Source organism: Saccostrea cucullata, unplaced genomic scaffold, assembly GCF_032062105.1.
Source record: "Saccostrea cucullata isolate Sc308-1 unplaced genomic scaffold, CSIRO_AGI_Scuc_v1 ctg673, whole genome shotgun sequence".
NCBI lineage: Eukaryota > Metazoa > Mollusca > Bivalvia > Ostreida > Ostreidae > Saccostrea > Saccostrea cuccullata.
In genome coordinates, this window is record NW_026929332.1 from 299,255 (window position 1) to 371,343 (window position 72,089).

The window sequence follows — 72,089 nt, forward strand, 5'->3', positions numbered from 1 at the left end:
TAAAACATATACAGCTGTAATCTATCCAATGTTTCAACTGAAATTTAAATACACTGACATGTGTTGCTTTTATCTAGAAAATTTAAGATTTTCAATGCATGGCACTCGATGTCATTCTTTTTCAACAAATGTTAATACATATTTAAATTACTAGTACCTCCCATCCCCAGAAAGGCAAAATAAGACTTCAAGTTTATGAAGAGAACTTTCTCATAATGTATCTGCAAACCTTGTCACTATACATGCTTACCTGATATGTAGAATTCATGCAATTGTTTATTTGTTATTTTGTTTGCTTGATGTGAGGACAATGCAGCACTTTTAAGAATGTCCCTCAAGTCTGCAAAAGTTTTATCCCACTCTTGAGTATGTTTAGCTCGAGATTCATCACATCCCGGTGAGTAGTCCCCAAAGAATGGAAACTGAGATCTGATTGGCTGAAAACAATTTATTTTAAAATCCTATCAAAAAACAGTACATGTATTTGATGGTCTACTGAGGAAATAACAACCTATTACTAGTATATAGATCATATCCTTGGTCAATAGAGACTTAAAAAATGAATTGGGAGTTTTATGAAAGCATACATCATTATTACACCAGTATTAAAGCTGGATACCTGAAGTATGTACATGGGAGGCAAGCAGTTCTCATCTAATTTGTACCATGTCTCCAGAAGTTTGACAGCGTGAGGTTTTTTAGCAATCCTCTCAGCTGATTCTCTCAGAGTCTGAAAAACCTCCTCACTGATTTCTGTAGGAATTGGGCGGAAGCCATATCTGTCACCCATGATAGCCTTATCAAAAATAATAAATTGTTCAATAAAGATTACGATCATTTTGTAAAACCAAGTCCATTAGTGACATATACATGTATGTTATCGTATGTTGTCTTTATTAAGAGTTATTTAGTATTATCATTTAAACAATTAATATCATTTCATAAACTGGCCAATCAACCCAAATCTCATTCCAGAGAGCAATAATTAAATAAATAATTAATGTGAATTCGTTATCAAATTGAAGCATATTTTAATCTTGTTACCAAGCTTTCAAATATTTCTTAACCAATTTATATTGTCATCGTATCGACAGAGAAACCGGTTAACCAGTCACTAATTTCCATCTGTATTTTTCAATCAACAATCAATTTTTAAATCATATAAAGATGTTCATGGAGGATAAGCTGATTTTTGTCTTTTTTCTTGTAAAACATAATTTTAAAAACGTTGCCAGTTTAAATTTTACAGTTGAAATGGTACAGTACTTAATGGGACCTGCATACATATATGATGCAGTTACTTGAAGAGTAAAATAAAATGACGCATGATCATATACCACAAAGTTGGGTCCTAGGGACAGCTTTTGGCAGTTCTCGACTTCCTGAAGACATATTTTATCAACACTGTGGTCATTCTGGCAATCTTCCGTAACACCCCACCTCATATCCACCACCTGAAAATCTAGATCCTTGGCCAGACATAGCTGTTTTAGCTTTGGGAACACTTCATGGGAAAGGATGTTTCTCTCTGCTCTCATGTCTAAAGATCGCATGATAAGAGAGAGGTCAATAATAGACATAAGATATAAATTTTTCAATGCAAATTGTACTTTTTTGAAAACATATCAGCATGTTTATGTACTATTCAAACGCAGATTTTTCCTTTCACCTGAAAACGTTGAGCTGATAAATATTCTGACAACTGATCGTGGAAGATGAGGGAGATTGTCAATCTTCCCGTGCAGCATCTTGACCAATATGGCCTCCTTTTCCTTGGAATGATTTTGATCCTGTTTTCTATCATCTATGATCATGGAATAGTTCAAATTTTTCATATATCTATCCTAAGCTAAATGATTTAGTCATAATCAAATTGATAAGTGCACAATAACAATATTGATACGCCGCCAGAAATTTACCAAATTCTTTTCAGCACTGCGAAACTTTAAATCACTTAAATTAGAGAAATTATTTTTGTAATGTTTATTTTGCTGGGCTTGCTGACTTAAAATCATAATGTTGTGGAAATTACCGCATAACGGGTATTTTCTGTGGTTGGATTATTTTTTGAGTTGACCCCTAAAAGTAGCAATTAATTTCTGCTTTTAATTTTTGCGGGTGTATCATACCACTAACATTAATTTCAAAATACTAGATGCACCAATACGTTGTATTTCCAGTAGTGAACTCTTCAGAATTCAAATTTCTGACTGGGACAGCATGGCGTTGCGGATAATACAAAACATGCCAGTCTCAATCCAGTTTTAAATGTTTAGTGCATTTGTCATTCTAATCAAAGAATAGAAGAACTAAAAGACATGTGAAAGAGACCGAAAACCCTAACTTTATCGTCCATCAATAAAAAATACGACTTTTCCGAGGTATTTATTGCTAAATGTATTGGTGGAAATGTATCATTTATCTCCCCAATGGTTGGTTAGATACCGGTGTTCTACATGTAAGTGGTTGTTTCTGTGATTGCATTTTCTGGGATATAATTGTAGGTAAAGTTCTGTTCATCATTCCATCAATTTGGCATGGTCGTTAATAATATTGCCTACGTGGATTTAAGAGTAGCAATCTGAGTATATTTGCATTCGTAAAGATTTTAGTGTCATTTGCAAGATATAGATTTACGCAATAGTCATTGGTACATTTTCAAAAGTCCCGTTGTACATTGATCCCTGCTGCTCTGTTTGCATCATATTTCAAGAGGGCAGTGCGTTTTGTATTTATTTCAGGCCTCCATACTCACTTGTATCCCTGCATCTCACAAGTCCTTATTCTTCTCTGTTTCCATTAATTAGGTGTCTGAAGTAGTATATATGGCATTGCAGATATACATGTAATTCTAGGAGACCATTGCATTGACTTTTGGGAAACCCAAAATTGTCGTAACTGCTTTCTCCCTTGTTGTTTCTGTCTCTGGAAAAGCGACACTACAAATAACGTTGAATACCTCATGTCTGAGCAGAATGGTATGGAGATCCTGTGTCATACAGATGTCTGAATCCGTCTCGCAATCTTGCTGCCCAGATACGACAGAGAAGACAAGAAGGATGAGCTTCCTGCTTGACCAGTAAATGAACACTTGCTCCAGAGGTTGGCAAAAAGTGCGATACTAATGAACGTGATGTCAAAAGCGTCATATTTTACAAGAACAAAGGAGTGACTTCAACTCTATTCAGGAAAAGCTCCCGCTCGTTTAGGTTTTAACTGGTTCCAGCGAGTATCAAATGTCACAATACGGATTCTGGACTGCAAGGTAAGCAATCAATATGTTGGCCAGAAAAAAATGCTGGGGACAGAAATAACCCTTATTCCTGCTTTTTTTTTTTTACCTTATCACATCACCTTGTCAAGGAACAGGTATTTTCATCCTCCTACATATAATCGGTTGTCCTGTCCTCTAAAGCTCTTTGGGGTGATCAAGTCTTTTCACAAAGGCATGACTGGTAATTTTCAATATACCGGTAGTTGATTAAGTTGATTAATGTAGTTCTGAGTAATAACAAAATGGTAAATGCTAAATACTAGTAGTAAACACCTATCAAAGTTGCATTTCGCCGAAATATGGCTGAAATACTCGTATTTCTAACTCAGCGTTAAACAATAATAATCAATCAAAGTCGCACCACAGTTGCAGACTGACAATCGCTTAAATTTGCATGCTTTGTAGGGAAAAATTGATAAAATTTTAAGTCATACTCTGCGAATGTAATTTTTGTAGAAGTTTGCCACAACAACCGTAGAAAATACCCGTTTTACAGTTACTAATTCTGTGACCAGGAAACATGTAGTCTTACTTTGTGATCTGAAAAAGAGAATAGAAAAAAACCCTCAAAAGTTACAAAGAGGAATTAACAAAAGGTTTAAGATGGCATTTTCTCTTTTTTTTGGTTCTATTTTTTTAATTTTTGAATGATGCTACCATGACCAACTTTAGGTATTTCCTTAATATCTCCATTTGAAGGGTGATTGAAGTAAAACTTCCCTTTTACCAAATGACCAGTTCAGGTGATGTTAAAATGGGAAAACTTTTACAGACAACAGAATTTGATTCCTCATATATGTCCTATTCCCCATATATTTAGGTGCATGGAAATTTTTAGATATAATAATTCATACTGAATTAAGAATTGATATAATTCTGATATCAAATAAACATACGTTTTGCCTTTTCCTTTCTGCAACACTGCACTTCCTGATGTTAAGGACTTATTCCCTATTCTCTACAACAATCAATTAAACGTCACAGATGTCATGTGGACAGCAATGATGCAGCAGAAATTGAACCAAAAATATTAATTTGAATATTAAAGACAGCAAGCAGTGAAAATGGAATGGGTAAAATGAAAACAAAATGGAAAAATTTTACTATTTTAATAATCATAACAAGAACATTTATCAAAATCAAACAATAATGGAGTTCACTAAATGCATTCTTTTAGATATATTAATTTTAGTTTACCAAGTTCTTTTGGGCCAAAGTTGGGTTATCATTTTCTATGCAGACAAATCAACATTGTATACAAGATTTTACAAGATTTTACAAGATTTTATTAATCCAATTTGGGCCCCCGGAGGAGCAAAAAGATTTACAAATGGGGTGATCAAATCTTTAGAACAAGCATGATGATGATATTACAAATAAATACAATTGGTAGTTGATTAGATATTGATATATACATGTAGTTTGTATGTAATGCAAATATATATATATATATATATAAATATAATATATATATATATATATATATATATAAATATATATATATATATATATATATATATATATAATATATGCACATTTTAACTCTTTGAAACTTGATAAACCTGCCGGAAATATTAGGCTGAAATACTCGTATTTCTGACTCGACGTTAAACAATAATAATCAATCAAAGTCGCACCAAAACTGCAGACTGACAATCGCTTAAATTTGCATGCTTTGTAGGGAAAAATGATACAATTTTAAGTAATATTTTACGATTGTAATTTTTGCAGAAGTTTGCCACAACAACCGTAGAAAATACCCGTTTTACAGTTACTAATTCTGTGACCAGGAAACATGTAGTCTTACTTAAATATATATATATATATATTATATATATATATATATATATATATATATATATATATATATATATATATATATATATATATATATACATATAGAGGATATATATACGAACAATTTAAGAAGGCATTTTCTCTTTTTTGATTCTATCTTTTTTAAATTTTTAAATGATGCCACCAAGGCCAACTTTAGGTATTTCCTTAATATCTCCCTTCGAAGGGTGATTGAAGTAAAACTCCCCTTTACCAAATGACCATTTCAGGTGACGTTGGAAATGGGAAAAGTTTTACAGACAACAGAATTTGATTCCTCATATATGTCCTATTCCCCATTTTTATAGGTGCATGGAAATTTTTAAATATAATAATTCATACTGAATTAAGAATTGATATAATTCTGATATCAAATAAACATACGTTTTGCCTTTTCCTTTCTGCAACACTGCACTTCCTGATGTTAAGGACTTATTCCCTATTCTCTACAACAATCAATTAAACGTCACAGATGTCAGGTGGACAGCAATGATGCAGCAGAAATTCAACCAACGAAAATATTAATTTGAATATTAAAGACAGCAAGCAGTGAAAATGGAATGGGTAAAATGAAAACAAAATGGAACAATCTTACTATTTTAATAATCATAACAACAACATTTATCAAAATCAAACAATAATGGAGTTCACTAAATGCATTCTTTTAGATATATTAATTTTAGTTTACCAAATTCTTTCGGGCCAAAGTTGTTCAACATTTTCTAGCATTACTTAGTGCAGCATTAACAGTAAAATATAATAAAATAATATATGTATAAAAATTCAACTTTTTTTTTGGGGGGGGGGGGGGGGGGGGGGGGGGGGGGGGGGGGGGTGTCTTGGTATAGCTGCTGTCATTTTTGGAGGCAAAAGATTCTAAAAAGGAACCTTTTCTAATTACGACAACCTTTGTTCTACTTGTCACTAATTATTTTCTATAGATTAATTTTTAAGGGTTTTCGTACGTATATACAACAACAACATAAACATGCTAGAAAAGTAATTTTCTAAAAAGATGCCATATATAAATTTGGGAAAAATTATTAAGCATTTTATTCCGTTTCTATTGTAATATTAATACACTTTAAAATCTATTATGAATTAAAATAATAATAATAATCATGTTAACTCACATGTGTAAAAGACGACTGTCTTGTAGGTCTTGGTTTACTAAAGTTGGCTTTCAAATAAAAAGAAAATAAACTAAATCTTTTGATAGTTTAAGTGACATAATTAAATTAAATGTATCAAACAAAATAAACAGGCAAACATAAAAGACTTTTATCATATAATGATGATTTTTATGACATAACAAAAGAAAATATACAAGTCAACCAAAACATGATCATAATGCTCACCTGAGCCTATTGGCCCTGCTGTTCTCCAAATTTTACCCCCCCCCCCATTTATTCCAATGAAAAATTTGCCCCCTAATGTGTCTCTAACGTTACCTCAAGTGCAGATGATATAACAGGCCTTTACGCAAATTAACTTGGGGATGCTTCAGTATTACTAATAACTTTTACTGATTTTAGACAAATAAACAGACAGATCGACATAAGTTCACCGGAAAATATGATCAGAGAAACGCATGAGCTTTCAGCTCTGGTTAGTTAATTACGAAAATATCATCTAAAGCATATAAACAACCATATACATACAAAAATATTAATACTGCCCGTAAATTCATCGATGTACAATATCTATAATAGATCACGTATATCGATGAATTTACAATATATGAATGGATAAAAGATTATTAAAGTAATTTAACAGATATTTTAGAGATCAGTTCAAGATAAAATCTTACCTCCCTTTTGTGACATTGTGCAGAATTAGTTTTTCCCAAACATTGCCTAGTATAAATAATCATATACATAATTTTATATAAACACCACAAATCTTTTCTATATTAATTTAGGTTCTGGGTCTTTAAAGGTCACATGTCTCCTCACAAAAGAAATTAAGATATTTATTAAGTGTGTACCTTGGTACATTCTGTTATGCTCTTAATTTTGAATTTACGGGATGGGAGTACTTTAAAACTTAGAACATAACTATTGTCTTGTTCTAAATTTGTATTAACTCCAACCTTTCGGGGTAAATTAATTCAAAACTTAGAAAATGACCAATCCTGAAAGTCATTCAAACATTTAATTGATTTCTTGTTGCGTTTTCAAGTACGTTGCAAGATATATACTTTCACTCAAATCATGCATGAGAAATAGCGTCACTATATACCATTGAATAGCTTTTACTCGGCACTCATCGTCTTTGTTTCAAGTTATAATTTTTTTAACCTAACGCCAGGGGAACATCCCTTAACGACGGCCTTGATTTATAATTTTGTATATGGCATCTGTATTAATTGGGTAATTAAATAATTAAATAATTTTTAACGAAGGACGATACTGTTGTTTTATTAACAGCAAACAGACTGAGAGGAGTCCCCACCCCCACCGCATTCCTGATTATGTTAATACTACGGTACTTAGTCAGGTTTCTACGTGTCTAAGTTATTATATCACTTGTCTTCGGATCTTTTAAATTTCACTGTCGTGAGTAAAATCTTTTTAAACATGTCGGTTAGATCTAAGCGATCTCAAAGCCTTTGTTTGGAGGCAAACAATATGTAGATCTATATTCAGTTGATAACATTATCATTGAAATAAATTAAAATTAATAATAAACACAATAAAAATTTTACTTACCTGTGCACATCTATATAGAGCCTTGCACAATTCTTGTTATTTGTTGACCCAAGTGATAAGAGAGGTTTTAAAAATTGATTTAAAGGTGCCCGACACCATCAATAATGAATTATAGGGAAAATATCAAATTTCCAAAAAGTAATGCCACATAGGCAGATAGGCGGATCTAGAGGGGATAGGGTTTACTTAAGTAAGTCGATCATCGATCAGAAGAAAATTAACTTAGCAAAATGTTGTATTCTACCTTCTAACTTTGTATGGGGCAGACTGCAGGTATACATGTAAGTTAACCTTTGCAAGGAATAAAAACCTCGAAATAATATATAATAAGTTCAAATGAAAACGTAAGCCCATTTATGACCTATCAAAAATATTTTTGAATTCGATATAACGAATTGTCGAATTTCTTTGAACAAATTTATTCTAAAATCTGTTAAACGAAATAAATTTGTAATAACCGAATTAATAAATTCCTTATACCAAATTTCAAAAATATTGTTAGTAAACAGGTAAGATTCGTAAAAACATTTTCAAAAATTTGTTTTAACAAATTAAAGTCGTTTAAACAAATATGAAATGTTATAATGTTTTGAATTTGTTTAATCAAATTTAACAATCAAGGCCTTTAGAAAAATATACAATATATGAATAGGATAAGTGATTAATTAATTAATTATAATTATTAGAAAGTGGATAATTCTTTGATTTTCTTTCCAGTTAGACTTAGAAAACGAAATAGACTTGTAAATTTTAGTTAATATTTCAATAAAATTACTAATATGGACGAATCAAACTCAGTTGAGGTTTACAGATGAAAAGAATTTCGGAATATGTAAGCTTAAACACTTAAAAAATATATCAAACCAGATTGAATTTATGAGGAAAATTTTTGCAAAATGGTAAAAATCAGTCTATGTGATATTTCTGATTTTTCACTATTTTGCGTTTCGTTATAGGATTTACCTGGCTTGGTTTATTTTTTTAAAGTTTATATTACATTTTAAGAACAAGGCAAAAATATTCTGAAATTTGCTTACATCTGTAAACCTTTACTGAGTGTGATTTGTCCATATTTGTTAATTTGTTGAAGTATTCAGTAATATTTTCAAGTCTATTTCTTTTTCCAAGTCAAAGGGGTAAAATTATAGAATTATCAGGGACCTATATACATGTATACGAGGGTTGTTCAATAAATAATGTCCTGAACTCTATGACATACAACACATTTATTATATGACATTAATCTTGACTTTCTCTCATGATTAAATCTTTAATGAATTGATATAAGTTTATATGACCACTTTTCATCTCATATTTTCATTGTGAGAAGCTGGAAAACAAGGGATATTCGAGACACTGCATGAAAATGAATGGTATTTAAAGAATCAGTAAATTAGAGTGAAAATAAACGCTTCATTCAAGCTTCTGTAAACCCCATAAGAATCCCAAAGAAATATTCACTGAAATTTATGAAATTTATAACAACCAATGCCTGTTTTATAGACAACTGAGAAGGTGGATGTCAATGAACAATAATGGGCATCAAAAATGGGTACCGTCCTTGGCGACAAGACTTATAACAACCAATGTTATATTTGCCAAAAAACAACAAATTGTCATTTATGATGTTCGATTGACTTAAAAACACATAGCAAATTGAATAGGCATCAATTTGGGGGTAGTTCACACTATTTTAATGAAACATTTGACAGTAAAAAAGCTAAGTAATCAATGGTCACCCTATGTTTTGAAAATGTATAGGTCACAGTCAAGGTCGCAAGGTCATTGACCAAGGTTGTCAGGATTTTCTTAGTATCCGGTTGCTTGTTCTTTCAACATTTGAAGATTAAGTTCGTCTACATCAGCATTAATGTAGGAAGGTATATTGACTGCAAGTCTGCTTGGATTTGATAAGTCATCCTTGTTAAAACAGAAAAAAAAAACATCTGAGTTTCTTAATTTCTTCATCTTTTTTGGTTTTTTGGTATTCAAACATATCATCCTCTATTGCATCAACACAGCTAGCAAATAATTAATTGTTCAGGAATTTAAAATTACAAAAACAACTTTCTTTTCCTAATCGTTCAGACTGAGCCCTTCCAACATGGATGATGTGATATGCAAATATTGCCACACTCATTTTTTTTTATTCGAAAGTAGTTATGGAGTTATTTGTCTGTTTGCATTTTGGACTCTTCATTCATGAAAATTTCTACCAAATTTCGATGTAGAGACTAGTGATCATGAACATAGGATTTCCCTGGATAATTCAAAATTGTATGTGGTACTTAAAGGGTTCATTTACATGTATAACATGAAGACTTGTCAGCAGATATTCTCTCTACAATGTAGTGCTTGATGTCATATCTCATGAGTTCAAAGATATCACAAGGAATGCACGTGACCTTTAAGCAAAAGAAAATAAATTTATAAAGTTATGATCAAATAAATTAAATTCGTTTTATTGTCAATTGTTATATCAAACTAAATATACTGGTCAAAATGTTGGTATCCAATGAAAGAACGTTTTGTCACATTTTAGATATATTATTTTGAAATAAAATTGTTAACATACAGTGTAACAGTTAAGATTTTCTGAACTGTTACTGTCACTGAGGTTTAAGTATGCTTCGTTTTTTGCTTAAGTACGAGGGTTGTCCCTTAAAATCATGGAAAAAGCGTTTTTCTCAAAAAGTAATGGGCGCACTAAGCTGAAAATTTCAGTAACTATTTACTTATTATATTTAAGTTGATAATTTTTTTGGAAAATATAGGCAAAAATAAAGATTTTATTATGCTTGAATGTGCATGATGTAAAACGTCACACATACGGCGCACGGTCAAAAAACCAGGTTTTATTAAAGAATAACAAGCATTTGAATTTTCAAAATAAAAGTTTTACAATACATAAGAAATTAAAATTATCCTAATTCAATTCCAAGTCAATTTTATAGTCTTATTGTAAAAATTTTAAGACATTTGCTTAATTTTTGGCAGTTTCTAAGGGGCATTCAAAATGGGTTGCAAAGGTAAACACAACACACGAAAAATGTCACGTTTTATGACGTTGCGGCGCACCGAAGAACAGTTCAGTTTTATTTCGATGTTGTAATGGCATCCTTTAACAAGACAAAATGTTTGAAATGACCACTAGAAGAAAAAAATTATACAAAATCTTCTTTTATACCATATCTTAAGTATACAAATGAAATAGAGAGTTTTCTTAAAGCGAAGTTTTAAAAATACGAGTCCCTGAACAGGATACAAGAACATCGGACAAACTCAATATATAATGTAATAGCAAAAGACGCTGTGACAATCAGTAGACTGCCGATATTAATTTTCTCATATAGTTGAATGATGGTGAGCAATAAAAACAGCCTCTTACTAATACATCTTCAGGCTTGAGATCGCATGACCCCCCAGTTGGTTCTTCGACTGTTTATGGAACTAAAGAATGTATCAATGAAATTCCATAAATTTAAGTCGGACTCATCCAACTTCATTTTCAGCAAAGATAAAACGTTTCCCTGTTTTAGAAACTTTGACGTTATAATCCATGCGCCGTAAGGTGATACATGATACATGGCATAAAATCTCATAATTTGTTTATTTATGCATATATTTATCTGAAATTTGCTCTATATTACTAAAATATGTTCTAAATAATAGTGAAAATTTCAGAAAGCATTTTGTTTATTTTTCACAGTAGACAACTTGTCCACGATTTTACGGGAAAGCCCTCGGTAAACATGTGTTCCTAACAAACTTTATGGTACTTAAGCATAATTATACAGAGTTTCGATATATTCCTCGTTTATGGTTATATGAGAAAAAGATTTTTAAACCTAATATCACCTATTTCTTGGGTGCAAACTTTGTTCCAGCCCCATGACTTTAAAATAACAGATTTTAATCCACATGTACAACTAAATTCAGATTGCAGAGTTGCTCTGATCTTTTTCTTTTGTACAGTGAAGATTTATTCGTTTCCTATATACTATATGTAAAACCTGTGGTATGGTCAACCCTTGAATTTATATCATGAATTACAAAACTCAGCTAATTTTTTTGCAATTTTATTGAGATGTTAATCATGGTTTTAGAATTTTCCATATCAACTAGTTAACATTTAGAAAAATGAAAACATATAGGCATTCCTATCTTAATTGGTAAGCCTATACATGTGACATATTCACTTTCGGATTAAAATAACTCTGTAAATACACTAATTTGAGGTGATTCCACATTAATTTTCGTATCTTTTTCGTTTGGTTCTGGAGAAGAAGATTTTTAAAAAATAAAATTTCATAAACAAACTACCATAATTAATAAGATCCTCTTTAAAAGCATCATTTTCTCGAATTTCGAACAACACATCTTCCCCCAAAATATATTTTTATTTTATTATTATTAGTTTTTTTATTTAGAAATTAAGATGGAGAATGCTTATAACAAAAACTGCATAGACTAAGTTAAGGAACTTACAAATACAGTCGGTGACCAGGTGTTGCAAAGTGCATAATATAAAAAATGCATTCCTTTTTCACAAGTCTATGATAAAATCATTGCAATATAAAAACATGTTAACCCAAAACTTCGGCATAAAAAATACAAATTCTGAAAATACTTAAAATAAGTGACCCCCCCCCCCCCTTTTATTCAAAATTTAAAACTGCCTTTAACCACTAAAATTTCAGCAATTAAATCTTCAGTGAATTTTCAGCGGAAACTCCACCAGATTAATTATGCCACATAGGCATATTGATTTCTTGTCAGCAAACAATTGTTTTACATACATACTGAATAATCATATCTTTTTTAATTTTAAATATATATTAAAAGTATCCTTTTTAATGTAATGACAATTTCTTTTCTTCAGGCATTTAATTTTTAAAAGAAACTTTAGAGAAAGAGTAAGTAATCATGAATTAAAAAAGACTCTAACTATAAAATTAAAAAAGCATTCTTTCTCCCTTTCATAAATACTATAAATATATCAAAATACATTTACATTTATCTCAAAATCTAGATACACGTGTATATAATCTCTTACTATGATCCAAATATAATATCTAAAATGTCAGATGCACTAATTTGGGTGCAGTTTGGTGCATTCCTCATTAATTAGTACATAAAAAATAAATATATAGTATATAATATGATATAAAAGTATTGATATATATAGTATGTAAATTGATAGAAAAAAAATTGTACATCAAAATGTTATCTTGTAATATAATCTACTAAAAAAAATTATAAAAGACTATATTGGATTTCAAACATATCTTGTAGAAAAAATAAAGAGAAAGAATTTAACAAACTTCAATTGCAAATAATATGAGCGAAATAGAGAGCAAAATAAGTAAAATTGTTTGCAAAAGTTGTGCAACCATATCTCTTCAAAACATGAATAAAACAAAATTGGTTTTCAATTGTGTAAATGGCTGATCATTGTAAATAAAAAAAAACCCTTGAAGTTTTCAAATTAAAAATATTTACTCTTAATAAGTTAGAACAATTATCATAGGAGTCTGAAACCAACATCATCTAACAGTATAAAACATGTCCAAAAAACTAAAAAAATTCTAAAATATGCAATAACTTGTGTACTTCCATTGTGCTATGTAAACAATGATGGTGTAAGTTTCCTTTCATTGTTTGTTTGTTGTTGAAGATGTTTTTTTTTTATGTTATAAAGCCGACAATAGATGTAAAGGCATGGTCCTGATGTTGCTATACCTTTCCTGTGTGTACTCTGTAGATCAGCACTCGTGTCAAGTTTGTCCCAGTAAGGACTACCAGGTACTGGGACTTGGGGGAGAAGCTGATTTGTTGGACTTCGGCATCTACCCGCGTACTGAACACCTCCTTACCCGAGGACACGTCCCAGAGCTTGATGGTGTTGTTCTGACAGGCCGACGCTACCCACTGGGAGTCCGGCGAAAAGGCAGCCTTTATCACCTGGGAAAATTAAACAAACGTAAATGTACGGTAGGAACCAAATAAACTAAAAATAAATTGCATGGTAAATACTACATGTATTTCTTTTTCCTTTAGGTAGGGGGCAAAAAGTTCGTGCAAGTGTCTTCTTTTTTCATGTTTTATTAATATCCTCTCCAGGGACTTATGTACGTGTATAGAAAAAAGGGAGTATTTTGCTGGCAATAAAATTATACTTAATCAAGCTAAAAAGGATACAGTAAAACTCGTTTAGTACGAACACGGATTTAGCAAATTCATGGATATAGCGAAGTTTTCCTGGGTCCCTGACTAAATTCTTAACAAATCTTTGTAAAATTTTACTGTTATAACGAACTCTGATATAACGAATTTACGGATATAGCGAATTGATTTTGAGTCCCGCTGAGTTAAAATATAATGAAATTTACATCTTTTATAACGAACTTTCAAGGATCTCAAAATTTGATAAACTGAACTAACTTTATTTTATATTAGAATGTATATAAAAATTCAATTCGAAATAAGACCTTGGTGATCGAAGGTTTTTTACTTAACATTTACTTCCCAACATATTTGGTAGTACTACTTAAGGAAAACATACATATAGCGAATTCGCTATATATGGTTATACGAATTCGTTATATGGATATAATGAATTACGGATATAGCGAATTAAATTCACAGGTCCCCAGGACTTCGCTATAACCGAGTTTTACTGTATCAATGTCCGCAAGAAAAATCCAGTTGTTTGACTTCGTTGTGTTTTGGGACTCCTAGGACATCACTTATCGAAGGAGTATGACGGTTGCAGTAGGGTAAAAGTACGGATTCAGAGTATAATTCGAAACAAACCATAGGGTCAGCTTGTGTTGTATCTGTTGTTCATAGAAGACAAAAGTTGAAGAATCAATACTAAGAGTAAGATACAAGAAAAATGGAACAGTAGCAACATTTCCAACATCGTAAATGCTAGTAAAGCAACAGGAATTAGTGCGCTTTTTTATTAAACCGTTATTCCTGGAAGGTACAGTGTCAGCTGCCTGGACAGACAGGAAGCAATTTCGGAGGGGGGGGGGGCAGACATTTATTTTCAGTTTTCCTTGACAAGCAAAACAAAAAGTCATCAGGTGTTTTTATTGAGGGGCAAAGCATTAAGTAGGTTTGTTTTCTATAGTATTCTATATATCGGTAAATTTATTGGATTACCATACCCATGACTGAGCTGTAAGAACTTTGCGCGATCCAAAGTGGAATGTGCTGCCTCGGAGTTGGACAACAACCGACAAAACCCATCAAAAAGCTGTAGAGCAGAAAGAGTGAAAAACGACAATCTGATTCAACATGGGTATCTGCATGTTATAGCAGTGTCACCAGCATGATACGACATCTGTACCAGAAACTCATCGAATGAAGACAAGTTGTTACTTGATATAATGCATTGTGTATCGCATCCTTAGCATTTCTTCTACCACTGGAACATCAACAACAGCTGTTCTTACAACTCCTCTGCCACATCAGAAGTTACCAAGACATTTTTTCAGCCACTAATTTCTGTGGAAACACCTTGCCATAACAAATCAGAGCTGCCGATAAACTTTCAAAGTTCAGGATGGTGAACATTTGACACTAAAAAAAATATTTTTATCCAATTCTTATTCAAAAGAAACCTTCATAAAAAGATTTTAAACTTCCGTCCAAGAAATTTGATGAGGATGAAGCCTTGTAACCTAATGAAAGAAATCCTATACGGCTAACAAGAAGGCTCTCCTTTATAGTTGGACATGACCGTTTTGATCAAAAGATCTGGCTAATGAAACAATCTGCTAAGGGTCATATGACAGAATGAAGAAAAGTTATTTATGACAACAACTTTTCTGAGTTCAAGTTTTCAACTTAAGGTAAAACGTCCAGTGTCACATGAACTACAATGCGAAACTGGCTTGTATCAAACTTTACGATCAGATTGTAGTCAGAATGACTGAACAATCAATCAATTAACTGCACAGTCTAAAGAGACAACCATTTTCTTTGTTTTTCGTGCCAAAAGGGTTTTAGTAACATGGTTATATAAAGTCTGTATAATTGGGATGATCCACTATGTAAAATACAAACACTCATATCATAGCTTGCAGGACAAAATTAAACTAAATACTAGAAGGTGTTTCAACTTTACAAATCAATAAAGAAGTATAATTACATAAAAATCCATAAAAATTATCTCTCATTTAAGAATATTTATTGAACCATGCTATTTGAAATTTTGTTGAATCACAATTTATCCTGAAACTTTTATCAAAATCAATATTCTTTTACAATAGCACATTTCAATGTATATAGTTTGATCATATTACTGTCATGTACTTACAGATGCAGTGTGTTTAGTGGATGGAAGCTTTTCTCCCATGGGATATCCAGAGACTGTGCTGTAGATACATAAATAGCCGTCTTCTGAACCCATCGCCAGAAACTTCCCATCTTTGCTGCGAATCATCGCTTTTGAGGTTCCTTTACAATCATCAGGATTGTCAAACCAACCAGGCCTGTACATCATACTATAGTTCCTGTTCTTGCAGACCCTCTGGTCACATTTTCCTGAAGAAAGTTCAGAAAATGTTTTTAAGGAAAAACGTTTTTTTTTCTTAAATTAATAGTAAAATATTAAGTTTTATCTTTTAACCTAATTGTAAACACCATCTGTTTCATTTGGATATATAAATAACATTTAGACTAAAAATACCATAAGGAACATTACTTCATTTATTTATTTAAAAATATATTTAATACATGAAAGATCATATTAAAAACAAAAAAATCTTACAGTTATAATATTTGTCTGTATAAAAATGTCTTCTGCAATAACACTCTAAGACCTTGTATTAAAATCCCTTTTTACCTGTAGGAATATCCCAGTAAACTACCCATCTTCTTGTGGAAATAAACATTATATTTCCCAAATTGGCAGTAATTTCTTCCCCAAGAGTTGGGATGGAGCTGAGCTCTCTCATGCATGTAACCAAACCACCAGTTGCCTGTTGTAAATCCACAGAAATGAATTTATAAGGATGAGCCTGAGGAAGGAAGGAGCCCTTCTTCTTCCAAGATGTTTCAATTTCTTTGTACTCTGCTGGGAGAAGCTTGCAACGTATGCATAAATATCTCTCACTGGCACTTAGACACAAGTGAAGGGTTTCAAATTTCAAAGAACCCTTCAATGGAAAAGCTTTTTTAGTTGTTCCTTGCTTCAAGTCCAATACAGTGATCATCAAAACTTTTTGCTTTAGACCTATTGTATATACAGTAATTCCATCCTTTCCAACAACAAAATCAATCACATGACTAGGCAAATCAATAGCTACATCATAGGATGTGTTCAAACTGACAATTTTCAGTTCCCCTTTGTTGTCAAGAAGACAACATTTGTCATCAGCACAGATGCCTATCTTTTGAGCTTCCATACCAATGTCAAACTCCTTCATGAATTTTGCCCCATTCAATAACCAAACCCTTAGCATTTGATCTTTTGAGGCTGTCACAAGCTCCATTCCATTTGGATGCATTTCAAAACAGCAGACGGTTTTTAGAGCTAAAATCCCTTTAAACTGTAACCCCATATTTTTCTTCATTGACTCTCTAAGCTCCTCAAGCAGTTCAGTCAAAGACCACACCTTCATCTCATTTTGGCCTTGAGTAACTAAGTAATCATCTAAAACATACATTTTCTCCACAGCTCCTCCATATGCTTGAAAACTACCATAGCTGACTCCTGTTTTGGAACTGTACAATGTAACATTTCCTTCATTATCACCAAGAAGCACAATGGAGTATGTGCCTCTTATTCCAAAGTATGTTACTGGTTTGTCAGTCGCCATCTGGAATAGAATCTCACTCTTTTGTAAATCCAGAGCGGTCACTTTACCTGTGCTGTTCAAGACGCAGGCAAATGGTTTAGATTTTGAAAATGTTATTTTTTCTATGCTCTCTTCAGTCTCAATTGGAGCCATTTCTTCAGCCCGGTTTATGTCAACAGTCAAAATCTTTGATGAGTTCCCATCTTTTGCAACAGCAGTGAAGTAGGACTCCTTGTAGGACAGCCCAAGAAGACCATTACATAATGGATAATTAAAGAGATACTGTTTTGCCTCCATTTCTCCAGGTTTGTACAGCAGAAGCTCACTTTTTTTAGAACCTGCAGACTCTGAATTAACAGCCACAAGTACCTGTAGATTGTCGGTTTTTGTGCACAGAATTCCCATAACATTCTCCACTTCGTCTTTCAGAGTCCATCTATCTACCTGCATCAGACTGTCGCTATCCAGTAATAAAACATCTCCGTCATCTAACAAAACAGCTACATGATGAGTGTCTGTGCTCATCACCTTGGAAACCATCTGGTTTTTAGATGGATCGTCTGTAATATCTTTAAAGAGTTTGGTGACTCGGTTCCCGCTAACAAGGTGAAACAGAGTTATAGAGTCATCTGAGGTGTATATGACATTTTCCCCTGATTTGTCTAGCATTGGGTAATGTTTTGTCTGTTTGATGTCTGGAATGTTTACTTGCTGGAGATCTTGGGTGCCAATGTGGAACATTTCATGTGGAAATTCTTGTTCCGCTTCATTTCCCTTCCTGTAAGTCTTGACCAAAACGGAATCTCCACTGAAGCTTATTATTTCAGCTATTCCATTATAGGAATTGATGAGAGATGAAGAAAGATCTTTCCTGGGTGCCAGTCCAGGATAAATTGGTATCAGTCCAGGGCTGTCAAGATTTTCAAAGTAAGTGGTTGCCTGTTCTTTCAACTTCTTCAGATAAGGCTCGTCTACATCAGCATTAATGTAAGAAAGCATATTTGCTGCAAGTCTGCTGGGCTTTGTTAAGTCACCCCTAGTCAAGGACAAAAAATTTCTGAGTTTCTTAATTTCTTCATCTTCCTGATTTTCCAGGTATTCATACAACTCATCCACGACTGTTTCCACACAGCCAGCAGATAATTTACAACTCAGAAATCTGAAATTACAAAAACAATTTTCTTTTGCTAATTGTTCAGAAAGTGCCTTTCCAGCATGAATGACATGATATGGAAGGCATCGCAACATTCGTTGGTTTTTACAGGTTACTGGTTGTGGAGTTATCTGTCTGTCTGCATTTTGTACAGTCAGTTTTCGCCTTGAAAGAGTAATGTCCCTTTTAACTCCATCTTCATGCATGAAAATCTCCACCAAATTTCGATGCAGCTTTTCACCCAGTGACCCTGTAGCATACCTGTTCTTGGCTGTTTCAATAAATTGTCTGTGGTACCAGTTCATGGTATACTTGTCAGATGATATTCTCTCTACGATGTAGTCCTTGATGTCGTATCTTATCCTAGCAGCCAGAACAGGGGGTATTCTCACAATGCCCTCTACTGGTGGGTTGTGGTAACGATAAACATCATCTAAAGCTTCATCATCACATGACAGAACATCCTCCAATTCATTCTCAGAGATACCATCTCTTGCTATGGTGATGTAACCAAGGGCATGACTAGTAATGATCTTGCCAAATTTTATCTCAAGATTGTCAAAAAGTTTATTGATGGCTCCTTGGACCGTCTGCTCTAGTTCTACAAGATGAGGCAGAGTGTAAGATCTCCATTTCAGTGCCTCATCCAGAATGAGTTTAAGAAACAAGGGTCCAGGACATTTTGAGAAGGTGTTTATCAAAACCTTTTCTTGTCTCTCTGTTATTTTTTTCTTGTGCTTAGACAAAAATTTGTTAATAATTGCAATCCCAGTTTCTCGGGGAAGCTTGGGAATCTCCACATAACATTTCTCATCTGGAAGCATAGCTCTCAAATTATCAAGTATCCCATGTTCTTTTGGAAGGGTGGATACCACAAGTTTGATGTTCTGTGGCAGTGTCGTTGGCAACCACTGTAGTTCATAAGCGTGATGTGCAGGCGACAGCTGATCAAGAGAATCCAAAAGAATAACAGTAGGCTTCTTTACAGAACTTGCAATCCTTCGCCAAAATCTTGGCATGTATTCTTGGAGATTCTTCATACTTCTGTATCCTACAGGTTCCATGATCTGTTGTGCAACATCAGCCAGTTGGCCACACACACTACGCAGCACATCATAAATATTCAGAGTGAGTGCAGAAGTACCCAAGAAGCGGATAATTCTGATGTGTGGTTTATTCTTGAACCACTCAGGCAAACTCTGCATGATCATGGCCATTACGGACGTCTTTCCATTTCCAGAGGGAGCATAGATGACAAAAGGCTTTCTCATTGCACCATCAAGTATGTACTTTTTAACCCTGTCCATGATGTTTTCCTGACCACAGAATGTCTGACATTTGATGTCGCAAAAGTGCAAATGATGTAGTACCTCATTATAATCACTGTAATAGCCAATTTTGTGGAAAGTTTTTGCCCGAGAATCTCGCTGATCATTAGCATCATCTATCAGGCTTTTTAAATCATTGTAAAAGTTCTCACAGAAATTGTCAAGGTATTTTTTGTGGTCCTCAGATGCTTTTGGGTCAATGCCATTTGGCAGCCACTGTACAACGTATTCATGAAAATAGTTTGACTCAATCTTTTGCCTCACATTTTCCTCCAATTTTCCTTGAAGATACTTCACTTCTTTATCAGGTACAGCCTAAAAAATTGTTGTCAGAGAATAGAAATTTTAATGTATCCAACAATTCTAATTTAGTTGGTGTAAATACTTCTTGATCATTTATTACCATTTTTTTTTATCATTTTTTCTACTGATTCCTTCAAGGTCCATTATATGTATATTTAAATTGCATAGGTGGATGTATATTTAAAGTCACTTTATGTATTTATTTAATGCCAAATAATTTTGATGCTTTAACTTTGTTCTCCTCCAATTTTTTTTTAAGAAACGTTAATAGATACATTTTAAGCATAAGTCTTTTTTTTAATGAATAAAATTAACTTTACCCCTCCCCCTAACTTTCATGCTGTACATACTACTACCTTTTTTTTTTTAAATTTTATGTGGATACCTGATTCTTTTTGTAACCAAGACTCAGTTACCTTTCCATTCTCAACAGTTGTGTCAATGTGTCGTTTTGTCATTCTGTCGTCATAATCCTTAAACCCTTGGATTTCTCGATGAAATACTACAGCACTCTGGCCTGGAGATTTTGCCTCTAAAATTCCCTTTTCAATCTCTATCTCTGTCACTTTGAATGAAATATTTGGGAATAATTTACTTCATATTGGAAAGATTTCTTTAAGACATTTTTAAAACAATTCTAATCTACTGCTTATTTAAACTTGAATTTACACAGAAAATTACATGATATATCTATGAAAAGCATATCTATTCATTGAACTGGTAAGTGACACAAATTTTGGCTTTTGCCTATCAAAAGAACTCTAGTTATCCATTAAAATTCTAATCATGATTTTAATACCTGAAATGTTGAAATCACGCAGCTGTTTGTCTGTTAGTTTTTTTGTTTGATGTGAAAATAAAGCAGCAACTTTGAGAATGTCCCTTAAATCTTCAAATGTTTTATTCCACTCTTGTGTATGTTTAGCTCGAGGTTCATCACATCCCGGTGAGTAGTCCCCAAAGAATGAAAACTGAGATCTGATTGGCTGAAAATATTTTTAAAAATTCTAAATATAAATTTAAAGGTCTAAAAAGAAGGCATTAAAATTACTTAGGTAACCTAATCTAGGTTTTTATTATATACCTAACATGTATCACTCAATTTTACTGTTGATTTTATGCAATCACATGACGTTGTGATCCGACTTTCTGGATCACCACACTGTGGTTTTCTGAATCCATATCACCACTCTCTGAAACTGATGACATAGTACGCAGAAACGTGACATTATTTTTCTTGAGCGTTAAAAAGTCCCTTGTTATTAAGCTTTGTTTTATGGATAAATATTATACAATTCATCTCTAAAGTTTTATTTTGCCAAATTTAGCTAGTTATAAATGGGTATATAATAAATTTATCATTATAACAGTAACTTGATCCACAGGGTCGTATCAAATCTTGTTGACAGCTAGGCGCGGATCATCAGATTAAACTTGACACTTCTCATCTTGTTTGATCTGATGATCCGCGCCTGTCAACTCGACTTGATACAACCCTTCGAATCAAGTTACTGTTATAATAATATATATATCTGTTTAAAATTGCTATGGATCTAAAAGGTAACACATTCTCTTAAACACAGATAATATTTTAAGTCAAGAAATAGATAAATGAAATGGAAATGGAACTTTTGTAAGGTTTTCTTTCAGTACCTGAAGTATGTACATGGGAGGTAAGCAGTTTTCATCAAGTTTGTACCAAGTCTCCAGAAGTTTGACAGCATGAGGTTTTTTAGCAATCCTCTCCGCTGATTCTTTCAGAGTCTGAAAAACCTCCTCACTGATTTCTGTAGGAATTGGACGGAAGCCATATCTGTCACCCATGATGGCCTATGAGAAATAGAATAAAAATAAACAAAAATTATCATTTTGCATCAAATTCTGATTTTTTTTTTTTAATTGAGAATCAATTTGTTCCACTAGGTAATTTTATTAGTTCATTTATTTACTTGAACTTAAAATCTACCGAATGATAAAGGATAATCTTTTACAGAGAGGCACTGATCCCAATTTAAACATGAGAATCTTAATGCATAGTTTTACACTGATTCCGCATGAACACTACTCTTTGAATTATCAAATGCTTTTATTTGTAGCTTAAAAAGGATTATTCAAAGAATTTGTATTTCTTAATAAAGTTACATGTAATTAAGGAAAATAGAGTGGAAGAACTGCAAAAAATTATGCTGATAGTGAAATTTTTTTTAAAGCTGCCATCAAATTTTCACCTATTCTAAATTTTTAGTACCTCTTGGAAGAAAGTGTGTCCTTCATTAAAAAAAATTAATTCCCCTCATCCGAGGATGCTCTGTATCAAGTTTCTTTTATATTGGCCTGGTAATTTTGGAAAAGAAGTTGAGAATGTGAAAAAAAAATTAAAGAGAATAAATGGACAGACAGATGGGCATACAACTGCCAGACTAAATGATATTAAAGCTCTGGTGGACTGTAAAGGATTGTATCATTATAGGATCATTCATTTCACTTACTATTTCATCTGTTCAAGTTATGAGCAATGGTAGGTTTAATAAAAATAAAGGTTTGGAGGCAGACAGGGAGTCCTATTGTACCTTGTACTCTTTGAGTAACATAAAAACTAATAAATCTGATTATGTAGATGATTAAAACTACTGAATGCCTGTAGTTTGTTGCAGAGACTTAAGAATAATATTGTACATATACCACAAAGTTGGGTCCTAGAGACAACTTTTGACAGTTCTCAACTTCCTGCAGACAGATTTTCTCCACACTGTGGTCATTCTGGGAATCTTCTGTAACACCCCACCTCATATCCACCACCTGAAAATCTAGATCCTTGGACAAACATAGCTGTTTAAGTTTTGGGAACACTTCATGGGACAATATGTTTCTCTCTGCCCTCATGTCTAAGAATCATAGTGATATGAAAGAAATTCAATAATGAAGTGAATTATCTATTTGAAACACAGTAAGAAAATTTGATTTCAACTGTAAAAATTTATACAATTTTTGGGAATAAAAATCAACACTTTTTTATATTTAATACTAGTATTCAAAACCAAAAACAAAATATTTTTCTTCACCTGAAAATGTTGAGCTGATAAATATTCTGACAACTGATCGTGGAAGATGAGGGAGATCGTCAATCTTCCCTTGTAGCATCTTGTCAAATATGGCCTCTGTTTCTTTGGCACAATTCTGATCCTGTTTTCCTTCATCTATAAAATGTACATGTAGTCCATAAGATTTCACCTATCTGACTTATGGGGCATTTACCTGACCATTTTTGACAGTATAATTTGCTCAGCAAAAGTTTTCAATGTTACATGTACGAGGGTAATGATCCAAAAGTTCGTGGAATTTCTTCATCATTCATTTATTTATGAGTGGAATTGGTTGAAAATTAAAAATGAGAATATAGACACTTGTTGAATTTTTTAAATAAAAAACAATTTATAATATTTATGATTGTAACTCTGTGGCAGTTGCCATAGTAACGGATATATATTTATAAAAGTTACGGTAAACACGTTGGTTTGTTTATGGAATTTGTCGAGGGCATGGCTGCTGTATCGAAGATCGACTATTTTAAGATTTCGTGATTCTGTAGGTTAAAATCATGCTAAACATGTATATGTCGTATTGGGTTGTATTATGGGGTTTTTAAGTCATTCGAAGTTTTGCCGCCTTAAGTGTAACAGACCCCCCCCCCCCAAAGTATATTAATTTGTATGGTTTTTCTTTTCATGATCGAATGTGTTCATTAACTTATCGTTTCTCTTTTGTAGAATGGGATGATTACATGTTTTAGACGAAGATTTATTTAATGTTATAATGAATGTCAAATTAAAAGCTGTTGCACTCGCGCATGAGAGCTCATCCTATATATTGGTGTTTTGAGTTTTTATTCATAAATAATTTATGTTCGTTTAAACTGGTGAATTTAGAACATAAGTTTGGAAATGCGGGGAATACATTAACGCGTTTATCATCATTTTAGTTCTTAATACGTGAAACGAAAATAAAACCACCCTATGTGGTGTATAAAACGAAAATTATGTGATTATTACGATTGCTTGATCTTTTATAAACCTTAGTGTGAGATTTTTGCTGAATTTTACTGGATATTTAGTTCATTGGTTGATGTTTAAGCTGTTAGACAACTTCAAATTTCGTTCAAGTCATATGTTTTGTGAAAATCTTGGGATCACTTTATCTTTAACACGTATGTTATTGACATAAGCTGGGGGAAAATGCATTAAGTTTCTGGTTTTCCAGTGGTGTAAGAAATTTTAGAAAAATTGAACTTTCATGGACGTTTATTAAAGATGTGGCTGTCTTTTGGGGGTCTGTTTTAAGTGTTTATCCCCTAGACGAAATGAAAGCATGAATAGGTGTTGTCGTCTGACGTGCTGTTCTTGACATTGCTACTGAAATTGGAACATGATATGGAAATATGGGGAGCATTTTGAAATATGAGTAAAAATGAAGATAAGTTGGTGTGCGAGGTCCTCAGGCTTTTCTTGAGAAAAAAAATGGAGAAAGGGGCAGCATTTTGTAGAATTACGTATTCGAATTGGACATTAGGGTGAGATGCTTCTATAACGTGGAGTGACATACTTAACCTGACGTTACGTCAAAGTCTCCCCCCGGTTTTACAACTATCCATTTTCAGAAAGCTGGTGTGACCTTATCGGTCATTGGAAATTGTGGTGAAATTTTTCAATATTGTTGCATTATGACTCTATATTATAAATATGCCTATTGTTTGCTTTCCTCAAATCGTGATAAGATTTTAGAAAGAAATTCCACAAACTTTTGGATCAACCCTCGTTTATCCAGATTTTATTTATGTCTGCAGGCCTTACAGTGACCTTTAAAATTTAAATGATTATAATGACAGTGTCCATGTTTTGCTATGGGAAACCCAAAGTATGTGTCGGATCAAAAAGTAAAATTGGAGGTCCACTTTTTAAGCAGGGGGTATAATAAAGTTAATCATGAAATATTCAGATATCCTCTTAAAGGAAAACAATTAATATTTCAGTACAAGTCTGAGAGACTATTACTTTAATTAAATTAAGTAGAAGTTTGTGCTTGACTGCAAATTGCTGTAAAATAAAGGTAAAGTCCTTTGATAGTGTTAAAGGGGCTGGGTGGTCGTGGCCATTTTTAGACTATTTTGATCTCCATTAGAAGAAGAGGTCCATATAAAGATATAATAAAATGATCAAATTTTAAAGCTTTAAATTTATTAAGTTTTTCTTTGCCTAATGATAGTTGACAGCTTAAGATATCATATCCCAAAATTTAAGTTATATCTGGTGGTTAATAAAAAATAATTAGTTGACCCCCAGGCCCCTAGCCTCCTTGAATGAATAACCAGTTTTCATGAAAAAAAAATAGGAAAAAATATTTTTAAAAATTTTGTGACTATCAATTTATTTTTTATTCTTTTTTTAATATTTAAAGGTATAATAGTATCATCTAGTTCAGAAAAGTTGGGACTTACTTTTGATATTAGCTGTATTTTCTTTTTGTGATTTGATTTGGAATCTGCCAAATAAAACAGAAAAAATATAATTGTAGACCTGCAATGAAAGCTTACAGAGTATAGTTTAGTATAATAACAGCAGAAAAGATTAATATTTAAATTTAAAAAAAAAATGAACAATTTGAAGTTATATATTGACAAAATTTAATCTAAAACTTTAAATTACTTTTAAGTACAGCTCCGTGTAAAAATCATGCAAAGGGTGATATATGAGGGTTCTCAGAATTTGATGATCTTCCACATATAGATTTCCCTTGCACTATGAACCATGTATGTAAAATAAAAAATGTTTTGGTTTATGGTTACCATGGAAACGTAGGTAAAGAAATTTCCCTAGCAACCAGCCAATTTTCAGCTTGGATGGACGAAAAAATTCCTTATCTTTGGGGCACTAATTAAATGTAATTAATAAAGAAATTTCTTTGTTATTGCTTTTATTCTCAAGATAAACATCTTACGTGCTTTCACGATAAAAAACATAGAAATAAGATTTAAGATATTTGTATGATAGATATGGGTATATATACATGTTTTTTCCTTTTTTGCTGACTCAGCAATTTCCTTGATTTTGGAATTTTTCGGTGTCGAATTACTCATATGATGGACCTGATACAGACATCGTGTGTATAAAATGTAAATACGCTGTTTTAGTTGTAATCCCTTTCCAAATTAATGAAAAAATTAACATTTTTTTTTTGGGGGGGGGTCTGTAAACAAATGCCCTCCTCCTCCCGTGAAACAAAAAAACTTTTTTATCAATACATGTACCGGTATTATGATAAGAATTTGTAAAATACATATTACGTGTACATGTACCTCTAGATAAACCTATAAAAAGACATTTTTGTTTCACGGGAATATTTTCCTTCGATTTCTATAGTGAAAAACACGTTTTAGAGTTATCAGCTCTCTTTGTTTTTCCAAGAGTCATCTTATTAATCAGAAAGCACATAATTGTATATGCACAAGTATTGCATTAAGAAAATATAGATTAAAAGTAAGGTTTTGTGTTAGAGTGAAAGTTGGTAAGGCATTATGTTTTAACAATCATGATTTGATTTCAATAATACAATCTTCCTAATGGCGAAGTAAGTGGAGAAATCTAGTCCTTGCCCTATGTGCCCATGGGCATAACAAGGACTAGGTAGGTAGGTAATGGCGAAGTATATAAAATATAGATACACATATAACAGCTAGTGACGGTACATGATATTAATCCTTTGAACAATCACGATTTCATATCGTACGTTATCGTGGATATTAAAACTAAAGAAAACTTCTTAAAACAGAAAGTATTCTATACAATAATATATAGAAATATCAAAGCAAACTATGACAGAATCTATTTCAGAGAATATATGTGCCCCGCTAAGGGAAAGAGAGGAAGTTGCTCAGATTCGGGGGTCGACCCCCCCCTCCCCCCTTCCTTTACCGGATTTGCAGAATTATCAAATGTACATACGGAAGCAAATAAAAAATGCCCATATGGATAAATTGATTTTACTACTTATTCTAAATTAAAATGTGTGCATGAAAATTCATTTTAGATAAAATATTTCATCACATTGTATTGATGATGTTATGCCAAAGTTTGTACACGCCATACGTCATAACTTCTTTATTTCAAATGCTGAATACAACTATTTAGAATGTGTAAATAAAAAAAAACAAAATAGAAACGTGATAATCCAGGTACTTATCCAACCCAAGACTCTGACAATGCTAAGCAAGTATCATACCCCGAGGTTGACTTTCAACTGAGTAAATGCAAGCAGTAGGTCACATACACATGTTTATATTCATGTTAGATAAGGCCAAAAGTTTACACAAAACATGTTGTTTAATTTAGCCTTTACTACACAGTACTAATAGATGTAATTAGATATGAAGTCCACAGACAACCTGTATTATATGTAATTAACCTTAAATCTTTGAGCGTGATTGATGCCAACATAAGGAAAAAAGATAATGCCAAGATCTAGGTGGGTGGGGGGGGGGGGGCACTTTAAGAAGGGGAGTCGGAGCCATAGGGAGTTATGGTATAAAATCTAATTGCAAAAACTCAAAAGCTACTTGAAATATTGCCCGAAATGAAAGTTTTACAAACACACAGAATGTATGAGTTTATGACCTTTGACCAAAAGATAAGTGGTAAAAAGTGCCATTGCAAAGCTTAGACTTATTAGAGGCTTCTAAAGATATTGCGCGGAAACGAGAGTGTTATAAAAGACACAGTTTTTGAATTGATGACCTTGATATTTGACCTTTTGACCTCAAAATCAATAGGAATATTTTTCTTATTCCAGGATAGCCAAATAAAGGTAATATAGTAGTGAATGAAGAAAGGTCATGAAAGAAGTAAGATCTTCGAAGTTCAGTATTGAAAACTTTATGTAAAATAGTGGCCTCGAATTATTTGACAAAACATAGACATGACAAATTAAAGATGCATGGATGGGCGAATTAATCTAAGGAATTGCATTGAAGCCCCCCGGGGGGGGGGGGGGGGTCCAGGGCAAAGTTTTTTCCCGGAAACTGAGGCATTCTAAGAAATATGAGGTGTTTTCCCTTGACTTTAGGATAATAGTATAATCATAATACAAACATTTTTTTTTTTTAAAATGAAACGAAGAGGTGGGGTGGAGTGGGGGGGGGGGTGAGTAGAAGGGTCCACCTTTGCGTGTGGTGGTTATTACCCATGAGACAAACCTTTGCTTTCATAGGCAGATCCAGAAAGGGGGATGGAACCTCCGTTTATTTTTGCATACACACTCCCTCAAACACACAGAGAGAGAGAAAGAGAGAGAGAGAGAGATTTTTTGTATTTAGTCATTCAATCTCTGCCTGCTAGATAGAGTTTCGCGTATTTGCTTCCCTTCCCTTCAGAACCCTAACTCCAGGCCCCGTACCAAATTACATGCAAGGTTTCACTTTGATTTCATCGGAAGATTCAATCAATGTCTTATGTCATCTTCTGAAGTAACTGATTTAAGAAGTATGCATAAAAAGTCATAAAAAGGAGTTAGCTGCAGAACTGTAGCTCTCCGAAAAAATTGTATTGATAGACCGGAGAGCTACAGTGCCACCCATTGAAAAAACTGTATATTTATTGCGCACAAAAAAGTGCGCTCGGTTTTCGATTTATTTCTCCATGTTTTTAAAACTGTAATCTCAAAATATTATTTACCGTGTGTTCCTAACATATTCTTTGACGTTTCAACAACAAAACATTCCTCATAATTGTTGTTAATAGTCCTCCTGACCCTGATATTGTAATCATCAAACATATCGCTTATTCATACTGCCATTTTGGTTTCAAAGATAATAATAATAATTAATTGGAGGGCGCGCCCCAATCTCCCATGCAGAGACTGAGTTGTCGTTCGTTCCACTCTCAGACACCTCTGCAATGGGCTCACGTCAAGATATTTGACATAACGTATAAAAAGTGATATTTGCAGGATTAATTCAAATTAAATTAATAGTTCTGGATTGATTTAGAAAATATCTATCTCAAAACTCAGACATAAGCATAGAAATTGAATTATAAAGAATCAAAACAAACGCACTATTTCTTGTGTTTATCACTGTGATATACGCGAGCCAACGACAGAGGTGAATGTATGAGCTGATGATAGAGAGTGGGCGCGCCCCTGTTGTTGCCGGAAGGTCAAAATATGCAAATTCAGGTATTTAAAAGAAAAAAGTGCCAAAAGTTAGAGACCCCCCCCCTTCTCCCAGAAAAGAATGTTAGAGTGAGATGTACAGGTTTGTTTTTGTTTTGTTTCATGTATTTTATTTAATTTTTTTGTCAACTTAGTTTGGAGGTTGTCCCATTGAAAAACTGTCGCTATGGACTTGAAGTGTCTGTGGGGTGATTCTATGTATGGGTGTTTGTTATTTAAAAACAAGGAAGAACTTGTTTTACCTCAATGATTTTTTTTGGGTTTATTGGCCACTGTAATAATGGATGTTAGCAACCCCCCTCCCTCCAATGCTATCTAACAGGAAATATAACGCCTATCGGGGAATACCGTGATGCAACATTCATTGCATATATATATAGATATTATAATGAATCCTTTCTTACTTTATTACCCCCCCCCCCAATAGCAATCAAAGTTTGGGAAAAGTACATAAGAATCATGTCCATCTGTGCAAACGTGTCCAGTCCATATCTTCTTCACGGAGGGACATTAGAAATTACTACTTCACGCAAAGATTGTTCATGACCATAGATTGTGTCACGATCTTGATTCAGGGTCATTTGGGCAACTTCAAGGTCACTGTAAGAAAAATGTCATAATTCGTGTCCATATCTTTCTCATGGATAAAGTTGTTGAGTTCCCATTTTGAATAAAGATTGCTATGACCTGAGGGTCTATATACCTCAGAACAAGATCTTATGTCTTTGACAATTAAAATGAATGGATAAATTGAATACTTTTAAAAGTTTTAATTGTTTAAAATCATATACATGTATGTTGGATCAATAGATCTTAGATTACAATCTCACTATCACGTACTGTTTAGTTGGCTATGACAACAAAAAATCGCACTATGATATAACTATATGAACCTCGTCAAGGCATTTTCTAGGTTTTTGACTTAATTAATCTTTTTTCAAGTCGAACTTCCTTTCACTTCCAATTTTTTCCTGTATTTCTCGCTTTGTATATACTGTGGTAAAAAGTGGGGGGCCAACCATCCTTTCAATAGACATTTTCTATAGTAAAGGTAATGTTAGGGAAAAAAGTGGGGGGGGGGGGCAGGCCCCCCCTGGCCCCCCCGGATACTACGTGCCTGCAAGTAACAGCTTTTCAAAAAGCTTGCCTGACGAATGCAATCAATATCAATAGAACCTACAAAAAATGTACGAGCAAAAAAGTAATAAACTTCCTCAATCCTGAAATGTGAGGGCACTTTCGAAAGTCTATATTCTGTTTTTGTAGGAGGAAACCCCTTGAGGGGGGTGGGTATGATCATGTATATTTGTTCGTTTCGTTTTTATTACTTTAAATGAAGAAACTTCTAACCCAATTCACAATGTATCACCGATATGTTTTTTTTCCAAAGTTCGATCAAGATTCCGACAAAAAAGAACAGACTTGATATAATATTATATGTCTCTATTATAATCCAGGCAGTTTTCATTTCCATTCAATAGAATAGTCCAAGAAAAAGGCACAAAAACTTACACGTGACCTTTTGGCGCGAAATGATTGTGTCACCCCTTACTTAGAAGACAAATGGACTATTCCAGTAGTATAGAAACGCAGAAAAAAGGTCAAACGGACATGTCCGTATAGGAACTCGCATGAAATAAGTAGCTGTATGCAATAAATTAATAAGTACTATAAGGAAATAAGTGCATCAATATATTGTATCAGTAATATGTTTATTTTTCTGCTAAACTGTTGTTGTTGAAACGCAGGTAACAAAATCCCATGATAATCAGCATGCACAAAATTCTGCTGGCTAACTGTGACCTCTTAGATTCGCGCCTAGGAAATATTGATCCTTATAGTGCCTGACACCGTGACGTCAGGCAATAATTTATACATTTACATGTGTATATATTTTGTACCGGCAATCATTTAAATGCCAATGTTCCGTGAACTAGATTCTGTATACCAAAACTGATGAAGTTCTTTTATATAGATTATATTGGTTTGCTATGTGCTCAAAATCGTTGCCATGGGATTATCCAGTAATAAAAAAAATTGAATAAGATGCTAATTGCTTTCTTTAAATCTGCCTGATTCATTTTTTACAAAATGATTGAAGAATCTTTAACAATTGTGCATGAATGTGCTAAAATTATCATTCTATGATGTGTTGCTAAGGAGAAAATGCTGTTACCATGGAGATATTAAATTGTAAAATTATCCCTTATTTGCAGAAAAATCTCAAAAATTTAATTTCTTGTAAAATTTGTTTTCAGAATTTAAAAATAAAAAGTTATGTGGTGTATGTTTTCGGGGTTTTACATATTTTCTCTTTTTATTCATAAAAACATCCATTTTTGTTGCTAGGCAACGGATAGGAAGTTAAAAAAATTATACGCTTCTGAATTCAAATTCTAAAAGAACAAGTCCTCTGCTTTTACATTTTATACACACGATGTCTGTATCAGGTCCATCATATGAGTAATTCGACACCGAAAAATTCCAAAATCAAGGAAATTGCTGAGTCAGCAAAAAAGGAAAAACATGTATATATACCCATATCTATCATACAAATATCTTAAATCTTATTTCTATGTTTTTTATTGTAAAAGCACTTAAGATGTTTATCTTGAGAATAAAAGCAATAAAAAAGAAATTTCTCTATTAATTACATTTAATAAGTACCCCAAAGATAAGGAATTTTTTCGTCCATCCAAGCTGAGAATTGGCTGGTTGCTAAGGAAATTTCTTTACCCACGTTTCCATAGTAACCATGAACCAAAACATTTTTTATTTTACATACATGGTTCATAGTGCAAGGGAAATCTATGTGTGGAAAATCATCAATTTCTGAGAACCCTCATATATCACCTTTTGCCTATTTTGCATGATTTTTACACGGAGCTGTACTTAATTCAAAAACTGTGATATAGTAAGTAGTTTCCATATCTCCATTATATATTTCAGGTATTCCCAGTAGAAAATTCCAATCACTTTTGAACTTTCCAAATAAATGACCTCAGTATCTGACCTCTTTGCATAAAGTCTTATTTCCAATTCATAAACATTGTCAATTCCCTAAAACTAAAAAAAAAAAAATCTCCAAAAATAATTTTAGAATTGAATATAAATTAAAGTTGACATCAAAGAAACATACGGTTTGGCTTTTCCTTTCTGCAACACAGCACTTCTAGGTGCAAAGGGTTTATTCCCTGCTTCCTAAAATGAAAAAAAAATCAGTTTCTTCAAAAAACTGTCTTAATGTGGAAATGTTTGTAATCTTGTCACATTTTAGGTTTCTGAGAAGGGGATGCTGAGGAGATCGAGTCTTGATTTTTAATTGTTATGGTAGTCATAAAATTCATAGCTCAAAAACAAATAAATAATAAATTACCCCCCACCCCTACCCACCCCCCCAAAAAAATGTTATCATAGTATGAAATAAAAAGAATCCATGTTAAAAAAAATTCCTTCAAGTTTTAAATCAAAGAAAAAATAGTCCTTTTTTGAAAAAGGGGTTTTATTCTATACATTAGGTTCAATTTTTAATACATTATTAAAATATTACACTCCAAAGATGCTTTTAGTTTATTTTTTAAAATAAAAGAATCCATTTAATGATTTATGAACTAAATCAACATTATTTTTTTCAAAAAAAAAATACATTATTAAAATATTACACTCCGAAGATGCTTTTAGTTTATTTTTTTAAATAAAAGAATCCATTTAATATGAACTAAATCAACACTACAGTAAAACTCGTTTAGTACAAACACGGATATTGCGAATTCATGGATATAGCGAAGTCATCTTGGATCCCTAGCTATATAAATTTAATGAATTTCTGATACGATTATAACAAATTACGGATATAGCGAAGTAATTTCATAGGTCCCAGCGACTTTGTTATAACCGAGTTTTACTGTATTTGAAAAAAAAAACATTATTAAAATATTACACTCCATAGATGTTTTTAGTTTATTTTTTAAAGCAATATGAGCTGCATTTTTGAAAATTTTATTTTGCTGGTAAAATGTGTTATTATGATTTGTCTGTATGTAATCTAAACGCTTAAGATCAATAAGACCAAAATAAAGTTTTAAAATGTTTCAGAAGAAATATTTCTGTACAACCGAATATACAGTACTTATGATATAAGAGATCATTATTGTACAGGATATGACAATAATCCAATTTTGCTTCAGTCAAAGCTTATAAAAAGTTCTTCCATAGCAAATAGGAACAACAGAAGTTCATAAATGTTCTATTTTTCAGTCATTGAAATACTGTTGATTACAAATAATTTGCAACATTTTTTTCTGATGTCAAACATGCAGCTCATATTGCTTTAAAATAAAAGAACCCATTTATGAACTAAATCAACATTATTCTTTTCAAAAAACTTCTTTAACATATTATCTACATTAAGGATCCACTTTTCAATGCACTTTGAAATGAAAATAGAAAGTCTGCTATTGCAAGCAATAGCGTATGTTGCCTCAAACGGGACAAGACTTTCATTTTTTCATCATTAAAACAATACCCATTAGCTAAGCTTGGACAACCATCAACTCGTATCAGTCCTTTCAGTACTTTGATTTAAAAATCAAAGTTAAAGAATTTTCACTTTTCCCGTTTCCATGGCATCATTGACATATGCAGTTTTTAAATGCAGATCGCACAATTACAGATACTAATCATTAAATCAATAAAGTTTCATGTTCAAGGGACCAGAGAGAACACTCTAGGACAAAATTCGTCACTTTTTGCAGGTTTCCATGGCAACGGTAGCCATTTTGAAATTGATTTACCACACAACAAAATTACAATCAGTGATCGTCCTTTGAGGAAGGTTTCAGAAAGGTTGTCCCAGACATCTCCAAGAAACAGTCTGGAGAACAAAAACATATGCGTACAATCGCAATATGTCGCCCCCAACTTCGTTCTGGGTGACATAATTAATGAAATGATTCAAAGATTGTACTCACAAGTGTAAAAGATGACTGTCTTGTAGGTCCAGGTTTGCTGCCTTTGGCTTTTGAATGAGAAATAAGAAAATAAATTCAGCAATTAAAATCAAAAGGAGGTACATGTAAAACTTTCATACTTGCAGTGTGTGTAAGATAATCAATAACAATTGAATATAGATTAAAATAACAAAAACAAGTCAAGATGTGTTTGTGAAACACTATGGGCCCGGCGGCAACAAAATTTAAAAAAAACTATTTTTAGCATTCAGGTAACAGTCAAGGTCACAAGGTCATTGACCTTGACATCATTTGAAAAAACTTAATTAGTGGAGTATGCATACCAAATATGAAGTCTCTATCTCTCATGGTATAAAAGTTATGGCGAAGGTTCAGAAAATCTATATGTACTGCAGCATATGTGTCACAGTCAAGGTCACAAGGTCATTGACCTTTGTGTCATTTGAAAGAGCTTTATTAGTGGAGTATGCATACCACATATAAAGTCTCTATCTTTCATGGTTCAAAAGTTATGGCGAAGGTTAAAGTTTGCAGACAAACAAACAAACAGACAGACAGATAGGACAAAAACAATATATGCCCCGAATCTATCGATCAGGGCGGATAATTATTTAAACCACAGGTGACTATAAGAACAATCAGGATCCCTGGCATTGAGAGGATGCAAAACAGCAAGATTTGTAAACTTATCAACTTACTGTCACTAATACTACAATCAGCCCATCAATCTGATTTGTTTACAGTATGGAAAGATTAGAGTATAATTTTAACAGGTACAGTTGTGTGCCAAAAGTGAAGATAATTTTATTTTTTCTTTAATATATATTTCATTGAAAACAATATTTTGTAAAATCGCTGGTGTGACAACATAATCTTGACAGATTTTATTAAAAATTTCTTGACAATCAAAGAAATTGTTGTAGTTAAAAAAAACTATAGTTTTTATCTGATAAGCATTGATAATTTAAAAATATTGTAGTTTAAGTGTGACATGAATTTTTAAGTCATATACTCACAATGAATTATATAGTCAACATTGATCTTGAATTTTAGAACTGATGTTTAGTGATGAACTATATTTTACTACATAATAAACGTGTAATGATCTTTTAAAGAAAGATAACTACACATTTTCTAGTTTAAGTACTGAAATAAATAATTAAATCGGACAAAAATTGACCATTAACCTATGATTTTAAAAAATGTTGTTTTCAATGAAATATATAGAGAAAAAATAAAATTATCTTCACTTTTGGCATGCCACTGTACATGATGTGTGTAAAAGATAAAACCCTACCTCCCCTTTGCATCTTTATGCAGAACTACTTTCCCTTAAATACCTACAAAATACATGTATAACAAAATATATAATTATCAGAGGTACATATTTATAAATGAAGCATGTATATATTACATATTAACAAAAGCATTAGTGGATATTTTATTATATATATATAAGGACATATCATAATGCAGCTGAAGAAATAATGTACTATCATTAAAATTGTGCCATATTTTATTGCAATCCTCATGCAGATATGACTTATTATTTTAACTAAGATCATCCTTAATACAACTATATTTATTAACATATCTACAGAATAGTGTATACATGTATGTATATTCAATTCATTTTTTGACCATTTAAGGGCCCTCGTCCGGCAACAAGAAAGTACATTGTTAAAATGTATATATAATGGTTATGATCAAACACATGAATACAATATACATATACATAAGAGGGAAAGGGTCGCTTGATTGATGGGAAAGATATACAAGTAGGGTATGTATATTTGGATACAAATGTAAAGGATTGGTCATGGATTTTGGCCTGGGTAGTAATAAATTGAGCATCTGACAAGTGATGCAGGTGTCCTATATAGGTTCAATTCCTTGTCAAGCTACAATTTCAACTTTCAGACTTTAACCTGGATGCCCAAGAGTGTTGAGGTGCTCCAGCAACAGAGCTATTCAGACCAATATCCACAGTCCAAACTACTTTCTTATTCCTGTACTCACAACTCAAATTCTTATAGCCCATCCAAGACTTTTGGATGTTTTGGGATGGGGGGGGGGGGGGAGGGATCAACGTCACCAAATCGATTTAGTAAATTTTTTTTAAAAAGATGAACCAGGAATCGAGCCTAAGACCCCCAAAATTACTAGGCAGGTGCCCTACCGACTGAGCTATCCTGAGCGATATCTGCAAACAAAAGCATTACATGATAATCAGCTGTATAATGATCTTAGTTTTACGGTAAATAGATATCATGTTTGTTTTTTATTTTTGTTAAAACCATATTGAAATTTTGTATAAAAAAGTCAATTTTGCAGGTGTATTGCAACATACTCAATTTCCTTACAGAAAATTTAAAAATATGCTGCATTTAAATTTAGAGGAAATTCGAAACAAATAATTCAGGCTACGTGTTTATGGGTGATCGATTTATATATACACTCAATCAATAATGAACTATCTATTTTTGTGCAAGTCGCACGCAATTTCACTTTAACTTACTTCTAATATCATCTAGCAGTTCATCATATTTCATTGAATCGTTTGTTTTGTTTACCCAAGAGACAGGTAGGTTTTCGGTGCCCTTCCGACTTTTAGAAAAAGTCCGACACACTCGAAAGGGGAAGATACTAAAGACCTGATATACTAAAGACCTGATATTGACCTGATGAAATAAAAATTAATATAATTTATTTGTTTTCTGTGTTTAACATTATGTTTTGGTTTTGATTATATTTCTGGGGTATAAGACAGATATTCTGGCATAATTATTTGTAAAAATATTGGTATAATTATGCGCAACGAGCCACAAACTAAGGAAATGGCTTGACCTGATATTTTTTTATTGACCTGATATTGACCTGATGGAAATAAAGACTTATAAATTCTCCGTGTTTTTTGGTTTTTATCGTTATGTTTTGGTTATTTTTATATTTCTAGGGTATAAGACAGATATTTAGGCATACTTATTTGTAAAAATATTGCTATAATTATGCGTAACGAGCCACAAAATACGGAAATGGCTTGACCTGATATTTTTTATGCGCCCGGATCCAAAGATCCGAGGCGTATATTGTTTTTGTCCTGTCTGTCTGTCTGTTTGTCTGTTTGTCTGTTTGTCTGCAAACTTTAACCTTCGCCATAACTTTTGAACCATGAATGATAGAGAGTTCATATTTGGTATGCCTACTCCACTGATGAAGCTCTTTCAAATGACACCAAGGTCAATGACCTTTGACCTTGACTGTGACCTATATGCTAAAAATAGAGGTTTTATTGCAAACTTTAACCTTTGCCATAACTTTTGAACCATAAAAGATAGAGACTTAATATTTGGCATGCATACTCCACTAATAAAGCCCTTTCACATGACACCAAGGTTAATGACCTTGTGACCTTGACTGTGTCTTATATGCTAAAAATAGCTTTTTTGAACATTCACCATAACTTTTGAACCATAAAAGATAGAGACTTAATATTTGGCATGCATACTCCACTAATAAAGCCCTTTCACATGACACCAAGGTCAATGACCTTGTGACCTTGACTGTGTCTTATATGCTAAAAATAGCTTTTTTGAACATTCACCATAACTTTTGAACCATAAAAGATAGAGACTTAATATATGGCATGCATACTTCACTAATGAAGCCCTTTCACATGACACCATGGTCAATGACATTGTGACCTTGACGTGTCTTATATGCTAAAAATATCTTTTTTGAACATTCATCATAAGTTTTGAACCATACAAGATAGAGACTTCATATTTGGTACGCATACTTCACTAATCAAGATAATTCAAATCACATCAAGATCAATGACCTTGTGACCTTCACTGTGACCTTTATGCTAAAGATATGTTGTTTTAAAAATTTGTTGCCGCCGGGCGCATAGTGTTTCACAAACACATCTTGTTATTGACCTGATATTGACCTGATGGAAATAAAAACTTATAAAATCTCCGTGTTTTCTGAGTTTATCATTAAATTTTGGTTATTCTTATATTTCTAGGGTATAGGACAGATACATTAGGTATGTTTGGGTTAAAAATATCGGTATAATTATGAGTAACGAGCTGTAAAGCAAGAAAGTGTATTGACCTGATATTTTCTATTGGCCTGATAGAAATAAATTCTCCGAGTTTTCTGTGTTTATCGTTATGTTTTGGTTATTCTTATATTTTGGGGGTATAGGACAGATATTTTAAGCATAATTATGTTTAAAAATGTTGGTATAATTATGTGTAACGAGACATAAACTAGGAAAATCGTTTGACCTGATTTTTCCATTGACCTGATAGAAATAAAAACATATAAATTCTCCATGTTTTTCTGTGTTTGTTTTTCTCTTATTCTTATTTTTTTTTATTTCTTTCTGTACAGAAAATATAGTCCGTCATTTGACAAAATTTTTGAAACTCAAAATATGGATTTTATTATCGTAAAAGATTAATACTGATAAAGATATCTTTTTATGTCTTGTTCAGAATTTGTTAAATATACTTACTTTGGTAGTAAAAATTTAATACTATCTTGACAGTCTACCTATTCCCACTTTTTTGAAAATCATGTGGAAAAAGGTAAGATTTAATGTGGGAATAGGTGGAATTTTGGGTAAACAAATAATTAACTATGTTCTTAAATCTAGGTATTAAGTTGCTTTTTCTTGTAATATCTTTTTATTATTTTAAAATTCTGAAATAAATCATATTTTCTCATAGATGTATTCATTATTTTCTGTCTTAAAATGTACAAAATACAGGTAAATCTAAACATCTATTCTTATTTGCAAGTGGGAATAGGTGGAATTGAGATTTTTAAAAAGTAGGAATAGCTAGAAGACACCATCTTGACGAGAGTGTCAAAGGGTTTTTCTCCTGTTGTTGTGTATACACACTGCCTAATCGATAGGGTTTGTATATACAGTGATAAGATATACACACCTGTGTTCTGACAATTAACAATGCCCCCACATGTTTTGATAAGCACCGGAATGTATAATCAATTGAAAATTTATTAAGAGATTAAACAATGTTTCTCTCTAATTAAGAAAAAAAAAATGATTCCATAAACACTGATAGTAAAAATTCTTTGTGATCATTAAAATATTTGTGAAGTTTTCTATATAAAATTCTTTTCACTTTAGTAAAAAAAAAAATAATAATAAATTTGTTAAATTTATAACGATCTAGATTCTCCAATCTATATTATTCACTTGATTTTATTTGGAGATTTTTCACACGGTTTAATTAAAAAATAAAATCCATATATTCCCTACATGTATGATTAAGAGTTCTTATCTGAAAAACACTATCAAGATTTTTCAGTAACTTAAAAAATATCAGGTCATTAAAAACCACCAGGTCACTTAAAACCATCAGGTCAACTAAAACCAATAAAACTAATACATGTATCAGGTCATCCGCTAAATTTTCGGTTTATAAGAAAATATCAAGTCGATTAAAATATCAGGAAATTTCTATATGTCCTGCTAGTCTGTATGTAAAAGCGTTTTAATTTACATTTTATAAAATCTTAATAATTATCGACAGATTATCCTCGATTATCAGGCCATTCATTAAAAATATCAGGTCATGCCGTAAAAAACATCTAATTTGTGATAATCGGCATAAATTTGATAATAATTAGATATGTCTTAATTCTAGGAGAAAAAAAATAAATTAAATATACCAGGCATTTTAAAATCATCAGGTCATCCAATAATATAAGTGCATTGGAATTATCAGGTCTTTAGTATAGTGATCAGGTCATATAAAAATAATGTCATTTTCTTGATTTGCATCTAATATTTATATGATTTAAAATAACATACTTATATTATAGTAAAACTATGCAGTTGAACTATATATTGTCAATCATAACATAAATTTAACCATATTTATCAGGTTAATAAAAATAATCAGGTCAATTGAAATTTATCAGGTCAACGTTTTCAGCGAATATTTCATAAAATTGCATCAAAAATTTATATGATTTGATATAAAACACTTATAGTAAAACTATGCAGTTAACTTATATATGGTCAATTATAACATAAATTTAACCATATCTATCAGGTTAATAGAAATTATCAGGTCATTCAAAAATTATCAGGTCAATAAAAATTTATCAGGTCAACGTTTTCTGCGAATATTTCATAAAATTGTATCAAATATTTATATGATTTAATATAAAACACTTATATTAGAGTAAAACTATGCAGTTGGACTATATATATGGTTAATTATAACATAAATTTAACCATATTCATCAGGTTAATAAAAATAATCAGGTCATTCAAAATATGTCAGGTCGACGTTTTCAGCGAATATTTCATAAAACTGCACCAAATATTTATATGATTTGAAATAAAACACTTATATCATAGTAAAACAATGTAATTAAAATATATATGGTCAATTATAACATAAATTCAAGCATATTTATGAAGTTAATACAAATTATCAGGTCATTCAAAAATTATCAGGTCAATTGAAAATTATCAGGTCAACGTTTCAGCGAATATTTCATAAAATTGCATCAATATTTTATATAATTTAAAATAAAACACTTATATTATAGTAAAACAATGTAATTAAAATAAATATGGTCAATTATAACATAAATTCAAGTATATTTATGAAGTTAATACAAATTATCAGGTCATTCAAAAATTATCAGGTCAATTGAAAATTATCAGGTCAACGTTTCAGCGAATATTTCATAAAATTGCATCAATATTTTATATAATTTGAAATAAAACACTTATATTAAAGTAAAACAATGTAATTAAAATATGTATGGCCAACTAAAACATAAATTCAAGCATATTTATGAAGTTAATACAAATTATCAGGTCATTCAAAAATTATCAGGTCAATTGAAATTTATCAGGTCAACGTTTTCAGCGAATATTTCATAAAATTATGCATGTTTTATTAAATAAAGTATATTTTATCATTGAATTATGGTTAATAATCAATTATTAGTTTTGAAAAATCATAAACAACTCATAATTTTCTAATATTATTAAAAAAAAATTCCATCAGGTCAATATCAGGTCTTTAGTATATCAGGTCTTTAGTATGTCCCCTCGAAAGGAGAAACCGCGGCTAGGGAAGATATCAAACTTCAAAAATATCCTTGGCATTGGCACAACTTGAAGTACCGATAACGTACGGTACAGCTGCAAATCAAAAATATTAAAATTTTAAAAAGGTCGTAAATTGGCTTCTGTGGTTGTACCATGTATACGACAGATGAAATAAAAAAAAAAATCAAGATGCTGGAAAAATTTTGAAATGGCCCCAAGTTGGTATAAAAAGAGAACCAGTTTATAAACAACGTTTCTCAGGTAAACAATGCGGTTGTTTGTCAAACCATAGAGTGGTTCAGGTCCTACAAGAAACGTATAAACAAAAATCAAGTCACTAATGTTATTTCTTGTAAGTATGTTTTATTTGGAATATTAAACGCACGCGAGTCTCTGTTTGCCTAGAAGGTTACCAGGTCCAGTTCTAATACAGATTTTAGCTAGAATATATATATAACCTATACATGCGATATGCATAGATTTATTTACCTACCTGAAGTAGCTTTGTTTTTTATTTAGCTACCAAATTAAACTTTTTTCTTGAGTTATCATTTTTCTCGGGATGTGCAGAAAATCACAATTAATGATGCAGTGATAATTTTCAAATCTAAACTCATCTGAAAACAATTCATGTCGAAGAAATACTCTTGAACAACTGTTGAAGATGAGTCCTTTTCTGTGCACTTTTGCAATCAAATTTCTAAAAGTTTTGGGGTTATATACAACAGATATAATTTGTGACCAAACAGTTACTTGAATTGAATAACAAAGAATATTGTTGGACATGCATGCAGTTACTCAAACAGTAGAAATACTTTTGCTTAATTAAAAGTGTTCAAGTGCAACAACTGTTTGTTTTAACTATCTATAGTTATGCTGTGAAAATTTGTTATTTTGGAATCCGGCCCCTATTATTTATATTGTAGTCAAATGCTTAGTGTCTTTTCCAATAAAAAGCAAAATTGTGAAAAGTTGCATTGATAGCTAAAAAGAGCTACAGGAGGTAGGTAAATAAAGCTACAGTAGGTAATTCTACCTATGTAGCTAAATCTAGTGATTGTGCTGGACCTTGTTACATCATTGACCTATGTATAAGTACATGTATATAGGTCCCTGGCTACATGTAGAGTCAGAGGAACATCAGATTAATGGAATATACCTTAATATGCATATTTTATCAGTTAATAAATGCCAGGCACATGAAATGTTATCAATACTAGTAAATCCTTAAATAAAATATAAATCCAAGATCACCTCTATGCATAAAAGCCCAATTATGTACACTATATTTCATTGAAGGCTTTATCAACATTTCATCATGCTTATACATGTACTGACAATAAAATTTTAGGGGTTGAATTCTCTCAAATGCATGTCAAACTCCAAAGGTCAAGGTTAAAGTGTTGGTACCTATAGAGAGGATTATACTTGAGAAATATGAAAGTCCTAGTGCTAACTGATCAAAAGTTATGACCAAGGTTAAATTATTTAAAAAGTGGATCAAACTCTTAGGTCAAGGTTAAAAGGTCAAAAGTAGTTATACCAGCTAAAAGGTCTTGTCACAATGAATACACACATGAAATATGAAAGCCTTAGCTCAAACTGTTCAAAATTTATGGTCAAGGTAAAAGTGTGGTATTTTTTTTTTTGTAAAAGTAGGTCAAACTCCAAGGTCAAAATCTAATTTTGGTGGTACAAAAGAAAGGTCTTGTCACAAGGAAAACACTTGTGAAATATGAAAGCAATAGTCCCACCATCAAGATAGTGATGGGCTAGGTTAACGTTGATAACAGACAAACAGGACAAAAACAATATACCCCTGGGATCTTTCGATCCAGGGGTATTAAAAACAGGGGGGTGTAAGTTAATCGCATGTTAATTAAATCATGTGTTAGCACATGAATTCATATTCCTATGTACATATATTTGTTTTTGACTCTCAGATATGTGTGCATGCATGCTGTTTGTCTCAATATATTATATTAACATTGAACTTTCTTATTTCTTTATATTTACTCTTAATATATATACATACATGTACATGTATATTTTATTTTGAGGTAAAATGTTCAAAACAGTATAATATTCTTTAGCAAGTGATCCTGAGAACAGATCCATTCAATATGAAGGAGTGAAATCATTTTTTTTAAAAAAATGGCCTTTCAAGGATCAAAGCGACAGTCATCATTTGGAGACAGACTTGGTGTCCCAAGACAGGTATGAAATTTTTAAAATACTAACGACAGATATTGCTTGCTTCTAATGGTGCTAGTCTAGAGAAATTATTTGCCAAGAATAATTTGCTTCTTGTAACTATTATTTAAATTGAAGAATTTAAGTTCCTTACTTTATTCCTTTGAATAAATTCTAACTTATGATTTTTTTCTTTTTTTTTGCAGAATGTCAGGCATGCCCAAGTTAATTCTGTTAAATTACAACAACATGGGTAAGCTAAACTTTAACTGGATATTTTTTATCGACAATAAATAAATATTAAACCCACGAGTAAAGTTTTATTTCATTTATTTGATAAATCAAATGAATTTTATTACCTAATGGAATAGGGGGGGGGGGGGGGGAGGGGGGCTGTTATATTTTTGAATTCAGAGAAAGCATATAAGATATTCATAGCACAGATATATATTTCATTGGATTTGTCAAGACTGCAATATTTCTTGGTTAAGAAAAAGAAAGGAAAAAATATAGCCCCCCCCACTTTAGTAAAAAAGAAAATGTTTAAAATGGATGAGTGGATTCTGTAAAAATTAGGAGTTGTGTATTTAACAAGTGTAATTGTGTATTTATTGGTAGGTCCTCCATGAAGAAGACAGTGGGACTCATAAATCCACAGAAAAGTAAGTTAATTTTTTTTCAAAATTTTATAAATTTATTGAAAGCTAGTTTACTTAAACTCAAAATGTATCTTGAGTATTGTGCAATACTTTTTCAATTCAATAATAATGCAAAAGTATCAGTGCATTTAATATTTGTTACACATAAGCACAAATGCTGTTCTTAAGGCAACCCTTTACTTTTACAAATATACTTATACATAAAGGTAAATCTGAGGACTATGACAAAGATTTAGAAGACAAATTTCGTCAAATGCTGCAGGGAAACATGGACAATCTTCCTAATCTCCCAAGATCTGTAGTCCGAATCTTCATCAGCTCTACATTTTCAGGTAATCCCTCTGTCATTCTCTCTATTGTCCCCTCTTTCTCATTTTCTCTTGTTCTGTCTCTCTTTCTCCACCTCTATCTCATCTCTCTCTCTCTCTCTCTCTGTGTTGCAAGTTCTCTTTCTTGCTTGCAATTTCCCTACCTTTCTCTTTACTTATGTCTCTCTCTTCCTCCTCCTCTCACCTTCTCCCCCTCTCTCTCCTTGTGACTCTCTCCTCCTCTCTCTTTCTCTACTCTCTCTCTCTCTCTTTGTGTCTCTCTTCCTCCCTCTCTCTTTCTCCCCTCTCTCTCTCCTTGTGACTCTCTCTTCCTCCTCCTCTCTCTTTCCCTCCTCTCTCTCTCCTTGTGTCTCTCTCTTCCTCCTCCTCTCACCTTCTCCCCTCTCTCTCTCCTTGTGACTCTCTCCTCCTCTCTCTCTCTCTCTCTCTCTCTCTCTCTCTCTCTCTCTCTCTCTCTCTCTCTCTCTCTCTCTCTCTCTCTCTCTCTCTCTCTCTCTCTCTCTCTCTCTCTCTCTCTCTCTCTCTCTCTCTCTTTCTCCACTTTCTCTCTGATACAAACTCTGAAAAGTATGCAAAAAATTCCATTGTGTTATATTGATATTGAACTTAAACAAATCATTAATAGTGTGACATTGTGAGAGAACACATGTAAATTTAGTTTGTAAACCAGTTTTGACCAGAGATGGTCACCATCATAACTCTTCCACATTTTAAACCTCATGGTAGTGGTCTCCAGTCTTGATTTTGAATTGCATATAGTGATTTTGATTTTACAATAAGGTTTCATTTTTGTAGACATGCGAGCAGAGAGAAACATCCTGTCCCATGAGGTTTTCCCAAAGCTAAAACAGCTATGTCTGGCCAAGGATCTAGATTTTCAGGTGGTGGACATGAGGTGGGGTGTTACAGAAGATTCCCAGAATGACCACAGTGTGGAGAAAATCTGTCTTCAGGAAATTGAGAACTGTCAAAAGTTGTCTCTAGGACCAAACTTTGTGGTGAGTTTTTCCAAAATAAAATTTGATAATTTTTTGTGGAGGAGAAAAACTGACTAAATTTTGAAAAGATTTTAACAAAATCAGGGAAAAATAAATATGTATTCCTTTTATTGGTAGCTATTTGTTAAATTTGGAATTCAGAAGTTTTTTGTCTGTGGTATTTAAACAAAGGAGTCATCTTTTTTTAAACATGTAATTGAGCATCCTCAAATGACTTAAAAATGTTAATTTCATCTTGCTCACTGAATTCTTCAAACATGTTTTAAAGTTTGATTTTGTGTCTATTGAGCAGGCAATCATTGGAGATAGATATGGATTTCGTCCAATACCAACAGAGATATTTCAAGATGACTTCAAGATCATACTGTCATATGTAACAAAAGATATAGATCTAAAACTGCTTGACACTTGGTATAAACTAGATGAAAACTGCAAACCTCAGCAGTATATTCTACAGGTATTTTGTAACTATGAACAAAAAAAATGTTGACTATATAATGCTCCAAATAACTGTGCACATTTTTATTTACAGCCAATCAGCTCTCAGTTTTCTTTTTTCGCTGACTTTTCCCCGGGATGTGATGAACACCGTGCTAGACATACAAAAGAATGGAACGCCACACTCACCAGCTTACAAAGTGTGTTGAGGGATGCAGCACTACAAGCTTTCCATTCCAAAAAATTTACAGAGGCTCAGATGCACGAGTATTTTTACTCAGGTAATGAATCACAATTTTTTTTTTTTAAAAAGGACAAGTATGCACACAAATACTTTTTTGATTGGAAAAAAATGTATGGTTGCATTGTTTAGAAATCACTGTTAGAATTCAGTCCATTGATATGACTGTATAACGATTTTGTCTTCTTTTTCAGTCACAGAAATAGAAATCAGGAAGGGCATCCTGTCGTCTGAAGATCCAGCATCACAGACAGCAGTATTCTGCCGTGAAATCACAGGCTTCAAAGACTTTGAAGACACTTTGACGATGCGCTTTATAGACACTGTCAAAGAAAATGGGAAGGTATTTGTTTTTAGTTTAGCATTAAATAAGAAAGAAGTTTTAAATATGTAGAGGTAACTCAACTATGTTCTGAATTCATTTCACTCAAAGAACAGAAATCATTTAAATTTCCTTAAAAAACAATGCATTTTTTATAGGATAGGTGGCCAAGCGCTCAGATTTATACATCATCAATCCTTGTGTATCCACATATACCTTGTGTACATGTACCGGTATCCTCATATGTACCTCCATCCATATACATTCATTAAAATACAGAAAAAAATAAACATCAATACATTAAACAAATCAAATTATTATATAATAAATTGTTTCACACATGTACAAATAATGCTTAGCACCCGTGATAAATACATAGAAGGTCAACATTTTTCACAACCAAAATTGATTATTGGACAGGTTATGATATATGGTTCTTAATTTATTTTTTTCAAGTTTTTAAATCATTCCCATTTCAAATTGCATTGTCTAGTGCATTTCACAAAAAAAAACAAAAACAAAAAAAACTTATACCACCTTTTGATTTGTTAACAAACTTTATTAATTAAAATGCCATAGGTTTGTCAATAAAAAAGTCAAAACATTATGTATTGTTACACATTTTACTGCAAAAAAGTCAAAACATTATGTATTGTTACACATTTTACTGCAAACCTTTGCTTTACCTTAATTTTCAAGAAATGAAATATGTCTTAAAACCAATATTCTCTCTCAGGTGTTTATCATAGATTCTCTTTTTTACATTTTATAGAATAATGTTAACTCAGAGATACGAAATCTTCAAAATGAACTCAAACAAAAATTGGAAACCAAAACAAAACATAGAAACAGTCACACATATAAGGTCAGCTGGAGTGTAAAAGGAATAGACCCAGGAGTCTGTAAAGAACACGAAGAATACTTAAAGACCTTTTGTAAGGATTTTTACAATGATTTTAGTCAGATGATTGACAATGCCCTCGACAAAAGAAAATCACAAATTCGCAGAAGACAATTTCGGAGCCAGTTTCCAGAAATTCTTCATCACCTACATTTTTGCAAAACAAAATGCAAAACATTCTGTGGACAGGAAACCATTCTGAACACAGTGAAACACTACATTTTGAATACCAGCATGAACAAACCATTTGTTCTTCATGCTCCATCTGGAAGTGGAAAAACATCAGTAATGGCTATGATAGTGAACAACTTGCGCACCTGGCTGAAAGATGATAATTTTGTTGGAATTATTCGATTTTTGGGAACCTCTGGACTTTGTCTGAATGTCTATGATGTATTGGTTAGTTTGGTAAAACAACTCTCCGATGTTTCAGGGATAAGGATGGAACCAATTGGTTTCAAAAAGATGAAAAATTTGTTGGAGTACTTCCCAAGGTTCATCAGAAGGGTTGCAAACACTTTAAAAAAGCCAGTAATTATTTTGCTTGATTCCATAGATCAACTCTCAGGGGAGTATGATGCACACAGTATGAAGTGGCTACCAATGATTCTGCCACAGAATATAAAGGTCATTATATCCACGCTTCCAAATGAGTTTGGAATTTTACATAGTATGAGAGCTTTATCACAAGATTCAAGCTATTACCTAGAAATAAGTGATATGCCACTTCAATCAGGGAAAGAAATGATGGAGAAATACCTATCTCTACAAAATCGATCGCTTTTACAAACCCAAGAAAAGGTATTGATGGATGCATTCTCGAAATGTCCAAGTCCCCTCTTCTTGAAATTAAGCGTAGATGAAGCAAAGAAATGGAAATCATACACCGATGAGCATCATTTGATTTTGCAAGAAACAGTTCAGGGTGCAATAAACAAGCTCTTTGACAATCTTGAAGTGAAATTTGGACACATTGTCTCTGGTCATGCTCTAGGTTATATCACCATAGCAAGGGATGGTATCTCAGAAAATGAGTTGGAGGATGTTTTGTCTTGTGATGATGAAGCTCTAAATGATGTCTATCGTTATCACAATCCACCAGTAGAGGGAATTGTGAGAATACCCCCTGTTTTGGTAGCTCGGATCAAATACGATATTAGAGAATATATTGTGGAAAGACTCTCACAAGACAAATACACCATGAACTGGTATCACAGACAGTTTACTGAGTGTGCTAAAGCCAGATACTCAACAGGCACACAAGGAGAAGTATTGCATAAGAATTTAACTGAGATTTTTATGTGTGAGACGTCCCTGAAACGAGATATAACATTAACCAGGAGAAAATTGACCATTTCAAATGCAGACAGACAAGTCACAGAGCAGCCTGTTTCAGATCAAAACAAAAGAATGTTATTTTGTCTTCCATATCATATTATTCAATCAGGAAGATCCATGTCATTGCAAACTGCAAAAGATAAATGCTTCTGCAATTTTAATTTCATTCACAACAAATTAGAGGCCTTTTCAGCAGATGTTTTGGTCAGTGAACTCAACGAATTTCTTCAATTACAAGAAGATCCTGAATTAGAAAAGTTGAGGGACTTTTTCATTTCATCACCAAACGATGTATTCTCACCAAAGAGATTGGCAATCAGTCTTCTGGAATATGTTTCAGTCGATACTGCAGACACCTCTCTGCAAAAGCTTCTTAGCAAGGCTGAGGACTTTCTAAGAAATCAAAGTACGTCTACTTTGATTCCCCTTCATCCAGGAAAGGCTCCTAGAAAAGGTCTTGCAGAGGCTATTATTTGTTCCTTCACTGAGATCGACGGCATTATATCATACAGCCAAGGGGCAATTTTAGTGAAAGATTCTTCTAATCAAAATGAGGATGTCGCCAATTCATCTTACAAAGTTTTTTTCGATAATGCTGAGGAACTGGTTGATGTGGGCGTTCCCTTTATTACCAGAGAAGAACATCAACCCATTGTTGATAGAGATGGTCAAAATGTAATCTTTATATCACCAGATTCTGTTACATGCCTTAATTTGGTAGAAAAATGTAAAATTAAAAGACAGTTTCAAAATCTCTTTGCAAGAGGTTCCAAGCAGGATATTTGCAAAAGGATCAGTACAAGTAAAAATTATTTGGTAATGCTATTTGAAAATGAAATCATCATAAAATTGAATATTATCAACTTGGAAGAGATAAATAGATGGACATTAATTGACAGAACAGCAGATGTGCTGGATATCATCTGCACAGACACAGAACATATTTTGGTCTTAGTTGCAAGAAATGCAGATAATGGAAGCGAACTTCTGGTTTATACCAAAGAGACGAAACATCCGAAACACTATTATTTTGATTGTCAGATGTCCAAAAACTGTTGGGGAATATCTAAAGCAGAATGTCTGTTTACTGTCTTGGGTAACAAAGGAGAGACCCATACAATAACAAGTGTCGATTTCAACAAAGGGGAGACTAGGACACCGATTGAAATCCAAGATCGATTGAAGTACATTTCATATTCAGAATCAACATCAATAGTATGTTGTTGGAGTGATGAACATAACGTTGTTGTTGCTTTTGATCTAGAAATAAGAAAATTATTGTACAGAGTAAAAGTCAGTAACCTAGTGTCTTGTGCTACACTTGGTGGGGAATCCTCTCTTTTGTTTGTAGGAGAAGAAGACGGGACCGTTTCATTGTTTGATAGCGTAACTGGTAACCCTTTTACTAGTGTCAAAGCTCATGGGGGCAGAGTTCAACAAGTAGTCGTGCTTGATGAACTTTTGATTTCTCACGGGAAGGGCAAAATGTTGGTTTGGTCCTTGAAATACTTACTTGAGAGTCTACAGAAGGGACATGAAAAGAAGTGTGTTTCATCTGCTAAGCGGTTACTTGATGAAACTTCAATCATTTCCATTGCTTTGTATTCCCAGGATGACCAGTTTATCACTGTAGATGAAAATGGTGGGTTGAAAATCTGGACAATTAACGAGGGAAAATTTGTGAAAGAATTCTCAACCAACTTGAAGCCGAAGAAAGTTTTGTGTTTAAAAGAAATGTGTTGTGTTCTTAGTAAAAACAAAGAACTCAGACTCTTCAATTTGCAGACTTCAGAAAGGGTTGATATTGATTTACCGAAAGATGTTCTAGACGTTGTAATGGGAACAAATTCAACGGTATTATATACGCTTGGAATGAATGGTAAATATCTGGTTGTGTCAATTTTGGACTTAAGACAAAAAACGACGCGGAAGTCTTTTCCTCTTCAGTCCATTATACAGTTTGAATCTCTAGACATCTGCCTGAGTCGAAGTGAGAGATATCTTTGTATTCGGCTGAAAGTTACCCAAGAGGAGTTAGAAAATATAAAAGCATCATCAGAAAAGCGGTCTTTTACTCCACAGGATCATCCAAACAAATTTGTAGCTGTTGATTTACAGCAAGAAACTGGAGGGCTCATGCCTTGTGTGAGAAATTTTAGTCCTATACCTCACCTCGGAGAAGTCATATGCTCTCATATAGGAAATTCAATGATCATCAACAAAAGAGATTGGGTCATATTTTGGGACATTCCAGCAGGTATTTAACTTCCTGGCATATACAAAAGAATTACATTTATCTGTAACCAATGTCATTTCATCAAAGAATGTACCAAATTTTTAATTTTGATTATAAAGTAACGTGTAGAAAATTAATTAGGAAGAAGTTACCTCCAAGAGAATGCGTTATTATCATATGGTACTGAGTTGTAAATTCCATTATGGTTTTCAAGCTTCAATATTGGGGATAAACGTGAACAAATATTTAAATCTGGAGAAGTAACATATAACAAGCACTGTTTCACATTCAGGAAAATGCCGGAGGAGAGCAAAAGAAAAAGAACAGTCAGCAAATAGAAATAACTGGTTTGAGAATTTTAAAGATTTCAAAGGACATAGTAAAGCACTGGCGCAAACCAAGGATGGACAAACTATGGCTTTAGGAATGAAAAGTGGCTATGTCCTTCTTTTCAATACCACAACAGCTTACCCAATTGGAGAAAAGTTACCTATCACCAAACATGCAGCACCAGTATGTAAAATGATATTTTCTTCAAATTAACAACAAAAGTTATTTTCAATTTTGTCAGAACAATAAAATTTGATTTATCTCTGTCCTTGTAATTTCATTATCAGATGCCATTAATATGTTATTTACAAAAACACTCACCCTTCGAAAATTATTATGCATGCTTTAACTTAAAAAAATCCATTACCATATCCAATTTATTCCTTCATTTTTTTTACTAATTTAGGTGACGAGTTTGGTATTTTCTGCGGACGGTCATTGGTTAGCTTCAGCGTGTCAAAACAACAGAATTAAAGTATGGAACTGTATGACAGCTACCGAGATCTTCAGTACCAAAGCACACGGAGAGGTCCAGGAAATGATTTTCTCAATTGATTCAAGACATTTAATAGCACTGTCTGGCAAACAGTTCTCACGCATTCTTTTGTACAGGATACATCCAGGAGACAATGAAAGGGTGGATAAATAATCTGGCTGGGTATACAGTTTACAATTACTCAGGGTTACTTAAAAAAACACCTTAATCATCTGTATTTTCATGCCATTGCTATTATTCGTATTGTACATGTATTTATGAATTTATTATTTGAAGTCAAAAGAACCTAAAACACTAATCTATAATAAAGTTACATTTCTTAAATCCATAATTTTATTTTATGTCTTGCATCTAATGGTTTTAAATTAAAGTACATATATTGTACTAAGTATTGATTTAAGCAAGGTTCTCAATCATTTCTTTTGTAACTGTAGATACAGACGTACGGGAAATGCTAAAATTCATCGTCCAATGCAAGCGAATTTGCGAAGTAACCACTGAATAAATTGAAAAACAAAGAGCCATCCTGTCGTATCTAGGACAAACTTCCTCCATTTTTGTCTTTCTGGACGAGCCTAGTTTATGAGCCCCAAGTTTGGTGCATGGATTTCATCTCACTTTCTACCGTCCTTTTTCATGATGTTCTTGGCCTGCCACTCTTTCTTTTGTCAGTTTAGGTCTAGTGCAGTTCTTGTTAATTTTTGACTGAAGTCTTTTTGTAGAACTTGGTGGGTGTACTTCTTTATGCCACCCTCTCGTTTAATGATACTACCTACGTAAGTAAAGTTGTTAGGCGTAGTTGTTCACCAGTAACCTTAACAGGACAAGGCAATTCCACAAATTTGTGACATTATTTTCATCTTCTAGGTACTGAGACGTAGTCTCATCTGCTGTCCGTAGGTTTGTATAGCCTGATGGTCTTCTCTTGGATATGTGCTGGTGTGTTTGTGAAACTTAAGGGCAAGGTCATCCGCAAAGTCCAGATCCTCTAAAGTTCAGAACAGGCCCCAGTGGATCTTCTAGAGAGAGTCTTAGGTTGTCTTCTACTTGACCTAATTGATGACCAAGTTGAATAATACTGCAGACATCATGCATCCTTGTCTGAGTACGGGTTTTACATCAAAGTCGTTCTTTCTTCTACTTGGCTTTCGAAATTGTTGTGAAAGTTCTTGATCAGGTGGACCAGTTTAGATGGAATACCATAATGACAAAGGATATGCTCCAAAGGCTCTCTCACTGTAAGCTATTTAATGCCTTCTCAATGTCTACGAACTTTAAGTACAGTTGTTTCCACCTCTTTAAACACTCTATAATGCTGCGGAGTGCAATGATCTAATCAGTACATCCTCTTTGTTTCCTGAACTCTGCTCGCTCTTTCCTCAGTACAGCGTCGGACATTCTTTTGATGATTATCTTTGGCAGGATTTTATTTGGGCAACAGAGTGAATCAGTTGTTGCAATCGCCCAGGGCTCCTTTCTTTTGGGCTCATAACAATCTGAATCACCCCATAACACTTTCTATCCCTCACAGTCGCCCGCATGGCGCAGTGGTTAGAGTGTCTGCTCTAGAGTCGCGAAGTAAGGAGTTGATCTTTACTTCTCGGGTTCGAACCCCACTGTGAGACGTGGAGAACAGTCATTCGGGTGCGACCGTAAAAACCGAGGTCCCGTGTCGCAGTAGGCGTTGGCACGAAAAAGACCCCCCCCCATGCTGAATGGCCCCGAATGCCGAGTATAGGACAAATTTGCAACTCTCCACCGGCAAGTGGTGACGTCTCCATGTGAGTGAAAAATTTTCGAGGGACGTTTAACAACATACAAACGAACAAAATGTATTGCATCCCTCTTTTGAAGAGTATTGTATAGATTATGATTTAGTTAAATCAGAAATATTTTCACTGTGGACATCAAGAACCTTTTATAATTATGATTATTTCAGAATTCTTATGTGTGGAATTATAATGATTTTAAAAGAACTTGGTAGATTTTACATTTTGTGATGGACATAAATTTGAGCTTCAGGGAGCGACGGGATGATACAAATTGGTAACTTCCGTAAGACTTGTTGGCGTACATAATTAAAGCAGCATCCAGTCAAACTATTTTTATAATATTTTTAACATAAAATATGTTCAAATTAAGCAAAGGTTCATAATGACAAAAACAAGCTAGCTCTCTTTTGGTATTAAAAATCCAAGTAAGAACTTGTTAGAATTTTATTGATCAAGTTGAAGTCATCAAAATATGTTCTGAATAACCCTTTTTCCTTCTTAAGTTTCATCGATATTTATACATTTATCATTATAGAGATTGAAATAACAAACAAAAAATTAATTGCAGTATACATGTATACATAAATTTCATACGCTCTCATATTACAAAAATCCTAAATGGAAACAAACCATTCACTTATAAATTATTACCATGATAAATAATTCAGTTTAAACTGGTAGTAACTATTTATGTCCTAAATGCGATTGTTCTCTTGTTTAGCGCTGGAGCTCAGTGCATATAATTAAATACATGTAATTAGTTTCGTGATAACATTCCATGTAATATATCTTGGTGGAATATCTGAAGCATAAATATTGCTAGAAAACCCTGTTGGATTATCAATTAATAATTAGTTTCCTGGAATTATACTCTATGTAATTTATATTGATGGAATATCTGATGCATTAAAACTTAAGATATTGCTAGAACCCATTCAGTAGGAAGCTAAAATTGTGCTAATTTTCTGATGTCGAACCTTGTCATGTATTTATCAGAACTTTCCTTTTTAACATTTTCCATCTTGCAAACCAGTTTTAATGGAATAGTTTTAGGTTATACTTCGAATAACTTTTTGGGAGACTGTTTCCAAAATAACAACATAAGCGGATATATTTTGCTATTTGATCGCTCCTTTGTGGATTGTGTTCGCGAGTGCAAAAGAAGACCAAGATGTCAAACAGTAAGATATGATAGACGGATCTTAGTGTGCGTGTTGTACTCTTCAATACTCACCAACGTCCAAGGGGGTGGATGTTTCCAAATGACAAGAAATGAATTTCAAACCCAGATTGTGAGTTTTTAAGCCTTTCACATATCTAAACTAATCAATTTAGTGCCATTTTCAAATATTTACGTACGTCCTCCAATAACATATTATTTAAAAAAAATTGGAAATTACTACTGTAAAATCAAATATTTTCGTGGGGTCAAATTTCTGCGGTTTGAGTAAAAACTCTTTGTTCGTGGGGATTTGAATTCGTGGATGAAGAATTGTTGTGTAGTTATGTATGTAACATTTTATATTTCTTGGTGGACATGAATTCATGGGTATCTTTATTCCTCGAAAATAATGAAAATTAAACCCCCACGTAAATTTGTGATTTCACAAAATATAACAAAACAAAACAATTCTGAGAAAATTGCATAAAACAAATTTGACTCCCCTTTCGATGTCAGTAATAATTTTAAAAATATCAATAAGGGGAAAGATTCAAATGCCATTTGGATAAGGGACACAAATACCAAAAAATCAGCAGATCTTGGAAAAGTCCAGATAAATAACTAAGGGGATCGAACATACTGACGGATTTTCCCGAATATAAGAAACCAGGTAAAAAAGACCCTGAACAGTTAAACATATACTCAGCCTTGCGTCACTGATGAAATTACCTTCTTCGTCTCCTTTGTATAACTTCCTAGGCACTGGAGGGTAAATGTGAAGAATACTATTTGAAATGTAACAGAAATGAGATGTGCTCGTTGACCAACCCAACAAAGGAACCATATTGTGAAATTTCAGGCAAGTGTTCTGATGATTTACCAAAAAAATTTAGATTTTGCATTTTATTTAATCAGGCCAAGCTTAAAAAAGTCTTTGTTTGCAGTTGCCGACCTATAATTTTTAGACTGGGTCGGTAGGTAGGCATTCTTTTTTTTTATTTTTTATTTTTTGGAAAAAAAATTGGATTTTTGTTAGATAACAAATAAAAGAGGTTTTCATAGACCTACTATACATGAAAAAACTCAACTCTTGTTATAAACCACTGACTGATAAAACAGAAGTCAAAATTTGAAAAAAAAACAAAACAAAAAAAAAACAGTTTCAATATTCTGAACAATTGAAAAAAAAGAATTAAATTACAAATTGGCTAAAAAAAAGTTTGGGTCGGGTGCATTTTCAGTGGTTCGGTAGGCAACTGCAAACAAACTTATTTTTATTTTAGGCCTCATAATGCAATAGTTTTAATTAAGAAATAACCTGTTGTCGAATACATGTACCTAGTATAATGTCAGAATCAAGAAAATATCTTTGCCTTAAATTGATTATCTATAATCTTGAAAACATATACATGTATTTGAGTTTATTTTCTCAAAATATTATCTGTGCAAATCATTTTTGATATCGAAATGATTTCCTAAAATATATTAATACTACGATAAATCACCAAATCAAAATGTAAATCAATTTCAAAGGTGTGACTGAAGAATTGAGAATGAAGTATCTTTCCATGCCATCTGTTTATATTAAACATTGAGAAGTTAAATTATACCGACAGAAACCTTTAGTATCACTACTGTCCCATGTTGACGGCATAAACCTTTTAATATAAATAATACATGCTAAATTGCTATACATATCGCAGTTTATGTAATCGATAGATCGGAAATCGATCGTGATGGTCGCATTCATTTAAATAACATACCATAACAAAGTCTGCTACGAACAGAATATCACTGGTTAAAGATTGCACATAAAATTATAATTACCTTTTCAATTTCATTTTATTGCTTTTCTTTTCAAAAAAAGAGCATACATTCATAAACGTTTTTTATCTATGTATGGATGGTATTCTGTATAAGGTATTTTGTATGAGTCTACGGATCTAAACAAATTTTCACAGCAATTTTCAAATAAAATATTCATAAATGCACTCCAATATCGTTTTACCTTCATTCTGTGAAACTGCGGGCTTTAAGAGCTCAGCAAACGTTCTAGAGGCACATTTGTAAGTGAATTCCCTTAGCGTATTCCTACATAATTGTTTGAATAGTTATGTCTCTTTTCGTCTACAAAATCAGTTTATGATTACAGTTTGTCAAAAAATTGAGAAAGTATCAAATCTTTGACTACCAAAAACCAAAGTATATTTTGTTTATATTTAATGAGATAATATGTTTAACGTTAATGTTGTGATATAATTTTTGTATCAATAAAAAAAAACACACTGTGTTGCAGCTACCCTCATGTACAGCTTATTTTGTGAGAAAATGTGTGCTTATGATCAGAAATAAGTTTGATAACCTAGTTTGATAATTTTTTTCTCAGACAGCTCCTAATTTCCACTTGGCCAACACAGCTTTACCTTCCTTTATTTTTAGCTCACCTCGACGAAGTCGAGATGAGCTTATGCTATACCCCCGGCGTTGGCGTCGGCGTCGGCGTTAGCGTCGGCGTCCCAGGTTAAAGTTTTAGGAGCAAGTCCATTCCCAAGTAACTATAAGCCCTATCTGAACCAAACTTGCATGGATGTTGCATCTAGGGATGTACACTACCAGACTTGCTTCGGATGCTGGATCTGACCTACATTTTCTAGATGAGTGACCAGGTTAAAGTTTTTGGAGCAGGTTAAAGTTTTTGGAGCAGGTCCATTCCCAAGGAATTATAAGTCCTACCCAGACCAAACTTGCATGGATGATGCATCTAGGAATGTACACTACCAGACTTGCTTCGGATGCTGGATCTGACCTACATTTTCCAGATGAGTGACCAGGTTAAAGTTTTTGGAGCAGGTCTATTCCCAAGGAACTATAAGCCCTACCTGAACCAAACTTGCATGGATGATGCATCTAGGGATGTACAATACCAGACTTGCTTCGGATGCTGAATCTGACCTACATTGTCTAGATGAGTGACCAGGTTAAAGTTTTTGGAGCAGGTCCATTCCACAGGAACTATAAGCCCTATTTGGACCAAACTTGCATGGATGATGCATCTAGGGATGGACACTACCAGACTTGCTTCGGATGCTGGATCTGACCTACATTTTCATTTCCAAGTAACTATAAGCCCTACCTGAAGCAAACTTGCATGAATGATGTATCTAGGGATGTACACTACCAGACTAGTTTCAGATGCTGGATCTGACCTACATTTTCATTCCCAAGGAACTATGAGCTCTATTTGGACCAAACTTGCATGGATGATGTATCTAGGGATGGACACTACCAGACTTGCTTCGGATGCTGGATCTGATCTACATTTTCATTCCCAAGTAACTATAAGCCCTACCTGAAGCAAACTTGCTTGGATGATGCATCTTGGGATGGACACTACCAGACTTGCTTCGGATGCTGGATCAGACCTACATTTTCATTTCCAAGTAACTATAAGCCCTACGTGAACCAAACTTGCATGGATGATGCATCTAGGGATGGACACTACCAGACTTACTTCGGATGCTGGATCTGACCTACATTTTCATTCCCAAGTAACTATAAGCCCTACCTGAACCAAACTTGCATGGATGATGCATCTAGGGATGGACACTTCCAGACTTGCTTCGGATGCTGGATCAGACCTACATTTTCATTTCCAAGTAACTATAAGCCCTACCTGAACCAAACTTGCATGGATGATGCATCTAGGGATGGACACTACCAGACTTGCTTCGGATGCTGGATCTGACCGACATTTACATTCCCAAGTAACTATGTGCCCTATTTGGACCAAACTTGCATAGATGATGTATCTAGGGATGGACACTACCAGACTTGCTTCGGATGCTGGATCTGACCTACATTTTCATTCCCAAGTAACTATAAGCCCTACCTGAAGCAAACTTGCTTGGATGATGCATCTTGGGATGGACACTACCAGACTTGCTTCGGATGCTGGATCAGACCTACATTTTCATTTCCAAGTAACTATAAGCCCTACGTGAACCAAACTTGCATGGATGATGCATCTAGGGATGGACACTACCAGACTTACTTCGGATGCTGGATCTGACCTACATTTTCATTCCCAAGTAACTATAAGCCCTACCTGAACCAAACTTGCATGGATGATGCATCTAGGGATGGACACTTCCAGACTTGCTTCGGATGCTGGATCAGACCTACATTTTCATTTCCAAGTAACTATAAGCCCTACCTGAACCAAACTTGCATGGATGATGCATCTAGGGATGGACACTACCAGACTTGCTTCGGATGCTGGATCTGACCTACATTTTCATTCCCAAGTAACTATAAGCCCTACCTGAAGCAAACTTGCATGGATGATGTATCTAGGGATGGACACTACCAGACTTGCTTCGGATGCTGGATCTGACCTACATTTTTCATTCCCAAGGAACTATGAGCTCTATTTGGACCAAACTTGCATGGATGATGTATCTAGGGATGGACACTACCAGACTTGCTTCGGATGCTGGATCTGACCTACATTTTCATTCCCAAGTAACTATAAGCCCTACCTGAAGCAAACTTGCATGGATGATGTATCTAGGGATGGACACTTCCAGACTTGCTTCGGATGCTGGATCTGACCTACATTTTCATTCCCAAGTAACTATGAGCCCTATTTGGACCGAACTTGCATAGATGATGTATCTAGGAAGCTGGATCCGACCTATATTTTCCATACAAGAGACCAGGTTAAAGTTTTGGGAACAGATCAATCCGAATGAACTTGAAGTCTTTGATATCTGCAGTTTTAACAGTTATGAATATTTGTTTACACAATACATGTTTTTCACACTACACGCATAGAAATGTGTATATACCATGTAAAGGGTTCAGCACAACTTGCAAGAATATTGTTGTTGGGATGAATACTTAATATTAAGAAAATATGATGTAGGATTTGCATTACTTAAACTGATAACATTCGTCGAGGTGAGCTTCGAAATCTTTGATTACCTATGTTTTATTTATTTATTCATTTTTTTTTTTTTTGATGGCTAAAACTAAAAGGTGACAAACGTCAACACGTCTAAAATTCAATGAGTATAAGTGTATTTTTCAAATTATAAAAGGGAGGTAATCAAAAGATATTTACAGTTATTTTTAATAAACATTTGAAACTTATGGATCAAACATTTATCCATTAAGAATTTATTGCCAAAAAGAATTGTGAAATAGTTCAATAATACCCAGTAGTCACTACAATTATTACACAATCCACTAATCATGAATATCTCGTCATACTAAAATGAAATATGAATTCAAAAAGAAAAACAGCTATTGTGCTCAAAACTCCACGAAAACAATTCAAACTGAGGCAGAGCAAACAAGAGCCCCCTAAATTATCAAAGTCGGGATTAGCTGCTTTAGAGGAGTAAACATACTTTGACGACCCATTACACCTGCCTTGTTATTTTTTGTCAAAATGAGGGAAAACTAAGAAATTTGTGGTCAATATGAAACAAATTTAACAAACTTGTATAAATGACATCATTTTACCATTCGACTTACTTAATTTAGTTGAAAGAAAAAATTTACCATCAATTGCTACATCATCGTCGCAAACCACAGCCAAAATGTACGATCCTCTCCCATTCTGGAGAGAGCTATATGCGGACTCCGGACCGTGGCTTGAGACGATGTGGCTACATGTATCTGTAGTAAAATATGAAACTGTCAATCTCCATGGTGTTTCTTATTCCAAGTTTGATGTGCAGGTAATTCTAAATGACTTTGGTATAAAAAATATCAAAATTGTGATTTCTTATTTGTTGAAATTAAAAATATACATGAACATATAATTTTGTGTTTCAATAATTTGACAGACTGTGGAGTGGGTCCGCCATCTATTTTGCACGATGTGGTAATTCATTATGTCGATAACAACAAGGGAAGTACAGCTCGCCTGAAATGCAAGGACTATGTGAGGTTTTCAGAGGGGTCAGGACATGCTGTTTGTACAAACCAGGGCAAATGGCAGGTGGATCTGAACTGCAGCGGTACGTGTAATGTGTGAGTGGAGGGGGTGTAAGAGGGGTTGTTCGTGAGAGAGAAAGCTGGAAGGACGGAGCTTGTATTTTCAACAAATTTAGCACTTACACCAAATTCTTTTACTACTATTCTTTTTAGTATAAGAATGAAACCAATTATTGACTACCGTAGCATAGGTGTTAAAGAATAAATCAAATAGAAGAATTTAGTATTAAATTTAAGAAAGCTTATTTTGTTCGGAAACAAAATACACAAATATCAGAGAACGATACTTTATACATAAATCATACATTAGCCTTAAATTTTATGTAATGTTTTACACGAAATTCATCAAATGCTGCAATAAAACTAATGCATATACATGTACTTCAACAAAAATGTGTTGGGTTCAACAGGTGTACGTATTAAATATCCGTCAAAATGAAACGTTATTTTAAACTTGTTTATAAATTTGATTATAAAAAAAATGCATCAATTATGCACGAGTTTTGACTTTTTACTTGTTTCCCTCCATGACGTCATACATTTTGGTGACTGTTTTATTCGAAGCATTAATTTTAGTACAAAGTTATCTATATATCATTTGACAAGGTTTCACATTTTTCGGTCAGACAGTTGCAATATTTTTGCATATTATGTCACTATATATTTCCCGTTCATTTCAGTGTAACCTATTTTTTAATTAAAAGGAAATGCAGTCCCTATTACATTACTTCGTACAGACTGTTTTTTAATATATTTCCTTAGTTCCCTTGGATTGTAAAGAGCTGTACGACAAATACGATGTTCGTGAGAGTGGGCCTCATTATATTTCTCCTGACAAGACTTCCGGTATCCTTGCCAACTGTGACATGACCACAGAGGGAGGCGGGTGGACGGTAAGGTTTATCATCTGATATACTCTGAACATATCACATTTGGTTGTTTATATTTAGCAATTTAAGTGGAAATTTTAAGAAGGTTCTGTCTTATTTTTGCACATCAATAAATCTTGCCAAAAACTAGTGCTATGGAAAACAAAGATTTAACCCAGTAAAATTCAAAATGACCAGTCACAGTATATGAAAATTTTCAAGTTCAAGCTTAGTTTGCGGTGTGTCTTTAATTGAATTGTTAACATATGGCCTCTTAAAAATGTAACTCACTCTGAATGGGAAACATTTGTTAATTTTTTTTTTGCATAACAGATAATACAAAGACGAATAAATCCAGATCTGGATTTCTATAAAAGCTGGAGTGAATACAAAACTGGATTTGGAAACATCAGCAGCAACTTTTGGCTTGGTATGTTCTTATTTCATTATCCGATGCCACAACTTCATACGAATATATTAGGCCATAACCTTTTCCAAATTTATTAACTATGCTCTATTTGTTAACTTTTCCGAAGAATGGGATTTGTTTTAATTATCATTGGTGGGTCACAAATTGCAAGCTATTACACTTCCTTTGAAGGTAACGATGCATTGCACGCACTGACGGCCACGCCAAATACTTTACGATTCGTCTTAACGGACTTCTCAAACAACGTTAAATATGCAGATTACAAAAATGTGGAAGTCAAAGACGAACAAGACCATTACAGGTTGAATTTCGAAGAGTATCTTGAAGGCAACGCAGGTTAGTTTACGAGCAAGTTTAACTTAAAAAAAAAATCATTCTTGCCGCAAGAAAACCATCAGAAAATATCAATATCGACCGATGCCACTCTAGCCAGTCGCAATCTCTCCCTCTCTCACGAATATATTTTTCAAATTCTATATTCATTTTAAATAAGCTACGAGAATACATGGATGATATGTAAAGTAACAAACGCTGGGCCCAACATTCTCAATGGTTCAATTTATCAATACATTTTATGAACAGAGCAAACACGAACCTCTGAAAACATCTTTGTTAAAACAATGAAATATGGAAATAACAAACAGTAATCAAGCTAGATAGTTTATGAAAGCAAAACAGATTGAATGAGAAAATGGCAAATACGAATGTCTAAAATTTAATGGTGTGATCAGGTACCACGGAGGAGGATGCATCCCTTGATCCTTCACACCTGCTGCTTGCTCCTTGTCGAACTAAAACATCCATAGACAACTCAGTGTTAAAAACTGGTCTATCAATTTGATTGAAAAAGGGTCAGTCAGCATTCGACTAAATGATATACAGTATTTCTGTCAGGGTCATTGTAAAGACCATAGATCTTGCGAAATTTTGGCTTAAACGAGACGATTATATCTTGTTTCATCAACTTTGTATGTTTTAGCAGGGCATTCATATCAAATCAACTGGGAGAAAACATATGCAAGTGATAAGTATACATACACAAAGGAAATAGGCGATAGAAAAAATTTAAACCATTGCGCTTATTATAAAGTTTTGTTGTTAGGTTACAAATAATGTTCTATTAAGATATCAAATAATGCAATATCCAAGTTTCAAGGAAATATCGTATCAACGTAGGAATAAAAATAGAATTATCAATTGATAAAACGTCGTCTGTATATCTAAATATTGAATTGCAGTCTACTGCAAATACTTAGTCTTTTGATGAATCGAATTTTAGAAAAAAAAATATTTCTGCTTTGAAAAATGTTTCTTCGGTTGTAAGTTTGGAAATCATTGTTCCAGCTTTTGGCGCTAGGCTATGAATTTTTCTGCAACAGCTGCATTACGTTTATGCCTATACTAACAATCAAACAAATAAATTTTATTGTTTCTACTTGTATCTCTATAAGCAATCCCCGAATTCTATTACTTTAGGATCATTCATTGTGTAAGGAAAATGCCTGAAATTTTCATGGCAAGAAATTAACCATATTATATTGATTTTTCAGGAAATGCTTTGAAGGGAAGTGAATCTAAATACTGGGCTTATGGAATGCAGTTTAGTACACATGATATGGACAATGATAACTTGGACTCCGTGAATTGTGGTTCTTACATGAAAGGGGGGTGGTGGTATAATAGCTGTACAACCTCTAATCTGAACGGTGTTTACTGCGAGTCCTCAGATAGGCATAACTGTATGACGTGGTCCGAATCCGATGATTATTCCGAACTCAGAGTCGGTCATAAGGAAACTGTGATCATGATCCGTAGGACCGTGTGAAATACATGGAAAACATTGAACATATTTTTTTCTATTCTAAAGGATAAAACTGTTGATCAAACCTATCTCAGTAATTGGCTTTGAAGATGTTTCCTTTCAGATCAAATTGAAAAATACTCCGCAGAAATATCGACATAATTTTTGTATAATGACTCAAACAAACGTAAATTTTTACTTCTTTTATAAGACGATATTTGACACATCAGTTTGCACAATTCCTGCACAACCAACTTTTTCAATACGTCAAAACAAATCCTAGAATGGAAGCCGGCATATTATAGTCATTCTAATAGTCATAACACTGAATGTTGAAGCGGAACTCTACATTTCGTCATTTAAAAGGAGGGAAACCGTAGAAAACAGCTCCAGTTTTTAAAAAATCTTCAACAAACCTGAATATTTGCAAATTTTCTTTAAAAAGAAAACATATAACTGTTGTTGTGTAAATGTAATTTTTGCTTTGCATGTGTAAATTTTTGCATGTAAATGGGATAAACTGTGCCTTTAGAATTATTTGTACATTCAATTGATTGTCCAATAGTCTTGTTTTTGCCTCTTTTTTTTTTGTCCTGCAATGATAACTGCTCGATTTTCCTTGATTATGCAACCAGTTGATAATCGCTTATTGTAACATAAAAAGGCCGTTGAAAATATAATTGCTAGTTTCTTTGATGTGATATTTTTCGATAAAGGATTAATTATTTTGACTATTTTTTATGAAAATAAACTAATGACAAATATACATTTGTACATGTAAATTAAAACAGTTAATGTCTTTGTGTTAATGTTAAGTATGGTATTGATATTCCAGTCATTGCATATGAATATATACATACCCGCTTTAATTTCTTTGGGAGATCAATTAACAATACCACAAAATTTCGGAATGTCATGTACATGTAATTGGTGAGCAATGGGGATTTTTCAATTTAACCTGTTACACCGGCTTGGAGTCAGAAATGTCAGTGGTATTTTAATTTTTTTATTATAAAAATTCTAAAATCAAGTTTTCTAACAGATTTTAAACTGTCCATATTTATATGATCTCCTTCAACTGAAATAGATAATAATCATTATTGAAATCATATGTCAATAGACTTATATTACATTTTAATGACTGCTCTTTCGTTTAAAAAAGGGGGTATTGAAATCAATTGGACTATCATGTGTTTTAAGGGATTCAGAGAGACACATTGATATATAGACAAGCCATGTACATGTAAGTTTAAGTTTTTATTATTATTTAAAAAACTATGATTCTGTTCTCAGTAAGGAAGTCATTACGACTAGTAAGGATCTCTGTATCTTACAATATCATATAATATGAATTTATCTGACAACAAGGCTTCAGTAGTTTGAAATAAATCTCATTCACACAAATCCATATTTGATTAAAACACTTGTCTGATGAGTTTTGTGGCATACTGTTCAAGAAAGTAGGTGGCGTTAAAAATATAAGTGGAACAATAGGAACATAGACGTAGAGAGTTTTCTTTCGTGAACGTAAGAAAGTCTCAGTATTTCTGGCAATAAGACGCTATGAGGAGGCATATGAGTGTGGACGAATGCTCCAAGGCTGTATAAAGCATGCAAAACACAACTTCGCGCTGCAGAGATAGATCGTATTTCCCAAAGTGTAATAAGCCGTTTATGAAACCGATATTATATACAGGCAGGAAATTGTCAAAGAAGGCCAAAATCGGGAAGTCTAAGGTGTACAACAGTCAGGGAGAACCATTATTTGGCGTTTGGAAAGAGACACCACTTCCAAAGTGCTTCTCAGCTCAATATTGAGTTTCAGAGAGTAACAGGTAGGCGGATATCGTCTCAGACAGTTTAAAACAGACTCTCAAGGATTTCGGACCTGTCGTACGTCTTGTATCAAAATTAGAGCATCACAGAAATCTACTTCAGTGTGTTCTGCGGAACACAGAAATTAGGAACAACGTCATTAGCGTTGTTCTCTTCTCAGACGAGTCGCAATTTGGTATTGACTTTCACGATGGCAGGGGACTAGTTAGGAGAGCAAAGGGGAATTTAAAAAAATAATAGTGCCGATTGTTGCGTTACTGAGCATGGCAGATTTGGAAGATGATTTCGGCAGGCATAAGTGTTGACTACAAAACTGATCTGCACATTACTGTAGACTCCCTGACAGGTTTAAAATAACGGGATGTTATTCTTCATCCTATTGTTAGACCTGTTGTAGGTACTGTGGGGGAGGACTTCATCTTTATGGACTATAATTTTCAACCTCACAGAGCCCGAATCGCAAACGAGTACTTGGAAAGTGAAACAATTCAGCGAATGGACTGTCAAAGTCGTCCTCCAGGACCTAAACCCAATTGAGCATCAATGAAATATTCTTCAGCAATACATTTTAGCTTGTCCAACACTTCCTCAAAATCGACGGGAGCTTTAGACAGCATTGCAGGAGGAATGGCAACAGATACCTATGGCTAGCGTTGCACGGCTGACAGGCAGCATGGATCGGTGCTGTAGAACAGTTATTGCCTTGCGAAGAGGTCATACAAAGTACTGACAATCATTTGACTGATATGATTTGACTCTTTGGAAAATCTCTTATTTTCGGGTCAAAACCAAGCATGGTGAATTTTGGAGTAACCGTAAGAAACAATTTGTGGCATGTGTGCAACCTAACTTATTTCATTCACTGAAGTTATTTTCAGACTTAGAATATAAAATGTAATACTAAAATTAAAACTGCATTTTTTTTTGTTAGATAACTTATATGTAAAATGTATTTAATTTGATGTGATCTCTTACTTTTTTGTCAAGTATACTGCAGTATTATGAAAATTTTTTTTTTTTTTACTTTACAAGTTGTGTACAAGTGGATGATAGCACGTGTATTCTTGGTGAAAGAATTTTTTTCTAAATTAAACCTATATATCATATACACATAATTTGGATAATAATATGTAAAAATAAGTTTTTGTGCAATTTGAATTACATGTATGTCACTCATTACATTTATTTGACTTGAGTAAATGCTTAAAAGTTCTCACAAACAGGTTCACGCATTGGAAGATGGTAGCTATGACATTTCTACTGTCGCGAGTAGGTGCAGAGGGGGATACAAAAGACTTCATCAAGAAATTCAATACTTACAATGAGGTCTGTAGAGGACTGGGATATAAAGGGAGAAAATGCAGCGGAAGTTACGAAGGTAGCAACGTTTTGGTTTTCATACTAATTGTCAGGCCATTATTTACACATTGAATTGTCGATTGCAGATTGTCAAAATGAAAATTAGAATAGTTTCTAATTAGTGTCATAGTATGCAAAGTATCAACTGACCTCACATAGTTTTTATTGCATTTTATAGGTATAATCGCCTTCCATGCAATCATGTCAAGTGATCGGAAAAATCTGGGAGCAAATGTCCCAGTGATATTTGGAAAGATGACAGAAAATGCAGCATCTTCATATGACAGAACCACGGCAATCCCCAAGACGGAATCTATTCATTTACCTGGACCATACTGACAAGTCCTGGGAAGAGATTTGACACAACAATAGTTCTCTATGATAAAGTTGTTGGCTACAACTATGCAAATGGAAGAGATGGTAGTCAGCATTATGCTTTGGGATCGGCCTCCGCTATCATTAGGATGAAGAAGCATGACAAAGTTTGGATAAGAACGCATGGGAAAGGAGAGTTCATGACTCATGGTCCTCATTTTCAGGTTTTAAATTATAATTTATGACTGAATTATGAAAAAAAATAAACACCTCATAGTTGTGTTCATTTTAATTTTTTTTTTTTTTAATTTTATAAAAGTATTATTTAAAGAAATTCACTTTGAATATTAATAATTTATCCATTACTAACCAAAGTTTTCAGAAATAATGAAATATACATGTATTATTTTTATCTGTGGAAAAAAAAATCTTTAAAAATTGTGTAAGGCTCTCTAGTTTTCAGATGGATTAATAAATTCAAAAGGACAAAAGGGAGAGTTAAAATACATGTATAACAGTCATACTAGTTTGAAATTGTGGGGCACGAAAATATACCGATGCCGTGTGCCACGTAATATCTGAAAATTTTAAATTTACACTGAAAGACATTGCTAAGACACTAAACATTTTATCATCACATTTTATACAATTGGAAAAAATATAATATTTGTATCAGATAGGTGCCTTTTTTTTTTATCAGTAATGCTTTACTCAGCTTTAGAGAAAACACGCGTCAAATGTGCCAACGGTCTATTAAATAAAGAAATGTTTTAACAAAATCGAAGATTTAATAACTTGCTTGATGGATGACAAAACATAGGTCACTTATATAGCCGAAACAATTCTAGAATAAAAATGTGGAAGCAAAGAAAAACGTTCTTTTTTTTATCAATTATTACGGTAAAGTGAATCAAGGGTACCAAACATGTATTAATAGTTTTCATGCATTTTGAGAAGTCCAGTAAAACATGTACATACTTCCAAATAAAGGACTAGCAATGGCAACTTTTATGTTTCAAATTGCACGATGGAAAGTTACACAAATTTCTTGCTAAAGGAAGTCCAGATACCGGTCCCAGGGTAATATTTCTGTGTTTGACAACGCAGCTTTAAATAAGCTGAGAGAAATACGTAAGATTTGGAAGAAAAGAAAGTATACAGAGCCTTTTCCATCACCCATATTTGCTAGATCTCAGTCATTTTTAGATCTTTTCATTCCCTAAACGCATGGAAACATGAAAAGGCAGGAAAATTGTACAATATCGGATATGTCGTGAAAAAAAAAGATATTTATCTGTGTCTTTGGGGCATCCCTAAAGATGAGTATGCCGAGGTTTTCTCTTCATGGGTACAAAGACCTAGAGGTATGACATTGTAAAGGGTATAACAGGGAATGCCTTGAGAGATTGAAACTAGTAAGATTATATATTACATACTTTTCTTTTTTTAGATGATATTTTACATTATTACTTGAACGACCCTTGCAGTACTTGTATTATATAAATAAGAAAAGTTGCTGTTGGAAAGTTAAAGCCATCCCGTTTGTTAACTTAAAGATATGAGTTGTATCACAAACGGATGGCATCAGCTTTTTTTACTGTCAACTTCCTTTGATTATATTGTAATATTTTTTAATCAACTGCATTGGTGTTTATGCATCCGTTTTGATTCGATATGTAAAAGCATACTTTGTATCCCTTTTGATTCGATATGTAAAAGCATACTTTGAATACGATCATTTTTACTGCTCACTGTTTTAATATGTACTGTTGATTTCACACGTCGGTGTGATTCGATGTTATAATTTTATTAAATTTAGTTAATTGATAAATAAAAAATCATTGCTTGACAAATCTGCCACCTGCGTGACGTAGTGGTAAGAGTCGCAGAGTAAGGTCACTTGGTGATCCTCAATTTTTTCGATGACAAATCACAAAATGTAAAATATTACATAGTTTCGTTTAAATTGAAAAAGTAGTAATGATATGAAAAAGCTCTTTTTTTAATTGTTATAAATTTTTTAAAGTTTAGAAAGGTCGTTTTGATGTTATAGAGGGATCTGATCCTTAATCTCCTAAAGTAGTGGCGGATCAGAACATTTTGGCTAGCAAAGATGGGCAAAACCTCACAGACAAGAAAGAAAATGTAATTAGCTTGATTAAGTGCAGCATGATATCTTTGTTTTAATTCTGTCTGAAGCAAGTGAAAATCGTTAAAACTTCATAAATGATCAAAGTTGAAAAAATTGGCTCACATTTTTCATCCTGGAATTGATAAAATAATGAAAGCTTATTTCTGATGTCATGCAAATTCTTTGAGGCTTTATATTTTACTCAAGAGCAGAGGGACACATTATGCTGCAATTCCTTTGTCGTAAAAAACATATTAATTTAGCATTCGTCATACCATTTGCAGGAAATGAACAAATGGAGCTCAAAACTCGGTACTTACCGTGCCATGGTAACTATTTTGACTTTCGGAATTCTTTTTGGGTGTACACTCGCCAGTAACCTAGGAAAATGTCTTGATGAATATGAGGGATATTTATTGTTTTTCGGCCGTTCGTATGTCAACTGCTTACAGGAATGTAAAAGACGACCAATATTTACTCGGTTAGATATGATCGAAGGATCCTTGTCTGTCGCCTTTTTGCTAGAGGATTGCTTGGAGAAGCAATTACGGATTCCATAGTCAATACTGGAAACAAAATTCTTAGCTGTTGGCAAAATCATCGGGAGGAGTTTGAACATATTCAGGTAATATCAAGGAGCAAATTTATGTAAAAATGAAATTGTTGAAAAAAAATCATTAGATTCTACAGTAGACGGTAATTGTGTAAGAAATATTGAATCAAATCATTTCAAGTTTGATTGACCCCTGCTATGGAATATTAACACTCTTTTACGGGGTAAGATGTAACGTTACAGTTACTTTATACGCATTGGCCGAAATATTTGATTTGTTATAAATTTTCTATGAACTACAAATGATAGGCCCATAAACGATATTCTGCAAGATTAAACGATAGAATGAAATTGATCTTGAAAAGAAAACTCATTCAAACTCTGGGATGGTAACTTAAAGTCTAAGATTACATATTCCCCCTTTTTTGTTTCCAAAACTCGAAGTTTAATTTTTGACTACGTGAATTTTGCTCTAATATTATTTTAATATAAATAAAATCCATAAATGTAAAGAGGATTTGAAAAAAAAATGATTTTGCTATGAAAGTATAAAAACGTGTTTAATATGTTTAAGAGTTAATTACTTCTGAAATTTATTTAGTGGCATGTTAATAAATTTTATCAATTGGCTAAGTACGTGTACTATTTGAATATCTATATCTGCTTCTTTTAGGACTACTTTATTAACATCACCAACATTACCACATAATGTATATTACTTAGAGCTGATAGGTTCAATGTGACTTCTATTGCTCTTTTATTACATTTTACTTTCAAGAAACAAATTATTGATAAAAACATGCATTTTATATCAAATTCTTGAAACAAATTAGTAATTAAATATGGATATGTCTCAGTTGTTAGAAGGTTGTGAAGACTATGTTCACCAGTGTAACGAACATCAAATGTGTTCTGTTGATGCTGTAACGGGGGAGCCGTACTGTGAAATTTCAGGTAACTTTTATTTCTCTTTTATGAAGTGTAATATAAATAGAGGCAAGCACCACAGGCATCTGGCGTTACTTATTTTTCTGTTTATCTTTCCACAAAAACGTCGCCATAACTTTTGAGTAGATGGGGCCATGGCTTTCATATTTCAGAGGTGTGTTTCTTGTGACAAGACCATTCTTCGGGTACAACCAAATTTGACCTTATGACCTTGACCTTGGAGTCTGACCCACTTTTACCAAAATTTTCCGAACTTTTACCCTGGCAATAACTTTGAAATACAGTAGTTGATGGCTTCGCATGTATATTCACTATGACAAGACCACTTTTAAATCATTAGTACTAGAGCTTTCATATTTCACAGGTGTATACATTGTGACAAAACCGTTCTTTGGAAATCAATAATTTTAACCTTTTGACCTTGACCTTAGAGTTTGACTTGCATTTGAGAAACTTGTAAAAAGAAGTTAAAAGAATATATATCAATTATTAAAGGATTCCCAAGGTACAGAACTTTACGTTTTATTGAACCATTGCAGATTGTGGGGGTAGACCATCAATTGCACAGGGATATATTATGCATCACGTGGACAGTGCCGTTGATAGTACTGCAAAGCTAGCCTGTAGTGAATTTAACGAAACCGAGTATGGTCACGCTATCTGTACAGAGAATGGAGAATGGAACATATCCCTGATCTGTAAAGGTAAAAAA

At 33.2% G+C, this 72,089-nt stretch overlaps 4 protein-coding genes and 1 long non-coding RNA gene across 5 annotated transcripts in view; 2 read left to right on the forward strand and 3 right to left on the reverse strand.

The window, feature by feature from the left end:
• LOC134280496 (NACHT domain- and WD repeat-containing protein 1-like) overlaps positions 1–2,133 on the reverse strand; it is an 11,577-nt gene extending 9,444 nt beyond the window's left edge. The window contains exons 1-4 of the mRNA XM_062762904.1: positions 1,670–2,133; positions 1,338–1,540; positions 620–796; positions 251–437 (exon numbers count right to left, since the gene is read on the reverse strand). Coding sequence (XP_062618888.1) covers positions 251–437; positions 620–796; positions 1,338–1,540; positions 1,670–1,835 — 733 coding nt within the window. The 5' untranslated portion in view covers positions 1,836–2,133. The remainder of the gene's footprint in view (positions 1–250; positions 438–619; positions 797–1,337; positions 1,541–1,669) is intronic.
• Positions 2,134–5,494: 3,361 nt separating this feature from the next.
• LOC134280494 (uncharacterized) lies at positions 5,495–6,967 on the reverse strand. The gene is made up of 3 exons (XR_009994916.1): positions 6,921–6,967; positions 6,244–6,290; positions 5,495–5,556 (listed from the first exon to the last, which is right to left on the reverse strand). It is a non-coding gene; the product is annotated as an uncharacterized LOC134280494 (long non-coding RNA).
• Positions 6,968–13,408: 6,441 nt separating this feature from the next.
• On the reverse strand, positions 13,409–37,158 carry LOC134280497 (NACHT domain- and WD repeat-containing protein 1-like). The gene is made up of 13 exons (XM_062762905.1): positions 37,125–37,158; positions 36,786–36,809; positions 34,607–34,653; positions 32,776–32,837; positions 25,909–25,952; positions 23,480–23,614; positions 23,100–23,302; positions 22,071–22,247; positions 21,217–21,403; positions 20,834–20,982; positions 16,679–20,429; positions 16,151–16,377; positions 13,409–13,785 (listed from the first exon to the last, which is right to left on the reverse strand). Exons 1-13 carry the CDS (start codon positions 37,156–37,158, stop codon positions 13,558–13,560), a joined length of 5,268 nt encoding a protein of 1,755 aa, XP_062618889.1. The 3' UTR covers positions 13,409–13,557.
• A 7,615-nt stretch (positions 37,159–44,773) lies between these two features.
• LOC134280509 (uncharacterized) lies at positions 44,774–52,478 on the forward strand. The gene is made up of 8 exons (XM_062762925.1): positions 44,774–44,901; positions 45,694–45,896; positions 46,189–46,353; positions 46,429–46,615; positions 46,770–46,918; positions 47,670–51,393; positions 51,665–51,885; positions 52,109–52,478. The coding sequence occupies exons 1-8, from the start codon at positions 44,823–44,825 to the stop codon at positions 52,349–52,351; spliced, it is 4,971 nt and encodes a 1,656-aa protein (XP_062618909.1). The 5' UTR covers positions 44,774–44,822; the 3' UTR covers positions 52,352–52,478.
• Positions 52,479–60,798: 8,320 nt separating this feature from the next.
• On the forward strand, positions 60,799–64,377 carry LOC134280498 (fibrinogen-like protein A). The gene is made up of 6 exons (XM_062762906.1): positions 60,799–60,895; positions 60,985–61,158; positions 61,898–62,028; positions 62,338–62,434; positions 62,606–62,770; positions 63,985–64,377. Exons 1-6 carry the CDS (start codon positions 60,799–60,801, stop codon positions 64,257–64,259), a joined length of 939 nt encoding a protein of 312 aa, XP_062618890.1. The 3' UTR covers positions 64,260–64,377.
• The last annotated feature ends 7,712 nt before the right edge of the window (positions 64,378–72,089 follow it).

Coding starts and splice junctions, on each gene's coding strand:
- LOC134280509 (XM_062762925.1), top strand. CDS start 44,823: ATGCTGCAGGGAAACATGGACAATCTTCCTAATCTCCCAAGATCTGTA. Junction 44,902..45,693: donor CATCAGCTCTACATTTTCAG/GTAATCCCTCTG, acceptor TCATTTTTGTAG/ACATGCGAGCAGAGAGAAAC. Junction 51,886..52,108: donor TCACCAAACATGCAGCACCA/GTATGTAAAATG, acceptor TTACTAATTTAG/GTGACGAGTTTGGTATTTTC.
- LOC134280498 (XM_062762906.1), top strand. CDS start 60,799: ATGTGGCTACATGTATCTGTAGTAAAATATGAAACTGTCAATCTCCAT. Junction 60,896..60,984: donor GGTAATTCTAAATGACTTTG/GTATAAAAAATA, acceptor ATAATTTGACAG/ACTGTGGAGTGGGTCCGCCA. Junction 62,771..63,984: donor GTATCTTGAAGGCAACGCAG/GTTAGTTTACGA, acceptor TTGATTTTTCAG/GAAATGCTTTGAAGGGAAGT.
- LOC134280497 (XM_062762905.1), bottom strand. CDS start 37,158: ATGAAATATGATGAACTGCTAGATGATATTAGAA. Junction 23,303..23,479: donor TATCAGCTCAACATTTTCAG/GTGAAGAAAAAT, acceptor TATGATTCTTAG/ACATGAGGGCAGAGAGAAAC. Junction 20,983..21,216: donor GCGTGATTTCAACATTTCAG/GTATTAAAATCA, acceptor TTTCATTCAAAG/TGACAGAGATAGAGATTGAA.